Below are 60,948 nucleotides of genomic sequence, written 5' to 3' on the forward strand. Positions count from 1 at the left end.
TCCCACAGCCCTTCTGTAGTGTATCTATTTGAACTGACTGCTCATTTCATAGAGAGGGGTGTGTCTTGCCCCAGCCCATCTGGCATGTCTAAGGCAGCTGTGGGGTCAGAATCAGCAGCTCCCAGCCCTCAGCCCTGCAATAGTAGGAGAGGCTGGACCCCACATCTCTGAAGTCCCACTGGGCTGGTGAGAGCGGGCTCCCAAGTCCAGAGCTGCTCTGCAGGCTGTGGGGCTCATGCACCAGCTTTGAACCCACCTGATGTGCTCAGGTTGCTCACCTTTGGGCCTGTCCTGACTCTCAGGCATTCGGCTGACCCTGAGGCCCTCTCCCTCATCCTTAGCACCGGCTACAGGCTCTGACTTAGAGGTTCCCAGAACCTTAGACCATTTGGCTGGCCTCCCATTTCTCAGCTGAGGAAACTGAGGCCAAAGAGGGGAAGCAACTTTTTCAAGGATCCCCAGCAATTCAGAGGCAGAACCAGGTCTAGGAGCCCCTTCTCAATAGAGGTTCTCCCTGTCCCCTGAGCCTTCTTTAGTGCCTCATTAACTTCCCTGTAAGGAAACTGCCCTGCTGAGGCTGGAAATGGTGCTGTCCAGAGTGGTGTGTGCCGGTGACTGCGCCTGTGTTTGTACTTGTGAGTGTGTATGGCGGTGGGCATGAGGGGTGGGAATAAACAGCAGGGATTCTGGGGGCTGGATGCACTCCACCTCACCCCAAAAAGGGGCGCAGGAGAGCCCAGCCAAGCACAGCACATGCTTCGACTTTCCAATCTGCTGAATGCCTGTGAGGCCGGCTGGGCCCAGAAGACAAGGGACAGGCCTTTCCACATAGATGGCAGGGAGTGCCCAGGATGGGTGGAAGCTTCTGCTGCAGCTTTGGGGGTCACATCCCAGCCCATGGGCTGACACTTAAGCAGAAAAAGCTACCTCTAAGAGGCAGTCATGATCTAGTGATTCCGATGAGGAGGGGGCCCCACCAGCCTCTGTCCAGGGTCTTGTCTGGGAAAAACTGCTCCCTGGCAGAAAGGGGCTAATAATTTGAGAGGAAGCCATAGCTGAAATCCTAAACTGTGTGAGTATGTGTCCAGTTTGAAAAAGCATATCCAACTTAAACATTTATATTGAAAAAATGGAAAGATATTCCCCTTGTTTTGGAATACAAACTACAGAAAGCAACAGTTAACAGAATCTTATTGGAAAGGTCAGATTCTGCATCTGGAAAGGCACAGTGATTTTCAACTGCGGTGTGTGTCCTTAACTGAGGAAGGGAAGGTGAGATTTATGTTTAATAAAAGGCAGCTATTAATTTACCTTTTATAAAGAGCTTGCTATACACTATTAGTGCTTTTCAATCATGTCAGAATCAGCCAGATGCCTGTGGAAATGCAGATTCCCAGGCTTCATTCCCAGAGATTCTGGTCCTATGAGCCTAGGGTGGGGCCCAGAAATCTCTATGGGGTGGTGCACGCTGCCCCAGGACCACACCAAGAAACACTGCAACTGGCCCACACACATCCCAGTCCACAAATATGTAGGCAGGCATCTTATCTCCACAGAACAGATAGGGAAACTGAGGTCCAGAGTGGGGAAAGAAACATCACGGGGCCACCCAGCAAGTAGTAGCAGAGCCACGATACACCCACTGCCTGCAGACACCATCTCTGAGGACAGCTCCACCTCCCCACAGGAATGTTGCCTACCCCCACCCCTACCTCCTGCTGCCCCTATGGTGGGTCTCTGTCCAAGGAAGATGTATCCTAGGTCCTCTGGGCTGACTAGGGCTCAGAGGAAACCTTGGCCCAGAGTGTAGGAGCTAGAGGGGTCCCTGGAATTCATGTGGGGAATTTGAGGCCCAAAGAAGGCAGCCCTCACACTTGAACTCTGTCTGGAGAAGGGCTGGGTCTCCTTCCTGAGTGGTAGGTTTGACTTCACCAGCCTGGCCCTCAGTCAAGCTGGCTGTCCAGGCCCACCACACCTCGGGGTGGGTGACCAGAGGTGGTGGTGCCATAAAACAGGTTTCCTGGGAGATCCACCCCCAAAGCTCAAAACATTCCAGGGCTGGTGATTTGGGCAAGCCCCCTTCCCTCTCAGCCCGGTTTCCCCAACTCTACAACAGCTGTGCTGGTGGAGACTTCTCCCTGAGACTGAGCCACAGATTTTGTCCTGGGTGCCTACACCACCCAGGTTGCTGGCTCCTCTGTGCCCACTCTTCAAGAAAGTCAGCTCTTAGGTAAGGAAGGTGCCTTGGCCCTATCAGGAGCAGGAGCCGGTGCACCCCCAGCCTCCCAGACCAGTGGGGATGACCCGGGCTGCCTACAAAGCTGCTGCCCAGCCCAGAGACACCTGCCTGGGAGGGTGGCCCTGGCCCTTGCAGCGGCTCTGAGAAGAGGTGGCCCCCACTCCAAAACTCGCAGAGCCACCCATGCCTTCCCTCAGCCCGAAGAGGCTTTTAGGAAAATGAATCACCTCAAGTTCAAACCCATGGGGTTGCTGAAAGACAAGAAAGTGCGGGGTGAGCTGGCGCGAGGGAGCGCTGCTCGGTGCAGACTTTGCAGGGAGGGCACTTAGGAAATGGGACTGGAATCTGGGAGGGTGACTGCTCAAGGTTAAAGGGAGGGGATGGAGCTGGAGTGAGCTGGCCTCATCCTCCCCCTTGGGTCTTCCAGCCTGGGCTCAGGGAGCAAGCACCTCCCTCTCCCAACCAGGGAGTTCTCGCCACGTTCTGCAATCAGTACCATTCCCTTTGGGGCTGGGTGACAGCCCCCACCTCCGGACCTGGCTGGAACTGCTGTCTCAATTCTAGATCCAAAAGAACCTCTGGCAGCTTCTCCATCTCCCTCTCAGTCCAGCCTCACCTCTTCCCCTGTGGAGGAGCTCCAACAGCAAATCTGACAACTGGAGGAACAAGGCAGGAAGGCCAGGGTCTGAGGAAGTGACCACCTTCAAAAGGCAGCTCTGCCACCTTCTCTCCAGGACTCTCAGGCTTGCTTTCATATTGCTCCCTTGACATCCTTTTGCTATAATCTGGCATGCTGACGTATAGCCTTTAAAAGCAACAACACTGTTGACGTGGAGCAGACTTCCCCTTTGGGATGGTTTGGAGAAGTTAGGGTTGAGGGCATCCTCTCTTCTGCAAACTGCAGCAGCAATAGGTGAGATATATAAAGTAAATAAAGGTTGGGTGCAGTGGTCACGCCTGTAAGCCCAGCACTCTGGGAGGCTGAGGTAGGAGGATCACTTGAAGCCAGGAGTTCGAGACCAGCCTGGCCAATATGGCGACACCCTGTCTCTACTAAAAATATAAAAATTAGCCGGGCATAGTGGTGCACACCTGTAGTCCCAGCTACTCAGGAGGCTGAGGCAGGAGAATCACTTGAACCCGGGAGGCAGAGGTTGCAGTGAAACAAGATCCCGCCACTGCATTCCAGCCTGGGTGACAGAGTGAGACTCCATCTGAAAAAATAAAAATAAAAAGTAAAGTGAATAAAAAAGACATGCCCAGACTGAAAAATAAGTTAATCATCTCCATGAACGAAAAGCAGAAAAGAAATGCAAAGTGGTTGGAGGCTGAAGAGCCCGGACCCTGCTGGGCTTTGGGAACCAAAGATGGTGGCAGGTCCTTTGGGATAAAGAGGGACCAAATGACTCCTACCTAGAAGCTGGGAGCTTGGGTGTACCCCAGTACTTGAAAGGATGCTGGCCGGGCATGGTGGCTAATGCCTGTAATACCAGCACTTTGGGAGGCTGAGGGAAAGTAACTCTTATGTCAGCGTGAAAGCAAATCAGACACGACAGGGGAACAGGGAGGGGAGGAGAGCCAAATCAGGACCTGGTTCCAGACCCACCCCACCCACCCCGTTGGGCCAGGAGCACAAGTGGTTCTCTGCACAACATCAAGAGCGAGGACATGCTTTCAGCTCCACTTTAACTCAGGTTCCTAATGTGACAGCAGGCTTGTCAATCCCACTTGCCCCCGTGGCTCACACCAGAAAACTACCAGCAGTGTGAGTAAGGACAGAGGAGCCAGGGTTTGGGAATCCCACAGCAACCCACAGGCCCTCATCACACACAGCAAGGATGTGCTCTCACTGGGCTCACCACCACCATTAGACATCACATTCACTACCTGATAACCTGCCTGGGTAACACCACTGTAACACAAGAAACAGGTCTAGAATCTAGCATGTATGCTACAGCTGAAGGAGCAAAAGACGGTAATAAAATACAATAAAATTTTTAATTTATTTCTTTAATATAAAACTTAGAGCCATAATCAAAATGTGTAATTCTGATGGGGTTCACTACTTATAAAAACTTCACAGCACTCTATTTTCAAATGTAAATGGTATTCTGTGGCTCCTCACCAGCATGTAACTAGAGTTACTCTGAAATCCGTTCCACGGCTTATTTTTGGCAAGCAGCAATTTCTTCAACCCACGTTTTCCAAGGGAAAAAAGGACATGAAATGTCTCCAAAAGTCTCTTACAATCTTTAGATAAACTACTGTTCAACAACTGCATCCGCCAAGTCAACACATCAATCCTTCCATCACAAACACTTAAGGTGAGGAAACAGTGTCTATCCATGCAGGAGAGGGACACATTATCCATGCTTATGAAGACAGCCTGGATATCGGCTACTGAAAAGTTGTGAATGCATTTTCCTTTTTCTACTTTCCAAAATTTTTGTGAGGTGATACTTATTTCTGTTTGTTTCTATTCTTTTTATTTCATATTTTTTAGTAGGTACATCCTTATTATAAATCTACTGTAGAACCAATGTCCCATACAGGACTCTATGTGCCACAGGAACCAAAAAGTCACATGCAGCAAAGATGAAGACACAGGAGACAACCTGTGTGGACACCACAGAGACACCTGCCCAGGACACCAATGGAGCCACAGATGCAATTAAAAATGTTCTTAGTCGTATTAATAAACATGGCCAGGTGCAGTGGCTCACGCCTGTAATCCCAACACTTTGGGAGGCTGAGGCGGGCAGATTACCTGAGGTTGGGAGTTCAAGACCATCCCGACCAACATGGTGAAACCCCATCTCTACTAAAAATACAAAAATTAGCCAGGTATGGTGGCATGCTTCTGTAGTCCCAGCCACTCAGGAGGACGAGGCAGGAGAATCATTTGAACCCAGGAGGCAGAGGCTGTAGTGAGCTGAGATCATGCCACTGCATTCCAGTCCAGGCAACAGAGTGAGGCTCCATCTCAGGGTGGGGAAAAGAAATTGTTCTTAGTCACATTAATAAAAATAAAAACAAAAAAACGCCAACAAAAAAAAACCACATAAAATTAATTGTAATAATGGGCGGGTGCAGTGGCTCATGCCTGTAATCCCAGCACTTTGGGAGGCCAAGGCAGGCAGATTACTTGAGGTCAGGAGTTCGAGACCAGCCTGGCCAACATGGTGAAACTCTGTCTCTACAAAAATACAAATATCAGCCAGGCATGGTGGTGTACGCCTGTAGTCCCAGCTGCTCGGGAGGCTGAGGCAGAAGAATCACTTGAACCCAAGAGGTGGAGGTTGCAGTGAGTCAAGATTGCACCACTGCACTCCAGCCCGGGCAACAGAACAAGACTCTATCTCAAAAAATAAAAATAATTTTAATAATGTATCATAGTTATCCCAAAAGATCAAAAGTATTACCATTTCAATATGAAATCAATATAAGAAAAATTACTGAGATATTTTACATAGGTTATTTCATATTACGTCCTCAAAAACCATCAGGGTAGCTTACATATGTAGCACATTTCAATTTGGACAGTGAAATTTGCATTGAAAATATCTGATCTGCACTTAGACTCATAAAATATACAGTTGACAAAGTAGACTCACAGGGCCAAGTGATTCTAAACATTCTTAAATGCTTCCTAATAATGGAATCAAGTTTTTAAATCTGCATTTTAATTAATAAAAATTAAACATAAAATATTCAATGTCTCAGCTACGATGGACACACTTCAAGTGCTGATCGCAAACGGTGTGAGTGCCAGGCAGACTGGCCAACGCAGGCTACACAGTTGCAGCTGAAACGGCACAGCTGCAGGTGAAACAGGCCAGTCTCTCTGCGCATGGGAACAGTCTGGGCAAGCAGGAGATGGGGAAAACGGGCACTGCCCTTGTGAGAACAAAGGACCCACAACAGGAACCCTGCACTCACCCCCTGCCAAAGACACCAAGAGCCCACGACACAGCCTCCTCACAAAAGGGAGAGGCATTCAAGAACTTAGAAAAGCACCTCTGGAAAATGCTCACTTTAAAACTTTGCATGTAACTTTACATTTTAATTACAAGGTTTTTAACATCCATTTTCTCATGTATTCTTAATTAACTCTGTGAAAGTAAACACAGCTTTTATTCTTACTCCCATAGTTGTGTTGGAAGTTCACCTATGTGAATAAGCTGTTGCAATGAAATTTTCTGAGAACGAATCCCAAGCTCTTTCCGTTAACACAAACTATATTGTTTAGTTCTCTAATTTCCATTGGTTAAAGGCCAGAATGTGTGAAATATGCATTATTAGATTAGAAAAACAAAACGAACTTCAGAAAAATATTTTGCAAAATAGCATTTGCTAAACTCTATGATAGAAACTAGCTCTAAAACTTCCTGTTTCAAAATTTCACTGTGTGTCCACTAAGTTCTTTCTGGCTGTGGACAGCAGGCCCACCCCACGCCGCAGACCCACCCCATGCCGGAGGCCCACCCCACGCCGCAGACCCACCATGGCCCCATGAACAGGCCAGCTGAGAGCTGCAGCCACTGCCCAGGGCTCCCTGTTCTGTGCTCGGCTGCCTGATCCAACTGGCCAGGGTTCTGCTTTCTCTATGTGTAGAAACAAAAACCAGGAGTACGAGTTGACAAAAAGCAGATTTTTATTAAACAGAGGTACAAATGTGTTTCATTTTCTAATAAATCTCTTTCACAAATCACCTTGCTGTTTCACTCTTCTTGAATGATCACTTTTAAACAACACTGTCTGACCATTTTGGCTTCTGCCAAGGTTAGCTTCTGTTCACAGGCTGAGTCTGACTTCTTCCCATCTCCTCCTAGTCGGGCCTTCCAAAACAATGCTCACCATTCTTTCACATTGACTTCAGTTTTGAAAAGAAAAGTTATCTTACAAAGTAGTATGTATAACTCTGTAATATGTAAAGTGAGGCAATGATACAACCAATTTTAAAAATAACCTTCCATGACGATTTTCATCTGCATCCACCTGCTTATTAGTAAGAATCTTTTTCCAGGTTTACTGCACACCCAATTTCCCTTCTGTGAAAAACTTTTGAACATCACCACACCCTCCAACTTCTCCTCTCACCTATATTTAAAAGGGTCTGCTCTTTATCCAAAAATCTATACTACGTAATTTTCAGAATATTCCTTCAATCCCCAAACAAATTTTTGAGATCCTTGTGCTAGATTTCACTATCTTAATATGAAAACCAATAATCACCTATTAAAATTCAATACAGGCCAAGCACAGTGGCTAACACCTGTAATCCCAACATTTTGAGAGGCCAAGGCAGGTGGATCACCTGAGGTCAGGAGTTTGAGACCAGCCTGACCAATAAGGTAAAACCCCGTCTCTACTAAAAATACAAAAATCAGCCAGGTGTGGTTGCAGACGCCTGTAGTCCCAGCTACTCAGGAGGCTGAGGCAGGAGAATAGCTTGAACCCAGGAGGCAGAGGTTGCAGTGAGCCAAGATCATGATCCAGCCTGGACGATAGAGACTCCGTCTCAAAAAAAAAAAAAATTAATAAGTACATAAATAGGCCAGGCATGGTGGCTAATGCCTGTAATCCCAACATTTTGGGAGGTCAAGGTGGGTGGACCACCTGAGGTCGGGAGTTCAAGACCAGCCTGACCAACATGAAGAAACCCCGTCTCTACTAAAACTACAAAATTAGCCGGGCATGGTGGCGCATGCCTATAATCCCAGTTGCTCGATAGGCTGAGGCAGAAGAATTACTTGAACCTGGGAGGCAGAGGTTGCCGTGAGTCAAGAGCGCACCACTGCACTCTGGCCTGGGCAACAAGAGCGAAACTCTGTCTCAAAAAAAAAAAAAAAAGTAAATAAATAAAACACAATACAATACAGCTAATATGATTTCCCTAAGAAGCTGTTCTATGAGCTGAACCAGAGGCAAACACTGTTTGCCAGAAGACTCACAGATTCCCATACTAATAAGGTCTTTATCCAGTGGAGTCCTGCTTCTATGAAATGTTGAGGCATTCGCTTCCTGTTCATCAATTTCTTTTTCCTTCTCTGCTTCTTTTCTGGCTTCAATGTCCCGTAATTCATAAACGGAAATTATTTACAAGTGATCTCATTAGCAGGTGTGAAAACACACAGGCTGGCTGAGCCCTGACCCCAATGCCAAGCTATCCCAGCCTCTGTGGCTACTGCACACACCTACCCACAGGCCCCCACCTGCCCTGGTGGAAACCCCAACTCAGTTGTGCAGTTTCAAACAGTGTCTTCTTTTTACAGATCCAAGGTCCAGGCTGCCTCTGCTGATGCTCTCCAGCCTCCTTCTGTGAAGTCCCTAAAATTGTTAACCCTGCTAATGGCTCTCACAAAACCCAATGTGATCTGCTCCATAGACGCAGCATCCAGCTGCTTTGTAAGGACAAGAAGGAGCTAGAATTCTCACACACAAAAGTCCTGGTTCAAATGTAAATGGCAAAGCCACTTTGAGAAACTACAAACACACACTTACCCCAGGACCTAATAAATTCCACTCCAAGTGTTTACCCAAAGGGAGAACATATGTTCACTAAAGTACGTGTTCACAGCACAATCGTGGCAGCTCTACATGGCCAAAAACAAGAAAGCCTGGGCGCGGTGGCTCACGCTTGTAATCCCAACACTTTGGGAGGCCCAGGTGGGGGGATCACTTGAGCCCAGGAGTTCAAGACCAGCCTTGCAACACAGTAACACCTTGTCTCTACAAAAAAATCAAAAAACTAGCCGGGCATCGTGACATGTCTGTGGTCCTTGCAACACAGGAGGCTGAGGTAGGAGGATCATTTGAGCCTAGGAGGACAAGGCTGCAGTGAGCCAACATCAGGTCACTGCGTACACCCTGGGTGACACAGAAAGAACCTGTCTCAAAAAAACAAACAAACAAAAACCAAAAACAATTAAATGTCCTTCAATAGGAGAATGAACTAACAAACAGTACTAAACCTATAAAATGGAAAACTTCCCAATAATGAAAACGAAGTCACAATACACACAACAGTGAGTGAATCTGAAAATCATTCTCCAAAGCAAAGCAGGAAAGAGAGCATACTATACAGTTATATTGCTGTGACACTCAGAGCAGGCAAAATGAATCCAATCTGAGGGCAGGGGAGTATCCTGGCTGCAAGTGCCAAGGGGCACAAGGATCTTTCCGGGTGACGGGAATGGTCTACATGATGAACAGGTTACCTGCTAACTTCACTGAAACAGACAAAATGCAGTATTTTATCACAAATCATCTCAATAATTTTAAAAATTAGCACATAAAAGAATTTTAATTTAAAAAAATACTTGGATATGATAAAAGTTTAGTGTTTTAGTGTTTTCAGTTATTCTTCATATGTGTGAGTGTGGTATGTCCGATCTCAGCGCACCACCAGGTCATGTGTGCCTCCAAGGCCATACCTGGATCTCTGCAGTAATGGCTGCGTGTAAGGCTGACTCCAACCCTCCATCAGCCATGAAGTTGCCCACCAGAAGATCAATCATGAATTGATGACCTGGACTCATGTTCTCTTCATTGCCTGAAACTGAAATAGAAAGTGTGTGCCAATTTGAGTGAAACGCCATCCCCTCCCAGCACCCTGACCCATGCCCTCTCCTGTTCCTTCCCCGAGCCCACCTGTGCAGGGCAGGAGAGCAGAGAGTGCCCGGTCTGGCTTCCCGGCGGTGGGCGGCAGCACGGACCAGCCTCTCTGCAGCACGGCCTGGGCGGCCGACTGCACGGTGCTCAGCAGCATGCCCGCGCTGCTGGCCAGGGTCACCACCGCCTGCTTCAGGCTATTCAGGAGGACGCTGCCCAGACCTAAGCCAGGGAATTCCGGGTCAACCTGGTGACTAATGGCAGCATGCAACTGAAAGGAGAAAAACAATTTTCACTTAGAACCCCTAAAAATGAGTGAATTTCAAAGTCTTATTAAACACTGAATAAAACTCAATTTGAAGTATTATTTAAATAGACAAAATAACTCCTCAGTTTATGTATTTTTAAAAACTGGACTAAAAAAACTCTTACCCACAATAGTTGAAGTATTTTCTAGAGGAATTTTTTTAACCCCACTATGAACACGTATATGGAAAAGCTCAAGATCAGCAGAGGAGCTAAACAACTAGCAACAGCAACCTCCACCCCGCCCCAACAATCTGCACCAAACACAGAAGTAATGGCTACAATGTAACCACAAAAGCTGCCACAGGTGGTGGCTCATGCCTGTAATCCCAGCACTTTGGGAGGCCAAGGTGGGAAGCTCACTTGAGATCAGGAGTTCAAGATCAGCCTGGCCAACATAATGAAACCCCATCTCTATAAAAAAATCAGCCGGGCGTGATGGTACACACCTGTAGTCCCAGCTACTTGGGAGGCTGAGGCAGGAGAATCACTTGAACCTGGTAGGCCAAGACTGTACCACTGCATTCCAACCTGGGTGACAAAGTGACACCCTGTCTTAAAAAAAAAAAAAAGCTGCTAAAAATTAGATTGCGGAGCTGAGAGTACACAAGGAAACTCCTCAAGTGCAAAACCAAAATTCACATGGGCACACACAGCAGGAATCAAGAGGTTCCGGGCTCTGAAAGCAGAGCCAAGCCGCCAGGCTTCAGAACAACCTCCCACACGGGAATGCACACAAGGACCCACTGAACCCGAGCTTCCTGCAGAAGGCTGGGAGCCACCCAGGATCACCTGCCTGCCAGCCAACCCCAGCCAGGGGGCAACACACCGCCCGTCCCAGGCTTTGGGTAGCAAGAGGCCCCACGAGAAAACAGAGACCCAGCCTTGCGCTGTGAGTAGAAGTGAAATCAAAAGCACACCACTCATCTAGGTATAGATATCACGGGTCAGGAAATGACCACCGAAACTCACCTAGAGTCTGTGAAACCTACAGAACCCTCAGGACCCCGGAGAGGCAAATGCAAAACCATACGCTGGGACACCTAGACAGCCTAAGACATACACAAGGCCATGCTCCACAGCACCGACCAGAACAGAAACATCACTGCAAACCAGGAGGGGCAGCAAACACCTGGGGTGCACCCACGCAAACGCCAGGAAGCCACAGGTATGGTGATAAATGGGTGCTACAGAGGACTAGAGGAGAAGCACGCTCCAGACCTCTGCTCAGTTCATTACTGCAACTAAACTCTACACTCAGTTCTGTACATTCTAGAAGCAGGGCAAAAAGCGGAGGGGCTGGAAGAGGGACACGATGGGTTGTTACACAGAAACCACTGTAATAAAAGGGAAAAATTACTCTGTCGAGAAAACCGTGGTTCTTGTCATTAAGTTATAGGGTTTTATTACAAAGACAAAGAAAAGATGATGATCAAAGACTTCAGCTTTAGTTTTGCCGGGGAGGAAGACTTTTGTAGCTTTTATTTTGACCCTAACCATAAACTTCATGGTGAGGAAAGGAAGGTATTGCTGTAGGGAGCTGAAATTACTGAGTAGATCGAGCTTGTCCAACCCACGGCCTGAGGGCAGCATGTGGCCCAGGACGGCTTTGAATGTGGCCCAAAGTAAAATTTCTTAAAACAACATGAGATATTTTTGGGATTTTTTTAAAGCTCATCAGCTATTGTTAGTGTATTTTATGTGTAGCCCAATACAATTCTTCTTTCAGTGTGGCCCAGGGAAACCAAAAGACTGGACCCTCCTGGAGCAGGGTTTTCACAGTACAAGGGAGAGACAGGCCAGCACTGGTCTCTCAGCTGAGCACTGTCTCTCTCCATCACCTGTGATCTCACCCAGTCATTTCTCCACACACAACAACAGTAAAACAGTAAGAATGCCAACAAACTAGTGATTATAGCAAAAATAACACAATCCATATACACTCTTCCTGCATGCCGAGGCTGACTTCCAGGACTAACATAAAATAAACAGATAAAGTTTTTTAAGCCTTGCGTCCATTATTAGTGCATCACAATTTTACTTTAAAATACTTCACCGAACAGACTAAAACCTATGTCCTTCAAAATACATAAACCTTCTTACAAATCCCTAAGACACTTATAAAAGGAGCAAGAGGAAGGGAAATCACGAATACCTGAAGTCGGGGAAGATTCAGCGTTGCCACGGCCACGCACTCTTTCTCCTGAGGCAGGGGCCAGTCCACGGAGCCGTCCATCCCCTCACTCACCTGCCGCAGCAGGAGATCCAGCTGCTCAGAAGTCACTGAGCAAATATCTGCCCCAAAAGGGACATGGAGGCCAATGGACCACTCAGAACACGATGACCAAGCACAGCTCTAAGAGGAAACGCAACAATCTAAAATGAATCTCCAAATGTAGCTGCTGGTCTGTCCCACAGGAGTCAGCAGCGTGTGTGATGGAGCTGCCTTATATTACTACCTGTCATCCCTCTTAACTGCCCAGTCCAAAGGCATTCATGGGTGTCTAGGTCACACACTATCAGCTTCCAATTTTCCCACCCATTTCACTAGCCCCATCTCACTTGGCCAACCTCAAAAAGTAAAAACATTTTTAAAGATCTTTTCACTCTCAAAATGATTAATGCACATTAATGGATGGCAGTGAGGATCTCCATCCACTTGAAGCGGTATAACAGCAACTCTAACTAGACAATGAATTGTTAGACACACATAACACACACACTACCTTTCATAGTGACAGAACAGGTAATCGGCAAAAATCTAGGAGAACTGTAGAACACCTTCAATAAACTGGATCTAATTTATAGAACACTTCACCCAAGAACAGCAAAATACATACACTTTTTTTTTTTTTTTTTGAGACAAGAGTCTCACTCTGTCACCCAGGCTAGAGTGCAGTGGCGCGATCTCAGCCCACTGCAAGCTCTGCCTCCTGGGTTCACGCCATTCTCCTACCTCAGCCTCCTGAGTAGCTGGAACTACAGGTGCTCACCACCATGCCTGGCTAATTTTTTTTTTTTTTAATTTTTATTTTTAGTAGAGACGGGGTTTCGCCATGTTAGCCAGGATGGTCTTGATCTCCTGACCTCATGATCCACCTGCCTCGGCCTCCCAAAGTGCTGGGATTACAGGCATGAGCTACCGTAACCAGCCATACATATACTTTATATATACTTTTTTTAAATTTTATTTTTTTTTTGAGATGGAGTCTAGCTCTGTCACCCAGGCTAGAGTGCAGTCGCGTGATCTCAGTTCACTGCAAGCTCCGCCTCCCGGGCTCAAGCCAGTCTCCCGCCTCAGCGTCCCGAGTAGCTGGGACTACAGGCGCCCACCATCACGCCCGGGTAATTTTTTTTGGTATTTTTAGTAGAGATGGAGTTTCACCGTGTTAGCCAGGATGGTCTCGATCTCCTGACCTCGTGATCTGCCTGCCTCAGCCTCCCAAAGTGCTGGACCATACATATACTTTTTAAGCACATACAGACCATACATATACTTTTTATACATATATGTATACACATATGTATATACAGACCATACATATACAGACCATACATATACTTTTTAAGCACATACAGAATGTTCACTAAGAGAGAACATATCCTGACACATAAATTTAACAAATTTAAAAGAAATGAAATCATATGCAGTTTTTCCTCCAATCACAATGGTATTAAACTAGAAATCATTAATACAACAATCTGCAAACACTTCAAAATTAAACAACACACTTAATAATCCATGGGTCAAGGCCGGGTGCAGTGGCTCATGAGTGTAATCCCAACACTGTGGGAGGCCAAGTTGGGGGGATCACCTGAGGCCAGGAGTTGAAGATCAGCCTGGCCAACATGGAGAAACCCCATCTCTACTGAATATACAAAAAAATTAGCCGGGCATGGTGGCGGGTGCCCGTAGTCCTAGCTACTTAGGAGGCTGAGGCAGGAGACTGGCGGGAGGCTGAGGCAGGAGACTGGCTTGAGCCCAGGAGGCGGAGCTTGCAGTGAACTGAGATCACGCGACTGCACTCCAGCCTGGGTGACAGAGCTAGACTCAATCTCAAAAAAAATAAAATTAAAAAAAAGTATATATAAAGTATATGTATGGCTGGGCACGGTGGCTCACGCCTGTAATCCTAGCACTTTGGGAGGCCGAGGCAGGTGGATCACGAGGTCAGGAGATCAAGACCATCCTGGCTAACATGGTGAAACCCTGTCTCTACTAAAAATAAAAATTAAATAAAAAAAAAATTAGCCAGGCATAGTGGCAGGCACCTGTAGTTCCAGCTACTCAGGAGGCTGAGGCAGGAGAATCGCTTGAACCCAGGAGACAGAGGTTCCAGTGAGCCGAGATCATGTCATTGCACTCCAGCCTGGGCAACAGCAGTGAAACTCTGTATTGAAGAAAAAAAAAAATAATAATAATCCATGGGTCAAAGAACAATTCTCAAAAGAAATTAGAAAATATTTTGAGCATAAATGAAGATGCACCAAAATTTGTGGGTTTAATGAAAGCACTGCTTAGAGGAAAATTTATGGCATCAAATCATTATATATTACAAAAAAGATAAGTCTAAATCAGCAACCTAAGTTTCCACCTTAAGAAACTAGAAAAAGAGCAAAGTGAACACAAAACAAGCCAAAGGGACAAATGACAAGATAAAAGCAGACACCAATGAGATTGAAAGCAAAAAAACAAGGGAAAAATTAATGAAACTTAAAGATCATTCTTTGAAAAGATCAACAAAATTGAAAAACTCTAGCAAAACTGACAAAGAAAAAGACAGAAAAGATACAAATTATCAGTATCAGGAATGAATGAAGGGACATCACTGCAGGCCCCACAGACTTCAGACAGTTAGCAAGAGAACACTAAGGAAAACTTGACACGTAAAAATCAGACAACTTAGATGAAATAAAGCAATGTCTGAGTGCCACAAACCAGGAAAATCCTCCTAGAAACAAACAGGTCACCTGAATTGTTCTATATCTGTTAAATAAATTGAATCTGTAAAATATTTTTTTTTTTTTTTTTTTTTTTGAGCCGGAGTCTCACTCTGTCACCCAGGCTGGAGTGCATTGGTGCAATCTCAGCTCTCTGCAATCTCCACCTCCCAGGTTCAAGTGATTCTCCTGCCTTAGCCTCCTGAGTAGCTGGGATTATAGGTGCACGCCACCAAGCTCGACTAATTTTTTGTATTTTTAGTAGAAATGGGGTTTCACCATGTTAGCCAGGCTGGTCTCAAACTCCTGACCTCAGGTGATCCACCTGCCTCAGCCTCCCAACGTGCTGGGATTATAGGCATGAGCCACCGTGCCCGGCGTGAAATCTTTCAGAAAGAAATCTCCAGGTTCAGATGGATTCAAAAACATTTGAAGAACAAATAACACTAATTCTACACAATCCCTTATAGAAAATGGAAAAGGAGGGAACACATGCCAATACTCTGTATAAGGTCAGCTTTCCCCTGACAGAAAGTCAGACGAGATAGTATAATACAAAGAAAGAAAACTGCAAACCAACATCCCTGATGAGCAACAACAGAAAAATCCTCAAAAACGTGTTAGCGAGTCAAATTTAGCAATATAGAAACAGAATAGGGCCGGGCGCAGTGGCTCACGCCTGTAATCATAGGAATTTGGGATGCCAAGGAGGGTGGATCACTTGAGGTCAGGAGTTGGAGACCAGGCTGGCCAACATGGTGAAACCACATCTCTACTAAAAACAAACAACAAGCAAACAAAATTAGCCAGGTGTGGTGGTGCACACCTCTAATCCTAGCTACTCAGGAAGCTGAGGCAGGAGAATTGCTTGAACCCAGGAGGCAGAGGTTGCAGAGAGCTGAGATTGCACCAATGCACTCCAGCCTGGGTGACAGAGTGAGATTCTGTCTCAAAAAAAAAAAAGAAATAGAGTAGTAAATTGTGGCCAAGTGATGCCTATCCCAGTAACACAAGGCTTGGTCAGTATTTAAAAATCAGGCTGGTGTAGTGTCTCACACCTGTAATCCCAGCACTTTGGGAGGCCAAGGCAGGCAGATCACTTGAGCTCAGGATTTCAAGACCAGCCTGGGCAACATAGTGAAATGCCATCTCTAAAAAAGAAAAAAAAAAGTTTAAGAAAAAAAAAGTAAAAATCATCAATGTAATACGCCATACTAACACACTAAAGAAGGAAAACTGCATGACCATTTCATTTGAGATTAAAAGCATTTAACCAATTTTAACACCCATTCAGGACTTTTTAAAAGCTTCTAAAAGGGGGAATTAAGGCTGGGCGCGGTGGCTCACGCCTGTAATTCCAGCACTTTGGGAGGCTGAGGCAGGCGGATCACAAGGTCAGGAGATCGAGACCACCCTGGCTAATGTGGTGAAATCCCGTCTCTACTAAAAATACAGAAAGTTAGCCGGGCACGGTGGCAGGTGCCTGTAGTCCCAGCTACTCGGGAGGCTGAGGCAGGAGAATGGCGTGAACCCAGGAGGCGGAGTTTGCAGTGAGCCGAGATCACACCACTGCACGCCAGCCTGGGCATAGAGCGAGACTCCGTCTCAAAAAAAAAAAAAAAAAATTTGAGGGGAATTAAAGAAACTGCCTTAATCTGGTAATAAGGCACCTACATAAATATGCGCAGCTAACATCACAGTTGATGGTGAAAGACTGAACTGCTTTCCCCTACAGTCAGGAGCAAGGCAGGGCACCCACTGTCACCTCTCCTATTCAGCTTCACACTGCAAGTCCTGGCCAGGGCAATCAGGCCAGGAAAAACACATAAAAGGCAAGCAGATTGGAAAGGAAGAAATGAAACTGCCCCTCTATACAGATAGTATTTAACTGTCCATGAAGAAAACCCAAGGAACTACAATGAAGCTCATAATAAATGAGTTTAGCACAACTGCAGGACACAAGAACAACAAACAAAACTCTGGTATTTCCTACATACTGGTAATGAACAACTGGAAACCAAAGTCCTCCAAAATACCAAATCAAGCTCTATATTCAGTACCTGGGCCGGCCCACAGGTAATTCCCACTATGTGTTTGGCGTCCAGTCCTGGGAATGCCGCAGGTTCTGGCTTGGTCACGCGCAACGTGTCAAAGTGCTGGCACTGCTTGTTGCTCCCCCAGCTGTGGACCTCACTGTCCTCAGTCAGAGCCAGGCAGTGGGTGGAGCCTGCAGCCACATCAATCACCTTCTTCCCTGCAAGGAAAGAGGGATGTGGATGCAGCTTCAAGCCTATGACTTCTGCTGCAAGAAAGATATTTCCACCAGGCCATTCAGGTCAGAAAGCTTTTAACATTAACTTCTTGAGGATAAACTGTTGCTTTACTATTAAGCACAATTCATTTGCTTTGGGTGTGTTATTAAAACTCCTGTATTTTGTCAGCTACAATTTGTTAGGACCCACAGCCTACAAAGATCATAATACTAGGATACGAAAAGGATCTGTTCTTTTTTCTCCTCCTCATTCAGATTTTCATTCAGAAAGAAACAAGGTGCTTTTAATTAACTATTAGATCATATTCTCCCATCCCAGATATAACAATGCACAGCACACTCTTCACTGAGGAAGGCTTCCTAAGAAGAAATCTATTGTTCTCTCAGAGTTAGGTGATATCACTATTTAAAATGTTGTTCCTATTTAAACACTCAGCAAAATATTCTATTTTTCCTTCCTGGTAAATCTAACATGACCAACACAAAGGGTGTTTCGCAGAAATGTCAACATATAAAATAATTCAGCTGAAAAACCACACTGCAGTAAGGGGAACAGTTCTCTCCTAGGAACCTACCATAAGTTAACATCAGCAACAACAAAAGGTGTTTTCAACAGTAGTTTAAATACTCTCAAAGTAAACGATTTCTGTATCTAATAATTGTTGTAGCTTTCCTATACTAATGGAGGGGAATATAAACAAGGAGGCAAGTGAAATTCAAATACCATTCAATGACACAGAGTAAACTTCTTACTCTGCAACTTATCTCAGAAGCTTAGAAAATAAATACCGTATGGGCACACAAAACTCTTAGACATCAAGGTATTAACATGCTTTAAAATAAAACTAATGGAGAAAGGAGCTGGCAAGTCTTACTTAAAAGTCCCACTTCCAAACCCACTTGGTAAAGAAGCAAACACACAAAGAATGTATACAGTAACCAGTACCCAACGAACTACAGCCCCCACACACAATGCAGCCCAAGGCCTGCTTCTGTGAAGACACTGGTGTTGGAACACAGCCAGGTCCACCTGCTTCAAATACAATCTGGCCCTTTAAGAAAAAGGCTGCCCACCCTGAGAGAGAGAACCCTAAAGAGTCCATCTGATGTACCTCTCACTGCCTTTTCCCTTCTTCCTACTTTCTTGTCAACTTGCCTGCCCTCAACAGTTCTCGACTAGGATGAAGACTATCTCCCAACCACTAGGCCAAGTGGTACAGAAAAGTCCAGTTTTACCTTAGAAAAATCCCTCCAGCATCATAGTTTTGATGGCCCCCACCCCAACTTCCTGCAGCATAACATCCCTCGTAAGAACACCACAGAAGAATCTCCGGGTCTTCTTGCGGAGGCTCCCATCCTCTCTCTGCCTGCACCGGTAGCCCACACTCAAGGCGCCGACACTCTTATCTACGTAGCTTGGCTTCCATCTGTTCCCTCCAACTACAATGCATGCTGGACACCTTTGCAACTGAGCAAGCAGGAATCACCCAGCAAGGATGAGTTCACATGAGAGCGTCCCAGGTGGACCCAATCCCACCTCCCAATGTGGCCCCACAGCACAACGCACACTCATGGTCTCAGTGTGCCTGAAGTACAAGTACAGGTGACCTCACCACACAGAGGGAACCCTTACTGAGTCCAGCCTGCTGAGTGATGAATGTGTGCCTGCCACAGAAAGTGGCAGTGTTTGTAAAACTCAATGGGTTTAAATTAAATTTGGTAAGAATAACTCAAAGCCATTTTTTAATAGAGACACATCCACTTTCCACTTAGTATCAATACCTACATCAAGCTGGCAGTAGAAGTTTCTAATGACAGTCCATTCATGGAATGTCAGGTTAAGAACATAAAACCTGCAAACTTTAAAAGATTACTAAAGAAACTGTCCTGAAGGGTTTTAAAAGTTTACATTTGCACTCACCTTGCAAGCCTTCTAAGAGTCTTGGATAACGAACATCTTCCTCTGTTCCGTGTCCAAGTCTCTGGTTGTCACCTTTTCCCCATGAATAAACTTGGCCACTTTTCATCAAAGCAATGGAAAACTGACTTCCATAGAGGACTTTGACCACATCTAAGTCTTGAAGCTTTTCAATCAGCTTTGGGGTTTTGCAGCCATCACTACCACCTCTGCCCAATTTCCCATAGTCACCATCTCCCCAAGACCACACTTGCCCTAAAAAATACAAATGCATTTAAATAACAAGAACTCTGCACTTTAATGAAAAATTTTAAATGACTGAAAATAATATAATAAAAAATGCACACTAATCTAGACCACCCATGTGCACAGTTAACACTACAAGGGTGGTTACTGAGCAAATGAAATCTAGGTGACACTTGAGGTTGACATAGAAGCAATAAAGACAGGGAAAGCTGAGTTTTCTTTTTGTTTTCATTCCATGAAAAACAAAAGTCCTGATTCTTACTAGCCTGGGCTCAATGTTCACTGCTTCACAGAACCAAAGGCCCACTGCCTCCGTAACACACAGTAACTGGGGCCCAGCACACTGCAGACGCTTGCAGACCACCCTCCTGTTTGCCTGCTGCTTCTGTTGCCACCGTGCGGACTGCTGGTCAACCGTACCACTGTATGTGTTTCCAACTGCATGTATCAACATAATTATGTAAGTTGATAAAATGCTCACACAGAGATGGTGGCAGCTGCAAACCAGCTGACAGGCCCCAGGCAAACAAGCCCAGTAACCACGGGGGCCTCTTCACCAATGCTACTGAGCCCCACACCCACTGGGCGACAGGGTGGGCGGCCTCATGAGGCCCACTGTACTCCTCATCTCACTTCCTCCAGAGAAGCTGCCGTGAGTGTTCTCGAGGGCCTGTCCAGGGTGGCGAGAGCCCTACGTACCGTTCTCAGTGACAGCAGGGTTTGAGCGTCCCCACTCCCACACACCACATTGATGACCTTCAGTCCTTTAAGCCCAGCTACCAGCATCGGAATGGCCTCGTCCTCACTGGAGCCTTCAAACAGATAGGACGGCCGTTACTAAGTCCTGTAAGAGGCCACCTCCTGCTGCATGCTCCCACTCATGCAGAACAGACATACCGTGGCCCAGCCAGCCATAGTTCCCACGGCCCCAGGTGTACAGCTCCCCCTTGGCAGTGATGGCCGTGCTGTAAGTGCTCCCACAAGCGATGTGCACCACGTCCTTCCTGGCCTGCTTTCCAGAGTAGGCGGAGATCACCTTAGGCTCCTCCAGAGGCCCTGGGGAGGAAGGGAACAAACATGAATGCCCTTCTTCTTGGTGCTATTTCTTATTAGTGTTAGCAAAGGAAATTCACTATCCAAATTTAGACCATCACAGCATCAGGCCAGTTTCACATTCCAGGTACCTAATAAAACAAGAAAGACAGAATTCAAACACCTAACACCTCCATGACTTTTTGTTCAGTTGGAACCCGATGCCAAGCATGGTATCCAGTAGAAATATAAAAACAGTGTTTGTTAAAGACTTGTACAATAGGCCGGGCACGGTGGCTCACACCTGTAATCCCAGCACTTTGGGAGGCCGAGGTGGGTGGATCACCTGAGGTCAGGTGATCCCCAACTGACCTCAACACGGTGAACCTTCAACACGGTGAAACCCCATCTCTACTAAAAATACAAAATTAGCTGGGCATGGTGGCAGGCGCCTGTAATCCCAGCTACTTGGAAGGCCGAGGCAGGAGAATCGCTTGAACCCGGGAGGTGGAGGTTGCAGTGAGCTGAGATCACACCACTGCACTCCAACTTGGGCAACAAGAGCAAAACTCCATCTCAAAAAAAAAAAAAAGACTTGTACAATAAAGTCCATTGCAGCTTTATTCACAATGGCCCAAAACCATGGTCCATCTGCAACAGAAGGAATGACTTACTCATACACCCAACAACATGGCTGTACCTCAAGACATCACGCTAAGTGAAAGACGCCAGAAACAAAACACCACACACTATATGGTTTTGTTTATATTAGATTATGGAAAAGACAAAATAATAACAACAGAGGGCAGATCAGAGGTTGTCAGGAACTGGAGGTAGGAAGGGGGCATCAACTCAAATCCCTGGAAGCGATGGGAGCGCCCCATGTCTTGATGGTGGTGACCCAACTGTGTGCACTTGTCAAAACCCATCCAACTCTACATCTGAAACTCAGTCATCTGGTTGTATGTAAGCCTCATAAAGCTGACTGACATTTACATGTATTTATTAAATGAATGTGGATGGAATGAAGCCAGCATTCTGCAATCTATACTTTATAAATGAAAAGTATGAGGCAGTGGGGATTAGGGAAGAGAAGTCTTACTAGTTGAAGAAATTGCGAAGTTAGCAAAATATCCTATTCTTAGGATCCAGAATATGTTCCTATGATGGATGACATTTTCTTGAGAATCTATAGAAGCCAGGCCTCTCCAACGACATGGTTTACTCACTTTGTGACCTACTAGTTTGCAAAATACGCACACACAGTGGCACAGGCGCACACAGGGACAGCCCAATGACTCTACTCCAGTACAAACTCTCCCTTATTCAGCTTAAGTTTCAACTTCCCCAAAAGGTTATCTCCAGCTTCTGCCATCTGCACTCATCTCTCTTCCTGCCTCGAAGTCCTAGAATAAGGCATAAGTTACTCACTCCAGCACTTACTCTCCACTGAGAAATGTTTTACTATGAAACATTTTATACAAAGTCAGTTATAAATACCATAGAGGAAGTAAGCAGACATACCACCCTGTCCTGTACCTTGACGTCTTTCAAGTCCCGTGTCCCCCATGTCAATCCCAGCCTTTAGGATCCAGTGTGAGAGTAACAGCTATAAATTCCATGGAGATCAGTCTTTTGTTTTTCACTCATTTTACATTTGTCTGAATCCCTTACAACACCGTCAGGGTTGGGCTGTTCTGAGGTTGGCATACATGTACCACACGATGCGCATCACTCTGCTTTTCTCCCAGTTTGGGATCTTCCCAGCAGATGCTGTCGGCAATGATGCCCTCAACTCCACCCTGTGGTGCGCATGGCCCATGCCCTCCAGGCTCCTCTCAAGGGACACAGGGCAGTCATGACTTCGCTCATTTCAAGCTCTGCTCTGCCCGCTCCCTGCTCAGGGCTCCGGCCCGCATGAAATGGGCTTGCTGGGTTGGTGTGTACATACATCCTTCATTTAAACCTAATGCCAAAGTTCCGCGCACAACAGCAAAGTACAAGAGGGTTCCCATCACTCCATGGGGCTGGCAGACCTCCCAATTCTTACAACCTGCCATTTATAACAACTTTGTTTTATCTCTGTTCCTTCACAATAAAAGGTTCCACCGAATAGGATAATATTAGGAAGAAACTGCTGACTTTTGCTCCTGTAAAAATAATATTATGGTTCAAGGAAAGGGTGACAACCTTATCTATGGGAGACAGGGTGAACTGTTTGTGAATAAAGGAACAGTGGTGTAGGATTTGTTTTGGTCAACTCCAGAGTGGGGATGCAGTTTGAGTAGATAGAAGGCTAGCCAAGGCTGCACGGGGTGGAGAAGAGCAGAAAGGCCAATTCCTGTTGCCCTCCATGCATGGGCAGAGCTCCTAAGCCATCACCAAGGAGGGGGCATATTGTAGCGTCCAGCTCCACCCCAGCGCTAAATGTCAGGGCAGCTGGAAAACACCTGGACACACTTCTGTGCTCCATCCTGTTTAGGATACGGCAACATAAAAGGAGAGTGTGTCCCCTACAGAAATGAGCAATACATACACAGTGTCCCCGTGGCCCAGCCGTCCGCCATCCCCACAGCCCCAAGAGTATACCTCTCCAGTGGCAGCCAAGGCTAGGTAGTGGTGACCATCAGAATGGGCAGCAATTTTTACAATATTTCTGGAGGCGAGGCCTTGGACCAACTGTGGGACCTACAAAAGGAAAAATACGAAGAAAAGCAGTCATCAGTCCAAGGAAAATGAAACCAGCTCAGCTCTCCTTTATTATGTATCCCTGAGCAAAGCCTGCTGTAACTGGAAGTAGGGCATAAGTCCTTGAGGGCACGGGCCGGCTCTCCAGCCCTTCCCACCCAGCACCAACAGAACAGCGGGCAGCATCCAAGTGTCTGTGACAAGACCAGAGCCGATGCAGGGGCAGGGCAGGCTAGCCCCATGCCACACAGACATGCAGCCGACAGGGAGGAACACCTCGCTTTAATGAAAACATGCCACGTCCCAATTTGCCACTATCCCCATGGGGCCCAACTCCCTCATCTGTCACCTGTCTGGCCCCAAAGTCAAATGAGTTTACACATGGAAATGAGTTTACAAATGGGAATCTCATGACTAGCAATGAGTTTCACTGTAAGGACTTCCTAATCTTCACAACCCAAATCTTGACAATATTACAACTGAGATCATTAAACATAATACACAATAAGCAGAAGCTTATCAGTCTTCAGAAATCAAATGGCTTAAAGAAACACCAGAGCTTGTGCATCTGTAGTACAGACCCTGCCCCCCAAGGGAACACTGCAGGCAGTGCCCAGAACACTCAACAGTGTGTCACTATTGTAGGCCTCTGTTTACATGCGGCCATTGTGTGACAGAATCAGGAAGCGCTTCTCTGCACAGGCAATCTGTGTGACTCCCAGGTTGGCCAGGCCTTCGCACTGGATTGGACCAATCACACTGGCATAGTATTTCCATCCTATTAACCCCCCATCTATGACCTCTTGCAATGATCCCTGTAAGATAAGAATATGCTGATTCAAAACATCAAAATAGCTCGTACCATACTGTATTACCTCATTTAGCAGGTATGATGAAGCAACTGAACAGGTTATTTTTCTGTTTCCATTGCATTTCATTTTAACAGAGCCCATTAAAAAGTGGTATAAATGGGCCGGGCGTGGTGGCTCATGCTTGTAATCCCAGCACTTTGGGAGGCCGAGGCGGGCGGATCATGAGGTCAGGAGATCGAGACCATGGTGAAACCCCGTCTCTACTAAAAATACAAAAAAAATTAGCCGGGTGTGGTGGCGGGCGCCTGTAGTCCCAGCTACTTGGAGAGGCTGAGGCGGGAGAATGGCGTGAACCCGGGAGGCGGAGCTTGCAGTGAGCCGAGACTGCGCCACTGCACTCCAGCCTGGGCGACAGAGCGAGACTCCGTCTCAAAAAAAAAAAAAAAAAAATAGTAGTATAAATGATGTTAAATACTAATGTATTTTAAAATGCTCAAACTATATCAGGGTCACCATTTTGTGCTTTAACAGGCAAAATCCCAAAAGCCCACACACAAGGCTGGGTGGGAGACCAGCATCCCTATTGGTGGTGAGAGAAATCAAGATGTACAGGAGCAATCTGGTGACAACCAGACCACACTAGGTGCACCCCCACCTGTGCGTGTGCACAGGCACATGCATGCACACATGGAGGACACATGTTCCAGGTCAGGCCTTGCAGAACTATTTGTGTTTTTTGTTGTTTTTGTTTGAGACAGAGTTTAACTCTTGTTGCCCAGCCTGGAGTGCAATGGCACGATCTTGGCTCACTGCAACCTCTGCCTCCCAGGTTCGAGCGATTCTCCTGCCTCAGCCTCCCGAGTAGGTGGGATTACAGGCATGTGCCACCACACTCGGCTAATTTTTGTATTTTTTAGTAGAAACGGGGTTTCTCCAAGTTGGCCAGGGTGATCTCAAACTCCCAACCTCAGGTGATCCGCCTACCTTGGCCTCCCAAAATGCTGGGATTACACGCGTGAGCCACCACACCCGACCCTCAGCACTATTTGTATAGCAACATTGTGGCAGTAAGCCCAAGTGTCCACCAATAACAGACTCACTAAAGAAAGATACATAAAAGACACATCCACACACTGAAGACTAAGCTCTTTATAAAAACAAAGAGCGACACTCTGATAAAGTACTCCAGTACATATGGTTAGTAAAAAAAAAACAAGCAACACAAGTAATGCAACATGCTACCACTAGCATACTCATTCCAGAGAACAAGGAGGTTACAGAGGAGACTGAAAAGTCAGAGGGGGCAGGTGGGAAACTGGGTGGAAGGGGTGGGCAGGGGAAGCGACAGGACGGTGTGTCTCTGCCTAGTGTTGATTTTTGAACCATGTGACTGTATTCCCTTTTTTAAAATGACTGTAAAACAAAATAAATACTCTTCATATTAGAAATAAAATCTTAGAAAAATTTGGATTCAAAACTAGGATTAGTTATACCCTGGCAAAGTTCACCACCATTCCCGAAGGCAGTTTTCTCATTGACATAATGAGATACAACAGTGTGCATGAGGTCTTCAGTGGGCCTGCACCCTACAGGTGCTCCAAACACGCAAATCACTACTATTACTACTACTATTACATAAAAGATGTAATATATAATTATACTGTCACTACTATAACCAGCATTACATACTAAGACAGCCCACGTTCAGAGTATAAAGAAGGCTGTGGAACCCCCTGCAGAAGGTGGGAGGGCCTGGGGCTGTGGATAAAGGGGAGTTCTCTGGGGCTGTGCCACCTGAACCTGGAACCTAGGCCCCCAGTTTCGGTCCCTAGGCCTGTGAGCCTCAGCTTGCTCATCACTCACTCTCAACATGGATAACATTTTCAATGGCAAACATGTTTAAAAACCATAAGCCAGCTCCCCACAACAATACCAGAAAAAAACAAGTCTCCACACGGGCCCAGGATGAGAACCTAGAAGTGGTACTAGCTACAAAACACACGGAGAACACGGTTCTTGCACACACCTTATGAGACGTCAGAGAGCTACATGGTGGAGGCGTCTACAAGGCGTAGCCAGACGGTCTAAATGGGCCATGACAGCAACCGCCGTTTGTTGCAGATCAATGGCAAGTTCGCTGTCTTGTGGAAGGGTGACGTACCTCAGGAAACTCTCATTGGGGCTCAGAGGGCCAGACAAAAGCTAGAAGGGAAAAGTAAACAAACATTCAGAAATGGTGGGAAAAATTAAAGTAACACAATTAGCCTTTAATTATTCTTTATATTTTGGTATTGACTCATTTGACCCATCAAATGACAATGTCGATGACACAGTTATACTATACATCTATATATTTATGCAGCATATAAACTGACAGTACAAATGTCTAAATTTGCTGTATACATGTACACAGCATTGACTGTGTATGTATACATTTATGATACTACAGGTAAGTTGAATCCACACAGATTACTAACATGACCAAACCACCCTACAGGCCTAGGACCCCCGGAGAAAGGCAGAACCACCTCTGTGGAAACCCAACACAGCATCTCAAGCTAGCCTTGAAATCTAAAACCAAAAACTTTATTTTAATCTAAACGTTGCCCACTCTGGAGAACACCTACTTTCATTTGCAAATTAAATCATAGTTCTAATTCTTCTAAAGGCAGAAGAGCCTTATTATCATTAAAGACTGCAAATAGAAGAAAAACCAAAGCATGATATTGGAATGCCTAAGACTTTCCCAAAAAGACTGGCAAAATCCAACTTATACTTGACCTGTAAAGACCAGCAGTCCTGGAGGTTTAGGCCAAGGGCCCTGCACGCCTGCTCCTCCCCCAGCTCAGTGTCCACACCTGTTAAGCAGGGAGCTGGTACTAAACAGAGTGACAGCTCAGGTGACATGCCCTGCACAGAGCCCAGAACATAGGAAGGGCCAACAAAGCAGACCACTATTTTCGTTGTTCTTTTCTGGTATTGATTTAAAAGTGCATGTCTCAAGCTTGGTTCTCTGCTGACAAGGAAGTCAGTGTTCACTGATCCGAGTCTTCTCCACAAACAAGCCTCCCACACCTGTCTCATCTGACTCGCTGCTGTTACCATCAAACACACACACACCAGAGAAAAACACTGCCGTGGACATGCACACTGGTCTTGCTTAAAAAATAACTAGACTCGAGTGCCACCTACACACAAAGTTCCATCATGACACTCACGTGCATGTCGCCCTCGGAGTGGGGCGTATCCTTCCTGTAAATGATGCTCTGGAACCTTTGCAGCAAGGGCAAAAGCGGGGCGCTGGTGCCCGGGGCAGCGGAAAGCTCATTGTCAGTCTCCTGTGCCTCGCTGTCCCACAGCTTAGGCAACAACAGGATGGCAGACAACATTGGGAGGCTAAAGGAGAAAAGATATTTATTCCTAGTAAAAACAGATTAACTTTTTTTTCACGGTTGATCAAAAATAAAAGCAAACAGCTAGATAGAAGTGAACAAATACTTGGGATATGAAAGGAAACGAAAGTAAAGCCGTGGTAATTAAATCACTGAATTGACACTAAGATTTTAGCACAAGTCATCGCCTTCTGCTGATAGGAAAGACCAGTTAAGAAGCTTAAAGAGCATGTTTACATGAAAGATGATTAAAGATTTACAAGTTAGACCTAAAACCATAAAAACCCTAGAAGAAAACCTAGGCAATACCATTCAGGACATAGGCGTGGGCAAGGACTTCATGTCTAAAACACCAAAAGCAATGGCAATGAAAGCCGAAATTGACAAATGGGATCTAATTAAACTAAAGAGCTTCTGCACAGCAAAAGAAACTACCATCAGAGTGAACAGGCAACCTACAGAATGGGAGAAAATTGTTGCAACCTACTCATCTGACAAAGGGCTAATATCCAGAATCTACAATGAACTCAAACAAATTTACAAGAAAAAAACAAACAACCCCATCAAAAAGTGGGCAAAGGACATGAACAGACACTTCTCAAAAGAAGACATTTATGCAGCCAAAAAACACATGAAAAAATGCTCATCATCACTGGCCATCAGAGAAATGCAAATCAAAACCACAATGAGATACCATCTCACACCAGTTAGAATGGCCAACATTAAAAAGTCAGGAAACAACAGGTGCTGGAGAGGATGTGGAGAAATAGGAACACTTTTACACTGTTGGTGGGACTGTAAACTAGTTGTGGAAGTCAGTGTGGCGATTCCTCAGGGATCTAGAACTAGAAATACCATTTGACCCAGCCATCCCATTACTGGGTATATACCCAAAGGACTATAAATCATGCTGCTATAAAGACACACGCACACGTATGTTTATGGCGGCACTATTCACAATAGCAAAGAGTTGGAACCAACCCAAATGTCCAACAACGATAGACTGGATTAAGAAAATGTGGCACATATACACCATGGAATACTATGCAGCCATAAAAAATGATGAGTTCATGTCCTTTGTAGGGACATGGATGAAACTGGAAACCATCATTCTCAGTAAACTATTGCAAGGACAAAAAACCAAACACCGCATGTTCTCACTCATAGGTGGGAATTGAACGATGAGAACTCATGGACACAGGAAGGGGAACATCACACTCCGGGGACTGTTGTGGGGTGGGGGGAGGGGGGAGGGACAGCATTAGGAGATACACCTAATGCTAAATGAGGAGTTAATGGGTGCAGCACACCAACATGGCACATGGATACATATGTAACAAACCTGCACATATTTAGAATCAAGTTTCTGAGACTTGCTACTCAAATTTATTCACAGATTTTGAAGTGTACAATTAGCTTACAGAAATATATTTTATGTATTCATTCAGACACTATATTACAGTAGATGATATACTCCAAGTTTGTGAAGCATAAAATAATTTATCTCTATCAAAAACATGAGTAGAAGAATATCTAGCTATCTTTTCCAGTTTCAATGACTTGTAAGACTATAACAGTATCAACATTCTCCTACGGAATTAGAGAACCAATCTCCAAAACCACCTGATAATCTGGAGGCAAAATGTCTACACTAATCTTTATCTCTGATCAATGAAATATTTTTAACTTTTCTATGTTACTCAATAATAAATTTTTAAAAATTCTATCCCAAGACTGCAGAGAAAGGATCTTATGGCATCAATGTTACAGCTGAATTTTTGAAATCAACTCCAAGCCTATGTTCAGGGCCTCCAGCATTAAAACTCTGTGGTACTGCCTTCACCAGCAGGCTCAGGAAGTGGACTCAGAGCCGTGGGCGCAAACGCCAAAAGCCTCCTGCCGGCTGGAAAAAGGCACAGTGCTGACCTCTGCAAGGAGAGTGAGGAGTGGCCTCACTTTTCCTCTGCATCTGTCTTTCCTGTTGAATTTTATATTTTCTTTAAATTTAAAAACCTTAACAAAAATGTGTAGCACCTAAGACCAGAGTTTATGTTTTTCTTACACACAAATGATTCCCATTCAAAATTTTTTACACTAAAAAGACCAGCTACAGGACTAAACTATTTGATCTTGAGTAGTTGTTTACTCCCACATTATCTATAAGACTTCAAACCAAGCGCCACCCTGCACTCAGGACAGCAGCTCCTAATCATCACAGAGAGACACATAATGTAAGTGCTCAACCATCCACGAATGACTGATGGCCAAATCTCTAAGCATCCTCTCTCGTCCATCTCATTTAGTATCACAGCTTCCTGAGTCTGGTCAGAGTATCATATATCAAATCTCCTGAAAAGCTGAGAACCCAGACCCGGAATCACAGCACCGAGAGCCCGCTGAAAACAGAGGTGAGAAACCAACCTACTAGGCTTCTTAGCTCTAAAGCGAGGGTGGTAAGAACCAGCCTCAAGCAGGCCAGCTGTCTGTGTGCAGAAGGCAAGAAAGGAAAGAGCTCACCCTGTCACCAGGGACCTGAGGAACCTGGTCGCTCTCTCCACCACCTCCAGCCACACAGAGGATACGGTGCTCTCGTCGAAGAGCGAGGCCTCGGGAAGTGCTCCTCGGGCGTCCAGGGACTTCTGCAACAGCTCACTGCAGAGGTCCACATCCTCGCCCAGGCACACACGCATCAGAGGAGCCCGCCCACTCCCCTCACTCTCCCGCTGGGCTTCCCACCCCTCAGCGAGAGACAACCCCACTGTCACCTTTCCAACTCCTCACTCAACAGGCCAAAATCTAGCGCAGCTGTTCCAGTCAATTCTGTATTTCACGGCTGTCACATGAGCAATACACTAACTTCTTGTTCTTCTAGAATTAAGTCTGTACTCAGGTGTTCCATGGTAGTGGTTGACGTGGGGTTGGGGTGCATGCACTCTCTTTTTTTTTCTTTAAAGTACAGACATGAAAAGCCAAACAGCCTCTGCAGCCTCTCATCTCACAAGCAAGGAAACTGAGGCGCAGAGGGCACATGGGATCAGCTGAAGAGCACATGGTGGCTGAACCGAGCTCGAAACCCAGTCTGTTGATGCATTAGGGAAGCAGAACAACGCGCCACACCAGGGACCGTACCTGATTGCCAGGCCCTGCACAGGAAGGCGAAGGCGAAAGACAGGGCCGCTCGAGATCCCACTCTGGTGAGCCCCTCCACACCTTTGCTCACAGGCTGGGAACTGCAGACGACACACACAGAACATACAACCAGTCAGCAGCGGAGGGTGCAGATACTACATAAAATCAATACTATGAGAGGGTGTGTAAGAAAATCTGACCAATGGTTTTCTTCAAGTGACAAGATCACAAGTGGATTTTTAGTTTCATTGTTTAACAACTTTGATCAAATGTCTTTTGTAAACGAAAAGTTTTCTCTTTAAGAATCAAAGAAATGTGGCCAGGCGCGGTGGCTCACGCTTGTAATCCCAGCACTTTGGGAGGCCGAGGTGGGCAGATCACGAGGTCAGGAGATTGAGACCACGGTGAAACCCCGTCTCTACTAAAAATATAAAAAAAAAATTAGCCGGGCGTGGTGGCGGGCGCCTGTAGTCCCAGCTACTCAGAGAGACTGAGGCAGGAGAATGGCGTGAACCCGGGAGGCGGAGCTTGCAGTGAGCTGAGATCGCGCCACTGCACTCCAGCCTGGGTGACAGAGCAAGACTCCGTCTCAAAAAAAAAAAAAAAAAAAGAATCAAAGAAATGTATAAGGAATTTTAAATGTCTTGGGAAAATGCTCATGAAATGACCTCCCAAAGTGAGATTCTAGTGGGAGGAAGCATACGATAAACAGATACATATATAAACAGAGGGAGAATAAACCCCACATGGGAGACCAGGCCGGAGAGGAGCTGGAAGAAGAGCAGCAGAGCCGCACAGGGTAGCTTGGCTCGCCCCAGCTCCAGCGTCCTCCACTCGGGGTCTGCTCCTGGCCGTGGGTGAAGCCCTGCGTGCTTGACCCACCCTGTGGGGAGTCGCCCTCTTCTGATGTGGTGCTCATCACCCTCCTATGTGTTTTTAAGCTTTTCACTACTTGTGTATGTTAATTTCACAAGTCACAGTTTCATTCCGCATGTAGTAAAAGGCTATGCAAATGGTACACCACAAAAACCATCCTGTACAAGAGAGAAAAGGCTAGAATACAAAAATGCATAATCTCAACTCAATCATGCATAGAAAGTATTGTATTTTATACTTTATACTGTGTCATATTTCTAATACATATATATTATAGTATTGCTACTATAGACTATATACTCCAAATTTACTAAAATTTGCTTTCATGATCAGGGGATACGCTATAAAAACAGGTGATATGGAGTTCAAGACCAGCCTGGCCAACATGACAAAACCTTGTCTCCACTAAAAATACAAAAAGTAGCCAGGTGTGGTGGTGGCATGCCTGTAATCCCAGCTACTCGGAGGCTGAGGCAGGCAAATCACTTGAACCTGGGAGGCGGAGGCTGCAGTGAGCCAAGATCGTACCACTGCACTCCAGCCTGGGAAGCAGAGCAAGACTCCATCTCAAGAAAAAAAAAAAAAAAAAAAAAACACACACACACACACACACACGCAACAAACAGGGATGTTATGGAAGGATCTCCCCAAGATACAATGTGTAATAAAAATGGCAAAGAAGAACACGGCTGGCTGGCCGGGGCAACGGTACACACTTATCCACAAGTGCCTGAATAATGCACCGAGAGCTCAGACAAGAAACACAAGAACCTCTGAGAAGGGCACTGGGTACCTGGAAGACGGAAATCTTTGCTCCCGAATCCTAAATGAGAAATATGAACATGACAAGACACAGACATGTAACAGGACACACAGTCCTTAAAGAGAAAGCACATGGGCCGAGTGTGGTCAGAGGAGGTGGGTGAGTCACTTTAGGTCAAGAGTTTGAGACCAGCTTGGCCGGCATGGCAAAACCCCGTCTCTACTAAATATACAAAAATTAGCCAGGCGTGGTGCTGCATGCCTGTAGTCCCAACTACTTGGGAGGCTGTGGCAGAATTACTCGAACCTGGGAGGTGGAGGTTGCAGTGAGCCAAGATCGTGCCACTGCACCCCAGCCTGGCCTGGGTGACAAAGCGAGACTCTGTCTCCAAAAAAAAAAAAAAAAAAAAAAATCACTACTCAGCAATAATGATACATGCAACAACCTCCTTGGGAAAATATCAAGGGGATTATGCTAAGTGAAAAAAGTCAGTCTTGCTTGAGGCCAGGAGTTCAAGACAAGCCTGGGAAACATAACAAGACCCCATTCTCTACAAATACAAAATTAGCTGGGTGTGGTGTCATGCATCTGAGGTCCCAGCTACTCAGGAAGCTGAAATGAGAGGACTGCTTGAGCCCAGAAGTTTGAGGCTGCAGTGAGCTATGACTATATCACTGCACTCCAGCCTGGGCATCAGGGTGAGACCCTGTCTCCAAAAATTACAGTAATAACAATAATAAAAAATTAAAAATCCAATGTCAAAAAATCACATAATAGACACAAAGAACAGATAAGTGGTTGCCAGCAGGTAGGGTGGGGAGAGAAGACGTGAATGTGGGTATAAAGGGCCCTTGTCCATGTACCCTGATTGCAGTGGAGGTCTCAGAAAATCCACACATGAAAAAACTGCAAAGAAATACACATGCAATTGAGAGCATGTAAAACTGGGAAAACCTGAATAAGATAGGCAGACTATCAAAGTAAATACCCTAGTTCTGATGACTGTGTCATAGTTTGCAACTAGCTACCATTGAGGGCAATGGGGCGAACAATAAAAGAATCTCTATACTATTTCTTACAACTGTATGTGAATCCACTTATCTCAAAAAAAGGCTTTTTTTTTTAAATTTTAGGAATTCTTCCAATTAATGAAAGCTATATTCCAATTAATCCATCAACCCTATGTCATCACAAAGGAAACAGCGCAGAGAAAAATCAGCTGGGCTCTCAGCCATTTCTGCAGCTGAGGGAATTCAGTTTGATTCAACAAACACACAACAGTGCTTGGACAATCTTAGCATCTGCCGCGCACCTGTACATAACACTCTGATTCATGACCATCACAGCCAGTCAGGAAGGAAGGAAAGAACCATGGCACTCCTGTTACCAAATGGGTAGGAATCTCATCTGTCTCTTGGTTTTACTCTAAAACTATTTTCAAAAACACAACATGTACAGTTGTCCCTTGGTATCAGCAGGGGATTGGTACCAGGCCTGCCCCACCCCTGGCTCCATACCAAAACCCTAGGATGCTCAAGACCCTGATATAAAATGGTGTAGTATTTGCATATAAGCTGTACACATCCTCCCGTATAATTTAAATCATCTCGGCCAGGCACAGCGGCTCACACCTATAATCCCAACGCTTTCGGAGGTCGAGACGGGAGGGTCGCTTGAGCCCAGGGGTTCAAGACCAGCCTGGGCAACATGGCAAAACCCCATCTATACAAATTAAAAAAAAAAAAAAATTGGCCAGATATGGTGGCTCATGCTTGTAATCCCAGCACTTTGGGAGGCCAAGGCAGGCAGATCACTCGAGGCCAGGAGTTAGAGGCCAGCCTGAGCAACACAGTGAGACCCCAGCTCTACAAAAAATACAAAAATTAGCCAGGTATTGTGGCACACGCCTGCAGTCCCAGCTACTGGGGAGGCTAAGGTGGGAGAATCACTTGAGCCCAGGAGGTCAAGGCTGCAGGGAGCCATGATAGCCCCACTGCCCTGGGCAACAGTGACACCCCCATGTCAAAACAAACCAACAAACAAAATCATCTCTAGATTAACACCTAATACAAGGTAAATGCTCTGTAATTGGTTGTTATATTGTATTGTTAATTGTATTTTTTAATTGTTGTGTTGTTTTTTATTGCTTTTCTTCCAATATTTTCGATCCACATCTGTGGGATGTGAAACCCACAGATACAGAGCGCCAACTGTAATGTGATTTCAACTATATTTAAACATAAGGAAACAAAAAAGGAAAACAAACACAAAAATTAAAACGTAAGAAAACAAGGCAACAGGCTACAAGTATTGCTCCTGTCTCTGGGGAGCAAGACGATCAGGGCTTTGCTCTTGTTTCTTTCTGCCTCCTGTACTTTCTGTGTGCTCTCCAGGGAGTCAAAGTCACTATCACAGTCAAATAAAGCCAACACTCCTAACTACACAAAATATAGTTTCATCTGGCAATCTTGTAGTTTAACCTTCTGAGGACAAAAGTCTGACAGACAGCTTCATTTTGGAAAAGTACAATTTTACATGCGCTTTAAACATTCTAGTGGCTGTTAGCAAATAAGAGGAAATCTGTAATATATTATCAGGCATCAACAAATTAAAACTCATATGCACAAAAGCATCCAAGCATCCCCACTTTTTTTTTTTTCTTTTTGAGACAGGTTTCATTCCTGTTGCCTAGGCTGGAGTCCAATGGCATAATCTCTGCTCACGGCAACCTCCACCTCCCCAGTTCAAGCAATTCTCCTACCTCACCCTCCCAAGTAGCTGAGATTACAGGCATGCGCCACCACGTCCTGGCTAATTTTTTTATTTTTAGTAGAGACGGGGTTTCTCCATATTGGTCAGATCTCGAACTCCCGACCTCAGGTGATCTACCTGCCTCGGCCTCCCAAAGTGCTGGGATTACAGGTGTGAGCTATCGCGCCTGGCCCAAAAGCATCTCTTGTAATAAAAGAATAAGAAAATCACATTAGGAAGGAAAAACATGAAGCATCTAAACTAGATGGGCACTAAACATTACAATCTATCTCCTTACCCAGCAGCAAAACAAAATAAAACGTGCACAATGTTCAGAACTCATTTTCAAATTTATACTTGAGCTGATTTACAGCTTTGGCTGGCTTCCACAGTTACTGACAGAAAAAGGTCTTTAAAATAATGACACAGAGCCAGGCGCAGTGTCTCACACCTGTAATCCCAGTACTCTGAGAGGTTGAAGCAAGAAGATTGCTTGAGGCCAGGAGCAAGACCCCATCTCCATGCACACACACACACATACAAATTATTTTTATTTAGCCAGGCATGGTTTCATGTGCCTGTAGTCCCAGCTACTCAGGTGGCTGAGGCAGGAGGATCACTAGAGACCCGGAGTTCAAGGTTAGAATGAGCTATGATTACACCACTGCACCCCAGCCTGGGTGACAGTGCAAGACGTTGCCTCTAAAAAAATAAAAAATAAAAAATAAAAGAAACAAAAAAATTTAATTGAATAAAATAAATAATGACAGAGATTACATAGTATGGTCTGTTACTACATGAGCAAATTGGCAAATCCATCCTCCAGATTACATAAAACATACAAAAAGGGAAAGCAAGAATAAATTTCAGAAGGTGAAGACAGACACTATATTGAAAATCTTAATTAAACTTTCTGAAACAAAACAGTCTGAATTTTATATTTGACTGGCATTAGGATTCTTTTTTTTTTTTTTGAGACGGAGTCTTGCTCTGTCGCCCAGGCTGGAGTGCAGTAACACGGATCTCAGCTCACTGCAAGCTCCGCCTCCCGGGTTCATGCCATTCTCCTGCCTCAGCCTCCCTAGTAGGTGGGACTACAGGCGCCCGCCACCACGCCTGGCTAATTTTTTTGTATTTTTAGTAGAGACAGGGTTTCACCATGTTAGCCAGGATGGTCTCAATCTCCTGACCTGGTGATCCGCCTGCCTCGGCCTCCCAAAGTGCTGGGATTACAGGCGTGAGCCACCGCGCCCGGCCCATTAGGATTCTTTCTTCGCTTTATATTACCTTTTTTTGTCCACAGGAGGCAGAGAAATGCTGCTGCTTTTCCACTTAACTTTGACATTCTCCTGAAAAACAGTTCAAGGCAATGAAACAGTGCTCCAAGATTACCAGCCTCTGCTTGAGTCGCAGGGCTGAGAGGGTGGTGGTGGCTGACTGGACGGCCAGGGCCTGCTGCTCTTTAACCAGCACAGAAAGAGACTCCTTCAGTTCATTCACATCTAGAAAATAAGACAAGAAAACATCTCACCTGAGGACAATGTGGCCACAGTTTGTTGTAATGTTAGGAAAATGGATGATGACAACAGGTAGTACTCAAATGCATGATATGTGGCAACAGTGGTTTTAACCACTTTACACATATGAATTCAGGCAACCCTCACACCCAGCACTGTCAAGCAGTGTTGTCCATCCATTTTATGGATGAAGAAACTGAGGCACCAAGTGGTTAAGCAACTTCTCCGAGGCCACACAGAGGAGTATGGCACATGACAGAGACTCTGAGCCACCATGGCATACTGCCTCTTTGAAAACATCATACAAAAGTTGGCCGGGCACGGTGGCTCACGCCTGTAATCACAACACTTTGGGAGGCCAAGGCGGGTGGATCACTTCAGGTCAGGAGTTCGAGACCAGCCTGGCCAACATGGCGAAACCCCTTCTCTGCTAAAAAAAAATACAAAAATTAGCTGGGTGTGGTGGTGTGCGACTAGAATTCCAGCTACTCGGGACGCTGAGGCACAAGAATTGCTTGAACCCAGGAGGCGGAAGGTTGCAGCGAGCTGAGATTGTGTTGCTGCACTCTAGCCTGGGTGACGGAATGAGACTCTGTCTCCCCCGCAAAAAAAAAGTTACTAACACAGAACTTTGAAGTCAATATCAGTCAGTATTTATCCGCAGCACATCTCCTAAACAGAGAAAAACACTAGCCATTATTTTTATGTTGCAAAACCAAATTCAAAGTAAAAACAATGTCTTGATAAAATTACCCAGCATGCATGACTCATGAAACACATTTATGGACATATTTTAGAGGAAGATAAAGTAAGCAGTTAGAATACACATTCTAACTAGTGATATTTCATTATATTATTCTACTTCTATGTATCTTTGAAAATTTCCATACTAAGAAGTGTTTTCTAAGTAGCTAGAAGGCAATCACGAGTGAAAATAATTCAAAGGATTCTGGTCTTCCGATTAAGCATGCGTCTACCTCAGAGTACAGATCGTTATAGGGGAATTGTAAGTTACCTCCCACGTATCCCCTATAACAGCACAGTTCCCAGTGACAGGGTGAGAGCTGGGCTCTTCTGGGCCTGCCTCTCTGCTGCTTACTAGCTTGGAGGCCAGCAGTCACCAGCCTCACAGCCCTGGATCCTGACAGGTAATAGCAACACCCCTACCGACTGCCTCCCCTTGGGCAGAAGACATCAGTTTTCCGGCTACCCATGACCTGGATATGCTCTCCGCTGGATGGGAGGGACCTTAGAAGGCAGGAGAGGGACACATCTCACCACTCCCTGGAAAGGCACAGGGCACACTGTGCCCAGCACCAGCAGTAGGATGTGAGACCTGGAGCTTTGCAGCTAAGAGTTAATAGTTATTTAAAAGGACATGAAGAATACTGAATTGCACACTGGGCTCAAGATGGAGAAGCAAAAGACTGACAGGTAAAGCAGTGCCCCTGCCCTTCTCAGGGCATCCCCACTGAGCCACCCTTCAGGCAAGGAGGCTGGCCCAGCACTTCAAGGGCTAAGCCCTTCCTTAAGAGTCACTGCATTTTCTGCTTTTAAATAATACATCTCCCTTCTGCTTGGCTGCGGAGCCCAGAAACAACCCCAAAGCTCCAAAAGGGCAGCTCTGCCCTTGAGCACCCATGTGCCCTTCTCCCTGACACCCTCCTGCTTATTCCATCGCAATCCTGACTGCCCAGTCCATCATTCATGTACACTCTGAAACAGTGGGTGAGAAAATACACAAACCATGGACACCACGGGGGAGTCAGAACTCCTACCCCTGCCTCACAGTAACCAAGGGCCTCTAGGCAAAGTGGGAAGCCTGGACTTCATCTCAAGCTGCCAGTGATGAGGTGAAGCACGCCCTATCCCTGCCAGAGCAGGGTCACAGAAAGATTTAACCACTTACACAGAAGATTCAAGTAAGACCTAGAGTTGCCTAACAACATGTTCTATTGAGAAAGTCACTCATGATACCAAGAACCAGGAAGATCTAAAACCAAATTTTAAAAAACAATTATAGAAATACCACAATGAAAGATGTGGGAATAATGTGGCCAATAATTAAAAGCAGTCATGATAAAAAGGCTTCAACAAGCAATTACAAACACATGTGAAATAAATGAAAAAATAGAAAGCCTAAGAAAAGGAAGACAAAAAAAAAGAAACCACATAGAAAGTTTAGAACTGAAAAATATAATAACCAAAATAAAAAGCTCAGTGAATGGACACAGCAGTAGAATGGAGGAAAAAGGGCAAAGAATCAGTGATGTAAAAGATAGAAGTTACCCAATGTGAATAACACAGAAGAAATCATGCCCCTAAGGCAGGACATGATGGCTCATAGCTGTAATCCCAGCACTTAGGGAGGCCGAGGCAGGTGAATCACAAGGTCAGGAGTTTGAGACCAGCCTGGTCAACATGGTGAAACCCCATCTCTAACAAAAATACAAAAATTAGCTGGCCATGGTGGCAGGCACCTGTAATCCCAACTACTCAAGAGGCTGAGACGGGAGAATCATTTGAACTCAGGAGGTGGCAGTTACAGTGAGCCGAGATGGTGCCACTGCACTCCAGCCTGGAAAACAGGGAGAGATTCCGTCTCAAAAAAAAAAAAGAAAAAGAAGAAAAGAAAAGAAAGAAGTACATGCCCCTGTGGGGGAAAAAAAAACAACAAAAAAACAAAATAGTCTCAGGGACCTATGGGACTATAACAACTCCGGTCACTGAACTCACGAAGGGACAGGAGAAAGAAGGTGGGGTCGACCGGGAGGCGGAGCTTGCAGTGAGCCGAGATTGCACCACTGCACCCCAGCCTGGGAGACATAGCAAGACTCTGCCTCGAAAAAAAAAAAAAAAAAAAGAAGTTGGGGTTGAAACTGTACTCTAAGAAGTGATGGCTTAAAAGTTCCCAAATTTGGCAAGGGACATAAACCTATAGATCTAAGGTAAGCAAACCCTAAACAGGATGGACCCAAAGAAATTCAAACTAAGACATATCATAACCAAACTCCAAAAAACAAAAGACAAAGAAAACATTTCAAAGGCCACTAAAGAAAAACAGTACCTTAACTATCATGGATTAGCAAGTCAAATGACAGCGAATTTCTCATCAGAAACCATGGAGGCCGGCTGAAAGTACAAAATATTTTTCAAATGATGAAAAGAACCATTAACTCAGAATTCTTATACCCAGCAAAAATGTCCTTTGGGAATGAAAAGGAAAGCAAAACATTCTCAGAGGAAGTAAAACAGAATTTGTCACCAGAAGACCCACACCAAAAGAAAGGCTAATGGAAGTTCTCTAAGCAGAATGGCAACCATAAAAGAAGAAAACCCTGGAACTTCCAGAAGGAGGAGATGACAAGCACACCAATGCATAAATACAATAGACTTTTCCCTCACCTCTTGACTTTGCTAAATTATGTCTGAAGGTTCAACCAAAAATTATAACATTGTCATATGTGGTTGTAAATGTAAGCAAATGAAATATTTAAGGCAAGTATATTATGAACAGGAGAACATAAAGGAACGTCAGGGAAGGTAGTTTCTATATCCCTGAAGCTGGCAAATGACAACGCCGGGTACAATCTAATAACTGTTCATACATACACAGGCTGAGTGTCCCTTACAAAACGCTCGGGAGCACAAGTGCTCCACATTTCAGATTTTTATCAGATTTAGGAATATTTGCATATAAATAATGAGATATTTTGGGGATAGGATCCAAGTTGAAATACATTCATGTTTTATACATACCTTATACACAGAGCCTGAAGGTAATTTTATATAGTATTCTTAATAATTTTGTGCATGAAACAAAATTCATGCTAAGTACTTATGAATGGAATTTTCTACTTGGGGGCATCATGCTGGGGTGCCCAAAAAGTTTCGAATTTTGGGGCACTTCCGATTTTGGATTTTGGGTTTAGAGATGCTCAATTTGTATGTATTACCTAGAAAAGCCACTAAAAAAGCTATACAAAAAGATACACTCTAAAACACTACAGATAAATCAAAATAAAATGCTAAAAATGGTCAAGTAAACCACAGACGGCCAGGAAGAACCAAACCGAAAAAATGAAAAACAGAAGAAATAGAAAATACAAAATAAAATGGCAGTGTTAAGCGTCAATTTAACAATAATGACATTAAATATAAAGTCTAAATACATTAAAAGACACTGGGAGAGTAGGCTAGAGAACATGATACAACTACGGGTTGCCCATAAGAAAGTGACTTCAAATAGGCAAACTGAAAATAGAAGCACAGAAAAAGAAAGATCATGCAAACATTACTGAAAGGACAGCAAAAGTTGGCTACATTAATATCAAATAAAGTAAACTTCAGAGCAAAGATAATTTCCAAGAGGGCTGGGCACAGTGGCTCACACCTATAATCCTAGCACTTTGGGAGGCCAAGGTGGGTGGATCACCTGAGCTCAAGAGTTTGAGACCAGCCTGGCCAACATGGTAAAACCCCATCTCTACTAAAAATACAAAAATTAGCTGGGCATGATGGCGGGCCCCTATAATCCCAGCTACTCAAGAGGCTGAGGCAGGAGAATCACTTGAACCTGGTGGGTATGGAGGTTGATGAGCTGAGATCGTGCCACTTCAGTCCTGCCTGGGCAAAAGCAGCGAAACTCCGTCTCAAGGAAAAAAAAAAAAGATAATTACTAGGAACAGACGGCAACATTACGAAATGAGAACTTGGTCAATACACCAGTAAGATGCAGCAATTTGAAACAAAAAACAATGAACAGAACTGAAAGGATAAAAAGACATCTATACTTTTATAGTTGGAGACCTCAAAATCTTTCTCTACAGCGAATAAAATTAGGAGACAGAAAGGCTGCCAGGATATAGAACTCAACATCACCATCAATCAACCAGATCCAATCAAAATTTATAGAACACTCCAGCCAATAACAGCAGAATACATAATCTGTTCAAGTATCCACAAAACAAATACTAAGTTAGAACATATTCTGAGGCATAAAACAAACCTAACCAATTTTTTGAAATTAAAATCACAAAGCATATGTTCTCTCAAACAATGGAAACAGATTAGAAGTCAACAAGAGAACAATTACAGGAAAATTGCCTAACTCTCAGAAACTAAACTTTAAAACTTCTAAATAACCCATGGATCAAAGAGGAAGTCTCAAGGGAAATTTTAAAATATATTCTGAACTGACAGAAAATGCAAGTACAGTACATCAAAATGTATGGGTAAGAGCTACAGTGGGTGATGAGAGAGAAATTTGATGAGAGAGAAATTTACAGCACTAAATGAATGGTACGTTAGAAACTTGGAAACAAATCAATAATATAAGTGCCCACCTCGACAACCTAAAAGAAAAAAAAATAGCAAAATAAAGTAAGCAGAAAGGAAGAAATAATTAAGGTAAGAGGAGAAACAAAGCAAAAACAGAGAAACAATAAACAGTAAAGCAAAAAGCTGCTTCTTTGAAAACATAAATAAAACTGACACCTCTCTCTCAGCAATACGACCAAAAAAAAAAAAAAAAAAGAACAGACATAAATTACCAACATTAGTGATGTCACAGACTCTAAAGATATCAAAAAAGATAATTAGGAATTACTAGGAACAACTCTACACACAAATTCGACAACTTGGGCAAAATGGACTTATTCCTCAAATAATACAAATTACTACAACCCACCAAATATAAAATAGATCATTTGAATAGCCCTACCACTATCAAGAAAACTGAGTTCATAATTCTAAGAATCCCCAAAAAAAAAAAAAAGAAATTACCAGACCCAAATGAATTCACTGGATAATTCCATCAAACATAAAAAAGAATTAACACAGACTCAAAACAATCTCTTCTGGAAACTAGAAGAGGAAAAACCTCCCAATTCATTTTAAGAAGCTAATATTAGCATGATATCGAAACTAAAGACAGTACAAACTACAGGACAATATACTTTATATACACAGACACAAAAATATTCAGTGAATTATTAGCAAGTAGAATTAAACAATATATAAAAAGAATTACACATCATCGTCAAGTAGTTTCATTGCAGGAATGCAAAGCTGGTTCAACAGTCAAAAATCAATGTAACCCACCCTATTAATAGGCTAAAGAACAAAAATTGCATGATTACAAATCAATTGATTTAGAAAAAGCAAATGACAGGTTGGGCACAGTGGCTTATGTCTGTAATCCCAGCACTCTGGGAGGCCGAGGCGGGCGAATCACGAGGTCAGGAGATCGAGACCTTCCTGGCTAATATGGTCAAACCCCGTCTCTACTGAAAATGCAAAAAATTAGCTGGGTGTGGTGCCAGGCGCCTGTAATCCCAGCTACAGGAGGCTGAGGCAGGAGAATGGCGTGAACCTGGGAGGCAGAGCTTGCAGTGAGCCAAGATCGCACCACTGCACTCCAGCCTGGGCGACAGAACGAGACTCCGTCTCAAAAAAAAAAAAAAGAAAAGCAAATGACAAAACTCAATACTCATGCATAAAAAATTAGCCGGGCATGGTGGCGGACGGATGCCTGTAGTCCCAGCTACTTGGAGAGGCTGAGGCAGGAGAATGGCGTGAACACGGGAGGCAGAGCTTGCAGTGAGCCGAGATTGCGCCACTGCACTCCAGCCTGGGCAACAGAGCGAGACTCCATCTCAAAAAAAAAAAAAAAAAAAAAAAAAAAATTATCAAAAAACAGTAACAAATGGGAACTTCATCACTTTGATAAGCAGCATTTACAAAACCTTACAAAACCTTAAGCTAAAACCTATGCTAACAACGTCAGAAAGGGTCCTCCTAGACCTACTTCACACAGCAGAGAGAATTATTAAGAATGATTTAGATAGTCACTAACAGTTTACTCTTCTAAGAGATTACAACACCAAATGGCCAGCAAGCCCTTTTTGTTAGACAAAAAGAAAAGCTGTCATCTGTTAACACTCCCAGAAGGCTCACCATGAAATGTACACTTCTGAACTCCTGCTGAGGGCCTACATGCTGCAATGTTGAGAAGCAAGTGTCCAGAGGTCTCCTTGGAAACACTGCAAAAAAAATGTGACGGACTGATGAATAGAGGGACGAAAAGGTGGAGACAGCGGTGATAAAGCACGTGGGATGATGCCAGCGGCACAGTCTTAGGTGGTGAATATGTGGGTGCGCACTGTAAAATTCTTTCAACTTTTCAGTATAATTTTTTCATAATAAAATGTTGGAAAAAATAAACCTGTGAAAAAGGAAGCTTTAGTCAAACGTATCTAAGCAAAAGAAAAAGCAAGTTCTAAATTCCTATGGCTCAAATTAATGTGTTTTTCTTTTTAGGTTGAGATGCAAGAGCAAAAAAGAAAAAAAGGAATGAAAGGAATAGGAGCTATTCTAAAAGCTACAAATTCCACCTGCAGTTTGACTAAAGATGACGTGGCTGAAGAATATGCTTTGAATCCAAGCCCCTTCAAGGCTGCCAGGTAGAGAGTGGGTTCTGCGAAAGCTCCATACCTGTGAACAAGCAGAGCTTCCAAGTAAATCCTCTTCATTAAAGCTACCCTGAGTCAACAAGCCGGGCTTTAATCTGAGCAATAAAGGTATATTTCGGGTCTAGTTACCCACCCATAACTGTACGTACTTTGATACCTAGGTGAGGGGAAAGGAGAAAGGCAAAACAACAGATTTTAAAAATCACAACAAATGTTTATCAAACAGTATGTGCCAGGCACTGACTTAGGAGCTTCAAGTGCATTATTTCATGTCATTTGCACAGCAACTCTCTGATAAGTATTCACTTATTTTTTATATATTATATAATTTTAATTATTTACATTATATTATACTTATTCCTTTTTTCTTTTGAGACAGAGTCTTGCTCTGTCACCCAGGCTGGAGTGCAGTGATGCGATCTCAGCTCACTACAAGCTCTGCCTCCCGGGTTCACGCCATTCTCCTGCCTCAGCCTCCCAAGTAGCTGGGACTACAGGCACCCACCACCACGCCCAGCTAATTTTTTTGTATTTTTAGTAGAGACAGGGTTTCACCGTGTTAGCCAGGATGGTCTCAATCTCCTGACCTCATGATCCACCTGCCTCGGCCTCCCGAAGTGCTGGGATTACAGGCGTGAGCCACCGTACCCAGCCACTTACTCCTATTTTATACATGAGAGGCCCAAGGTGAGACAAAGTGATTTGTGTAGAGTCACAGATAAAGCCAAAATTGACACCCAGACAGACTGAAAAACTTCTCTGCCAGCAGATCTAGAAATGATAAATGGAGATCTTCAAACTGAAGGAAAATGATACCAGAGGGCAACTGGGATATAAACAAAACCTTAAGGGCCCAAAATGATAAACATGTAGGTTAACATAAATACTTATTTTTTGGCCGGTCGTGGTGGCTTTTGGGAGGCCGAGGCAGGTGGACCACCTGAGGTCAGGAGTTCGAAACCAGCCCGACCAACATGATGAAACCCTGTCTCTACTCAAAAACACAAAATTAGCCAGGCCGTGGTGTTCACTTGGACATATGACACAGGAACACAACCAACCAAGAACAGGTCAGAAGCAGGAAGCTGTGGTCAGAGCACTGCCCCGCGGCTCAGGCAGTGTAATACCATTTGCAAGTGGAGAGTGACAAGTTAAAGATGTAACTGAAAATGCCAGAGATGACATATTTAAACCCAAGTGGTCCAAAGATTCCAAATAAAAAACAGAGGTTGTCGGGGTGAATAAAGAAGCAAGACCTAATTATATGATACCTAAAGGAAATCCACTTTACATATACACAAAGGTTGAAAGTGAAAAAAGCTAAACCAGGCAAACACACCACGCAAACACCAAATCAGAAGAAAAGAGGGTAGTCAGACCAAGGTTACTTCACAACAAAGAATATCACCGGAGATAAAGGGGGTCAAATTTACAAAAATGACATAAAAATCCTAAAAGTGCATGCACCTGGCTGGGCGCGGTGGCTCACACCTGTAATCCCAGCACTTTGGGAGACCTCAATCACGAGGTCAGGAGATTGAGACCATCCTGGCTAACACGGTGAAACCCCGTCTCTACTAAAAATACAAAAAGATTAGCCAGGCGTGGTGGTGGGCACCTGTAGTCCCAGCTACTCAGGAGGCTGAGGCAGGAGAATGCCGTGAACCCAGGAGGCCGAGGTTGCAGTGAGCTGAGATCGCACCACTGCACTCCAGCCTGGGGGACAGAGCAACACTCCGTCTCCAAAACAAAACAAAAAACTGCATGCACCTTATAACATAGTTTTCAAATACATGAAACAAAAACTGCAGAGCTGAAAGAAAATAATCCATAATTAGCATGAGAGATTTCAATTCTCCTCAGAAGAAAGAGGAACTAAGCAGTGAAACTGCTCTTCATGCCTCCCCAGCACAATGGAGATACTCCAGGGAAATAAAGGCCAGTTGCTGAGACTCATCTCCCCAGAACGCTGAGAGGCTGAGACTGGCTTCTCTGTAAATAAATGACTAGTATTTGCTAGGAAAAGAGTCCTTATCTACGAAATGTTTTTAGCAAGATGTGGTTAGTTGAGAATTGTGTTTGGTAAACGTACCTAAAATCCATGGACTTATGGGACGTGGCTCCCTGGAAAAGGTTTCCTAAGGTGTATAAACCATCTGACTACAAAAGGGGAACACTGCACATCCTTAATGCTCCTGGTTCAGCGAGAGGACGACACACCTCAGTGAGAGGAGGACACGCCTCAGTGAGAGGGCGACACGCCTCAGGGAGAGGGCGACACGCCTCAGTGAGAGGACTACACGCCTCAGTGAGGGGACAACACACCTGAGAGGACGACACACCTCAGTGAGGGGAAGACACACCTGAGAGGACGACACACCTCAGTGAGGGGAAGACACGCCTCAGTGAGGGGAAGACACGCCTCAGTGAGAGGTCTCATCTCTTAGGCGGGGTCAAAGAGGACGGACTTGGGGGAGTTGCACAGATTGTCCCACATCTCTCCCCACTTTGCCTGAGCACACAAGTGAGGATATTACTTGTATCTTTAAAGTTCCTAAGTAATCAGGTACTGGTAAGATCTCTGAGATTCGTGTCAAACTAATGTGGTAATCCAACGTGTGTGTTAGTTCAACTCCTCTCCTAACAGTGAATAGAACAAGTAGGCAAAAAATTATTTCAAGTCAAGGATACCTGAACACTATCAACTGGATCTCATTAAGCTTTACAGAGCAGCAAAATACACATTTTTTTTTTTTTTTGAGACGTAGTCTTGCTTTGTCACCCAGACTAAAATGCAGTGGCACAATCGAGATTACAGGTGCCCACCACCAGACCCAGTTAATTTTTGTATTTTTCGTAGAGACAGCATTTCACCATGTTGGCCAGGCTGGTCTCAAACTCCTGACCTCAAGTAATCCACCCACCTCGGCCTCCCAAAAGTGCTGGGATTACAGGCATGAGTCACCGTACCCGGCCACATTCTTATTACGTGTGCATGAAACATTCCACAGAATAGATCATATTCTGGGGCTTAAGACAAGCCTCAACATTGAAATCACAGAATATTTTCTCTGACTACAACTAATTTAGAAACTGTTATTTGAAAATCCCCAAACATTTAGAAATGAAATAACACATTTCCAAATAATAAGTGGGTAAAAGAAGAAATTAAAAGGGAAATTAGAAAATATTTTCAACTGAATGAAGATAAAAATGAATAAACATTTCCAAATTTGTGAAATGTGGCTAAACAATGCTTAGAGATAAATTTATGTTATAGTTTTGAACACTTGTTAGAAAAGACAAAAAATCTAAAGTCAACGATCTAAGCCTTTATCTTAAAAAACTAGAAGAGGGCCGGTGCGGTGGCTCATGCCTGTAATCCCAGCACTTTGGGAGGCCGAGGCGGGCAGATCACGAGGTCGCGAGACAGAGACCACCCTGGCTAACATGGTGAAACCCCGCCTCTACTAAAAATACAAAAAATTAACAGGGCATGGTGACAGGTGCCTGTAGTCCCAGCAACTCGGGAGGCTGAGGAAGGAGAATGGCGTGAATCCGGGAGGCGGAGCTTGCAGTGAGCTGAGATCACGCCACCGCACTCCAGCCTGGGAGACAGAGCGAGACTGTGTCTCAAAAAAAAAACTAGAAGAGCCAGAAGAGCAAATGGAACCCAAAGGAAGCAGAAAAGAGGAAATAATAGAGTAAACAGAAATCAATGAAAAACAAAACAAAATCAATAAAACCAACAACTGGCTCTTTGAAAAAACTCAAACTGATAACTTCTAGTAAGACTGATCAAAATGGAAAGAGAGAAAATACAAGGCACATTTCAGCAAATTTCTAGATAACAGGTAGTATATGCTGGTACTTACTACACACAAGATAATTGCATAGGCACTTTGCCTGGCCTACTGTACTGATCCCATAATAGCCTATAAGGTAGGTCCTATTATTAACCCCACATAAGGATTTTTTTTTTTTTAAGAGACAGGGTCTCATCCTGTCACCCAGGCTGGGTGTAGCGGCACAATCATAGTTCACTGCAGCTGCAAACTGTTGGCCTCAAGCAATTCTCTCACCTCAGCATCCCAAAGTGCTGGGATTACACGCATGAGCTACCACGCCTGGCATCACAAATTATTTTTATATATGTACATTTACACATTATGTCCATTCAAGGAAAAGAAAGTCTGAATATCCACACTGAAGGGATAATAGTGGCTAACTCTTAGAGGAAAACTGAAATTGGGGTGGGCAGTCAGGTGAAATCTTTATAATCTATACATTTTTATAAGAATCCATGCATATTTTTAATTGGAAGAAAAATGTATCACACATTTAAAAAATTTAATTACACAGAATAAAGTAAGCAAAGAAATAAATATATGGGTTTTACTGGGTTGGAGAAAGGGAAGAGATTACGAAACTCCATCCATGATAAAGAACTCCTATAACCCAAAACAAAAAACTCAATTAAAAAAATAGGCAAAAGGGCCGGGCGCAGTGGCTCATGCCTGTAATACCAGCACTTTGGGAGGCCATGGTGGGTGGATCACCTGAGGTCAGGAGTTCAACATCAGCCTGGCCAACATAGTGAAACCTCGTCTCTACTAAAAATACAAAAAATTAGCCAGGCATGGTGGCAGGTACCTGTAATCCCAGCTACTCAGGAGGCTGAGGCAGGAGAATCACTTGAACCCAGGAGGTGGAGGTTGCAATGAGCCAAGATTGCGCCACTGCACTCCAGCCTGGGCAACAAGAGCCAAACTCCGTCTCCAAAAAAAAAAAAAAAAAAAACGTGCAAAGGATTTGAATAAACATTTCTCCAGTAAATGTATACAAATGGTCAATAACCACGTAAAAAGATGCTCAGCATGACTAATCATCAGGGAAATGCAAATCACAACAATGAGATGCTGTACCTACTCACACAAAAAAGGATGGCTATCATCAGAAAAGAAAAGAAAAGAAAAAGAAAAAGTGTTGGTGAGGGTGTGGAGAAACTGGAACCTTGGTATACTGCTGCAAGAATGTAAAACAGTGTAGCCACTGTGGAAAACAGTTTACTGGTTCCTCAAAAAGTTACATCTACTGCCAGGTGCAGTGGTTCACACCTGTAATCTCAGTAACTCAGGAGTCTGAGGCAGGAAGATCACTTGAAGCCAGGAGTATAAGACCAGCTTGGGCAACACAGTGAGATTCTGTCTCTAATTAGTCAAGCGTGGTGTCGTTCACCTGTAGTCCTAGCTACTTGGGAGGCTGAGGCAAAAAGATCACTTCAGCTCAGGAAGTTAAAATGGTTAAGTTTTATGGTATGTATATTTTACCACAATATTTAAATTTTTAAAATTACATTTTTAAAAATTGTTAACAGGTCAGGTGCGGTGGCTCACGCCTGTAATCCCGGCACTTTGGGAGGCCGAGGCAGGCAGATCACAAGGTCAGGAGATCGAGACCATCCTGGCTAACACAGTGAAACCCCACCTCTACTACTAAAACTACAAAAAATTACCTGGGCATGGTGGCAGGTGCCTGTAGTCTCAGCTACTCAGGAGGCTGAGGCTGAGGCAGGAGAATGGTGTGAACCTGGGAGGCAGAGCTTGCAGTGAGCCGAGATCCTGCCACTGCACTCCAGCCTGGGCAACACAGCAAGACTTCATCTCAAAAAAAAAAAAAAAATTGTTACCAAAAAAATACTAATAATCCATCCAAGTTTTTTAAAAAAGGAGTGTCAGATCAAGCTTTCCAAAGTGCCAAAACTCAGAAGATTACCTGGTTGCTTGCCCCATACCCAGCTGTCCAGAATTGACTTGGCGCTATATACAGGTGCAGGAGTTTCTTCTTCATCTTTTTTCTCTCTGTCAGACATCCAGATCTTCTTTCTTTGTTCCACTTTGTTCGACACTATCATCTGCAGAATTAAAAAATTTTTAATCTGTAACCGCTTTTCAGAATACTATACCATTAGTCAGTCTCTCCAAATGTCCCTCCCCGAAAAGTTACAACACACATCATTAACTGAATGTTTGACAACTTAAAAATAAAACACATCAATCATATCTGTAACAGATCCAGTAAAATTTTCATAAAGAAACCAAAACATCGGCCGGGTGCGGTGGCTCACACCTGTAATCCCAGCACTTTGGGAGGCCAAGGTGGGTGGATCATGAGGTCAGGAGATCGAGACCATCCTGGCTAACACGGTGAAACCCCATCTCCACTAAAAATACAAAAAATTGGCCGGGCATGATGGCGGGCGCCTGTAGTCCCAGCTACTCGGGAGGCTGAGGCAGGAGAATGGCGTGAATCTGGGAGGCAGAGCTTGCAGTGAGCTGAGATGGCGCCAACGCACTCCAGCCTGGGTGACAGAGTGAGATGCCATCTCAAAAAAAAAAAAAAAAGAGAAGAAAAGAAACCAATATATCAAATTATTTAAAGCATGTCTTCCAAGATGATATTCCATCAACTTCCTAATGGGATTTTTAAGCCATTCTACTGAAATCAGTTTCTTAAGAGTGAAAATTACGTAGTATAGATAGCTTCTTTCTATAAGAAACGTTAGTTAACATTTAATTATAGTGTACAGGTAGTCTTACAAATAGAAATTATTTAGAAATAATGAGATTGTTAAATAATTTGATAACATTGGTGATGAAAACAAAATGATACCTAAAAGGTACAGAAATATTTTGGTGGTAAAACTTTGCATATTGAAATATAGAGACCCCTCTGTTATCTGCAATAAACATGAACAAAAAGTGACACAGAAAATCAGTTCAAGTAATAATTAGCAAAATATTTACCAACTTTTTTCATTTGCATAAATAGGGTAGAATCATGAAATTTCAAAGATACAATATTAGTATTAATACTCATAACTATATATAGTTATATGTAGCTATACACACATATATAACTTTAAATTTAGTCAGACTTTTTATGATAACAAATAAACCGTGTGCTATTTAAACTGTATTTTCCAAAGAATAAACAAAAGTGTAATGAAGACATAGTGGTGCATTTCAAGTTCTTTTTTTTTTTTTTGAGATGGAGTTTCACTCTGTCACCCAGGCTGGAGTGCAGTGGGGCAATCTCGGCTCACTGCAAGCTCTGCCTCCTGGGTTCACGCCATTCTCCTGCCTCAGCCTCTCCGAGTAGCTGGGACTACAGGCGCCCGCCACCACGCCCGGCTAATTTTTTGTATTTTTAGTAGAAACGGGGTTTCACCGTGGTCTCGATCTCCTGACCTCGTGATCCGCCCGCCTCAGCCTCCCAAAGTGCTGAGATTACAAGCGTGAGCCACCGCGCCCGGCTCAAGTTCTTAACACAGATGACACCTTCGTAAACTTTTTAGATCACAGTATTTTTAAGTCATTAAGACCATCTAAAACTATGCCTTAACTTGCTTCGGAAAACAGTTCAGCACATGACCCAACTTTCACACTACTAGGTCTTTATCCTAGGGAAATGGAAGCTACATTCACACAAAATCTGTACAGAAATGCTCACAGCAGGATTACAATTGTGAAAGAAAAATGGAAACAACCACAAGGTCCTACAATAGCAGAATGGATAAACACCATGTGGTACATCCAAATGATGAAATACTACTATTCAGCAATAAAAAGAACTATTAATACACAGAACAACTGATAAATCTCAAACATATAACTGGGAGTAAATGAAGATGGTTTCGAAATGTTACTTAAAATATGGTTCTACTTACATGACATTCTCAAAAAGAATACCCTACACTGATGGAGAACAGATCAGTGGTTGCCAGGGTACGAGGCCAGGGAACATGTGATAAAAAGGAGCACCTTAAGGGAGCTTTTAAGGTGATGAAACTTCTCCATCCTGCTTATGGCAGAGGTTACATGAATCTGTAGAGGTCAAAATTTACTCAACTAGATACCACAATAAAATAAATTTTATATGTTTTTTAATAAAAAAAAAAAAAGTCAGCTGGGTGCAGTGGCCCACACCTGTGATCCCAGCACTTTGGGAGCCGAGGTGGGTGGATCACAAGGTCAGGAGTTCAAGACCAGCCTGGCCAACATGGTGAAACCTCATCTCTACTAAAAATACAAAAATTAGCCAGGTGTGGTGGCATGTGCCTGTAATACCAGCTACTTGGGAGGGTGAGGCAGGAGAATCGCTTGAACCTAGAAGGCGGAGGTTGCAGTGAGCCGAGATCATGCCACTGCACTCCAGCCTGGGCGACAGGGTGAGACTGCGTCTCAAAAAAAAAAAAAAAAAAAAAAAAAAAAGTTAATGGTTCTCATTAATATTAAAGTTCCAATGAAATTCAACAAACATGTATTTAACATTCAGTGTATTCAAAGCACTTTTATACTAAAGTAAAAAGGTAACTTCTAAAAAACTTTAGAAAAACCTATCACACACATATAACTAATCGATGCAAATCAGGCTTTGGAAAGGGTCATGAGATGATATCTAGGTCCAGGGGCTGGGCACGGTGGCTCATGCCTGTAATCTCAGCACTTTGGGAGGCTGAGGCGGGCAGATCACTTGAGGTTAGGAGTTCAAGAACAGCCTGGCCAACACGGTGAAACCCTGTCTCTACAAAAATACAAAAATTAGCCGGGCGTGATGGCCGGCACCTGTAATCCCAGCTACTCAGGAGGCTGAGGCAGGAGAATCATTTGAATCCAGAAGGCGGAGGCTGCAGTGAACTGAAATGGCGCCACTGCATTCTAGCCTGGGCAACAAAGTGAGACTCTGTCTCAAAAAAAAAAAAAAGGAATTTAAGATGTATAAATCTATCTATACATATTTTCTAATAATAAAAAACACACATCATGCCACACTAAAAATAAAGACATTTACTGAATGCCAAAAAACCTCCCTTAAAATCCCAATCACTTGGGATCTACGTAAAGAACAATTATGCTCTGCTTTCTAACTATGATTTTTAAAAGAACAAATGACAAAAAAATTCATCAAATGTGGGCCATGCGCGGTGGTTCAAGCCTGTAATCCCAACACTTTGGGAGGCCGAGGCGGGCGGATCATGAGGTCAGGAGTTCAAGACCAGCCTGACCAAATGGTGAAAGTCCGTCCCTACTAAAAGCATAAAAATAAGCTGGGCGAGGTGGAGGGTGCCAGTAATCCCAGCTACTCAGGAGGCTGAAGCAGAGAACTGCTTGAACCCAAGAGGTGGAGGGTGCAGTGAGCCAGGATCATGCCACTGCACTCCAGCCTGAGCGACAGAGCAAGACTCCCTCTCGAGAGGAAAAAACAACAACAAAAAAATTCATCAAATGTAATGAATAAAACACATACTTTGGATTTTTCCATGTACTTAGCTTTTCTAAGAGCATCTTTTGGAACTACTGTTTCACAGAAAACACTTTGGGAAACGTTTTAATTTATTACATACTGGAGGGCTAGGAGGAAGAGGTTAAAACTTTTTAAAATATACAGAGTGAATCACTGATACGTGCCAAAAAAAAAAAAAGGTTGCTGATTCCTGTCATGGAAAGCACTGTCATATGGACACTGTTAGCCTCAGCATGTGGAGGTCCAGAAAGGGAAAATTTCAAGTCAGATAGAATTCTATACATACCATTTATTTGGAGCCTTCAGCCCTCAAGATCCTAACATCATGACCTCAGTTTCAACACAACTGTCCTTAGTCCTTGTATTGGTTACAAATACAAACCAAACAGGTCAACTGAACTAACTCTTGTCTCTCCAGAAACACAAACACAAGACCTCATAAAATGAGTGAGTTTCCAGCGGCCATAATTACTGCAACTTCTCCAATTTTCCCCTCCACAGATAACTAAACAGCTCAAAAACTATCAGTAACAAACAAAAGTCACCATGACATGGTTAGGAGTGTGGCAGATTTCTTAACCAGCTATAATAAACAGGAAAAAAAATTTGCCTATTCATAGATCTCAAGTTTCGTGCACTTGCAAGAAACTAATTAAAAGGCAGCCGTGCACGATCTACAAAAACAGCCATAAAGACTGTTATATTTTAAGTTACAGGAAATAAACCTGCTCCTCTAATATAGCAAGATACAACTGACTTCCCCTTACATGCCCTAAAAAAAAAGGCATACACGAGAAATTTAATGGAAGCAGAAACACATCAAGAAAAAGACATTTCAAGCCCCACCTGTATATCTGTATTCAACCATTTGGAGTCAAGTCGAGCCTGGGCAGCCAAACACAAAGATTCAGAGGGCATCTTTTCTCCAGCTTCTTCCCAGTTCTCAGGCCTGAAAGTAAACATACATGTTGAAGACCTAACGCTTTTAAACAATTTACAAAGACACTCCCGAAAAGTTTAATGCAGAAAAAAAAGAGAGAGAGAGAGAGAGAGAACAGAAAGAGGGGAGAGAAGAGCTGGGTGAAGGGAGTGAGGGGGAGATAGAGGAAGAGGGAAGAGATGGAGGGAGAGGGAGGTTCGGGGAACGGAAAGCCTCCTTCCAAGATAGGCAGCGTGTGCCGGGTTTCTGCACCACGCTGGCGAGACCCTGAGAATGGACGCTCCTAGGAGGCCAAGTCACAATGTCATCTGCCCTCCAATCCAAAAAGTACACACACACGACAGGAAGCTCGCCGTTTTAACGGACAAATGACAGCAGCATAAATCTGCCGCTTTACCCCACAGCAGGGCGCGTGCGTGAAACAAATTACTCAAAAAGATCGCCAGTAGAAAAACCCACAGCCACCACCACTTAGAGATGGAGAGAGGCCCGAGGCTGCGCCGCCGGCGGTCAGCGCAGGCCCAGGTGCTGCCGCCGCGCCCACGCCCGCCAGCCCCGCGCCCGCACCACCCCCGCCGCCGGCCGCCCCGGTGTCCCAGGCCAGTACCTGACGCGCAGGGCCGGGCCGCCTCCCCCTGCCGGCTTGCGGACACAGCGTCCGAGCAGCCGCTGGCTCAGCCCGCGCCCACGATCCCGGCGCCTCTCGCGGCCGGAGGGGCGGGCGGACGCGGGACTACCGGCCCCCGCGTACGGCCAATTGCAACAGAGGCTGCTCCGCGGGCGCAGCCAATGGGGAAGAGGAGCCCTTTGCCGCTCCTCCCGACTCTCCCGCTTCCCGCAATCCCGTTTATCTTCCTACTTGGAGCTCACGGGCTGCGGCTAGGGCCAACCGCGGGCGCCAGAAGGCGGGATTTCTGCCGCACGCACGCACGCGCGCCCGCACTCCCACGGGAGACTGGCCCGGAGCGCTCTTAGTCTTGCGGCAGGTGGTTGCGCTCACACCAGCTGGAGCTGTCCAGGGATCGAGTGGCGAGACCAGCTCCCCTGGGGATGAGAACGGATCTTTGTGTGGTCGGCTGGGGACTGAAGAGCTTCCTCCTGTGTGTTCAACTGAATGCAGCAAAAGTCTTGGGCAGATTACATGGAACAGCTGTGGAAGCACTGTGCAGGGAATCCAAGAAGGAAACACCTCCAGCGACCACAAAACAAAACTGAAGAAATATAAAACAATATAGGCCGGGCACGGTGGCTCACGTCTGTAATTTTAAGAGCTTTGGGAGGCCGAAGCGGGAGGATCCCTCAATGCCAGGAGTTGGAGGATCCCATGTTGCCCGACTGGGCAACATAGCAAGACCCCATCTCTTAAAAAAATTAACAATTAGCCAGGTGTGGTGGCGCACACCTGTGATCCCAGCTACTTGGGAGGCTGAGGCATGAGAATCGCCTCAGCCTGAGAGATCAATGCTACAGTGAGCTGAGATCGTGCCACTGCACGCCCAGGCGACGGGGTGAGATCCTGCTCCTAAGAAAAATACCGGCGGGGCATGGCGGTCACGCCTGTAATCCCTAGCACTTTGGGAGGCCCAGGCAGGTGGATCATTTGAGGTCAGGAGTTCAAGACCAGCCTGGCCAACATGGTGAGACCCCTTCTCTACTAAAAATACAAAAATTAGCCTGGTGTGATGGTGTGTGCCTGTAATCCCAGCTACTCGGGAGGCTGAGGCAGGAGAATCGCTTGAATCCGGGAGGCGGAGATTGCAGTGAGCTGAGACTGCACCACTGCACTCCAGCCTGGGGGACAGAGGCTGCACCACTGCAGCCTTGACTCACCGGCTTCAGGTGGTTCTCCACCTCAGCCTTGCCAGTAGATGGACTGCAGGCACATGCAACCACGCCTGGCTAATTTTTGTATTTTTTGTAGAGACAGGGTTTTGCCATGTTGCCCAGGCTGGTCTCGAACTCCTGGAATCAAGTGATCCGCCCGCCTCAGTCTCCCAAAATGCTGGGATTACAGGTGTGAGCCACTGCACTCGGCTAATAGTAATGAACTTAGAACAGAAGGAAAAGATGTTATTATTTTCTTAGTTATGTTTTATCTATATTTTCTAATTTTTCTAAACATGTAAAGATAAAATTCTATTCTTAAAACTCAAAAGACCTCAGAACAAAAAAATTAGAGTATAAATATTTATTTTAGTTAACTTGTACAAATTTGGTTTCTGGAAAAGGAATGGAATACGCTTTCTGAGAAAAAAAAATCCATGACTTTGGCCGGGTGTGGTGGTTTACGCCTGTAATCCCAGCACTTTGGGAGGCCAAGGCGGCAGATCACCTGAGGTCAGGAGTTCAAGACCAGCCTGACCAACATGAAGAAACCACTGTCTCTATTAAAAGTACAAAAATTAGCTAGGCATGGTTTCAGGTGCCTGTAATCCCAGCTACTCAGGAGGCTGAGACTGGAGAATTGCTTGAACCCAGGAGGCAGAGGTTGCAGTGAGCTGAGGTAGCACCATTGCCCTTCAGCCTGGGTGATGAGCAAAACTCTGTCTCGAAAAAAGAAAAAAAGAAAAGCCGACTGGCTGAAAGGATTAAAAAAGAAAGTATGATCCATCAATGTGCTATCTACAAGATAAATGTTTTAAATTAAACAGATTGAAAGTAAAAGGATACAAAGATACAACACTCAAATAGTGACCAAAAAAGAGCTGAAGTGGCTGTACTAATATCAAATGAAATACACTTTAAATTAAAGCAGGGCTGGGCATGGTGGCTCAAGCCTGTAATCCCAGCACTTCGGGAGGTGGAGGCAGAGAGATTACTTGAGCCCAGAAGTTCGAGATCAGCCTGCGCAACATGACATAATCCCATCCCTACAAAAAATACCAAAATTAGGTGGGCATGGTGGTGCCCACCTGTGGTCCCAGCTGTTTGTGAGGCTGAGGTCATAGAATCATGTGAGCCAGGGAGGTTGAGGCCACAGTAAGCCAAGATCGGGCCCCTGCACTCCAACCTGGGCAATAGAGTGAGACCCTGTCTCAAAATAAAAAAAAATTTAAAAAGGGGTTGAGACAAAAAAGGACACTTTTTTTTTTTTTTTTTTTTGAGATGGAGTTTCACTCTTGTTGCCCAGGCTGGATGGAGTGCAATCGTGCGATCTCGGCTCACTGCAACCTCCGCCTCCTGGGTTCAAGTGAGTCTTCTGCCTCAGGCTCCCAAGTAGCTGGCATTACATGTGCATGCCATCATGCCCAGCTAATTTTTTTTATTTTTGGTAGAGACAGGGTTTCACCATGTTGGTCAGGCTGGTCTCAAACTCCTGACCTCGGGTGATCCACCTGTCTTGGCCTCCCAAAGTGCTGGGATTACAGACGTGAGCCACTGCGCTGACTGAAATCTTCATTTTATTTATTTATTTATTTTATTTTTTGAGATGGAGTCTCGCTCTGTCGCCCAGGCTGGAGTGCAGTGGCGCAACCTCGGCTCACTGCAAGCTCCGCCTCCCGGGTTCACGCCATTCTCCTGTCTCAGCCTCTCCGAGTAGCTGGGACTACAGGCGCCCGCCACCACGCCTGGCTAATTTTTTGTATTTTTAGTAGAGATGGGGTTTCACCGTGGTCTCGATCTCCTGACCTTGTGATCCGCCCACCTCGGCCTCCCAAAGTGCTGGGATTACAAGCGTGAGCCACCGTGCCCGGCCTCTTGAAATCTTCATTTTAAAAAAGGCTAGGTCAGGCATCATGGCTCATGCCTGTAATCCCAGCACTTTGAGAGGCCAACGCCCGTCTCTACCAAAAATACAAAAATTAGCTAGGCGTGGTGGTGTGCACTTGTAATCACAGCTACTCGGGAGGTTGAGTCAGGAGAATTGCTTGAACCCGGGAGGCAGAGGTTGCAGTGAGCCAGATCATGCCACTGCACTGCAACCTGGGACCTGCAGAGAGAGACTCCATCTCAAAAAATAAATAAAGACTGGGTGCCAGATGTGGTGCATAGGCCTAGTTTGTTGACTCCTGTACTTAAGATATAAAACTCTAAAGAACTGTGGGAGGGAGCTTCCCTCTAGAGGCACAGGAGCAGGCAAGTTGGTCCCTGAGCAGTGACTTTATAGTAACTTGTTACACTGTGTTTTTTGTTTTGTTTTGTTTTTTGTTTGTTTGGTTGGTTGTTTGAGACAGAGTTTCGCTCTTGTTGCCCAGGCTGGAGTGCAGTGGCATGATCTCAGCTCACCACAACCTCCAACTCCCAGGTTCAAGCGATTCTCCTGCCTCAGCCTCCCAAGTAGCTAGGATTATAGTCGTGCACCACCACGCCGGGCTAATTTTGTATTTTTAGTGGGGATGGGGTTTCTCCATTTTGGTCAGGCTGGTCTTGAACTCCCGACCTCAGATGATCAGCCCGCCTCGGCCTCCCAAAGTGCTGAGATTACAGGCATGAGCCACAGCACCCAGCCTATTTTTTTTTTTTTTTTAGTACAGAGTCTGGCTCAGTCGCCCAGGCTGGAGTGTAGTGGCACGATCTTGGTTCACTGCATCCTCTGCCTCCCAGGTTCAAGCGATTCTCCTGCCTCAGCCTCCTGAGTAGCTGGGATTACAAGTGCATGCCTAATTGCCTCTCAGTGAAGCACCTAATAAAACTTGGTGAAGCAGTAAGCAGTGTATTCCAAATGCACTTGTTACAGAGGTAAGTCTTGAGTGCATTGGAAGGACAAATAAATTCTATGAGTGCTCAGGGCAGGCTTCATGAAGACATACAATTCGAGCTAATACTTGATGGACACTTAGGGTTTCTGGGCAGAAAAATGGAGTGAAGGGTATTGGTAGAGAAAACAATGTGTGCGGGACACAAAGATTCAGAATGGTGCTCAAAGAATATATATAGCAATAACATATATGTATGTATATCTATAAAATAATAATTATTATAGAGCCTGGACAGTTGAATGCATCCTTTCTAAGACTTCCTCCTAGGGGGAGCCATGGGATGCAGAGAGCAGCAAGGCCCAGGAGTCAGGACCTCAGGACCCGGCAGAGGCCAGACATGGGCAGAAATCCCTGCTCCACCTCCTGCTGCAGCTGTGGGCAGGTGGGCAGGTCAAGGGACCTATGGGCTTTGGTACTTGGTAAGCGTGGGTTCAAACATGGGGTCAAACTCCAGCTCCACCATCCTCCCTCCCTATCAGCTTTTCACTGGAAGCTGGGGCAGTGCTTCTTGCGAAGATAAAATGATGAAGTATCTAGCACCAAGCAGGTACCCGGTATATTGTGGCTTCTTCCTCACCCCCCCTAAGAGATGAGGATCAAAGACCCTGCCCTGTCCCTGAGGCCTTTCGGGCTAGTGTGGAGCAGATGTGACCCTTTTAACAAATCATTCTGCTAAAGGCTGAGAGAAGCTAGCCTCCCTCTGGAGCTGCTGAAGAAGGGAAGGTACCTGGGGAGGGGCATCCTGGTTCAGGTGCATTCCCAGGGCCCAGAGAGTGCTCGCCGCTTACGCCCACCTTGAAGGAAGTGTCAGGATTCAGTCAGGGAAGAAGCAGAACCATGTGAATATGGGCTAAGGGATTTGTTGTGGAATTCGACCTTACAGGATTGTGGAGGGGCCGGGAAGTGGAGGTGTGGGGAGAGTGCTGGAGCGTCAGAGAGGAAGTCACCAATCGGTCACCCTGAGAAGCTGAAACATGCCCAGCCACCTAAGTGGGACCACCAAGGGCAAGGCCCTGGAGAGATTTCTGGGCCACTGTGCCTTGTGGAGCCCCCACATCTGTGGGTCTGCCACGAAGCGCCTGGTGCTGGGCTTGGGGCCACAGCAGGTCAAAGTGCAGGTCTGCCTGCCCTGCTGGCTTTTGGCTGCTTGCTTTGCATTATTGTTTTTTTTTCTTTTTCCATGAACCCAAAGGCCATGGTACACTGAACGCTGAAACTAAACCTTCACTGGCTACATCATAGACAACATTCATAGGTCACCATGGTCATAGTGCTTCTATTGTCTTTCAGGACCTTGGGCCAGCTCCTGTCCAGTTCAAACCGGTTGAGACCATTGACCCTTCAACTGGACCTGTGCACGTGCCTGAGAAAAGGTCCATTTTGACGTCAGAGGGTCCAAAACTCCATCTTCAGAGCCCAACACTCCACCTTCAGATCATGCTAATACCACCATTTTCTGTACTTATGTCCTATGAAATGCCAAGAAGCCTGACGACACTTTTTTTTGTTTGTTTGTTTGTTGAGATAGGGTCTTGCTCTGTGGCCCAGGCTGGAGTGCAGTGGTGTGATCTCAGCTCACTGCAACCTCTGCCTCCTGAGTTCAAGCGCTTCTCCTGCCTCAGCCTCCTGAGTAGCTGGGATTACAGGTGCACATCACCACGCCCAGTTAATTTTTGTATTTTTAATAGCGACAGGGTTTCACCATGTTGGCCAGGCTGGTCTCGTACGCCTGACCTCAGGTGATCCATCCGTCTTAGCCTCCCAAAGTGCTGGGATTACAGGCGTGAGCCACCGCGCCTGGCGGAAAATTCAGTCCTTTTTATTTTGCAACATTTGGGATTTGCTTCTCATTGGAGTACCTTCTCTGAACACCAGATGGCATGAGATCATTGGTCATATCTGGGCCAGTGTATCAGAAAAATTGTCATTCAAGAGCAAATGTGAACCTTTCAAAGATGCAGACACCCATTCTGTAACACACCGTCACTTGCTGAGTTTTGGTAGCTTGCAGATGTCCTGCAGTAAGTGATTGGA

General features: G+C 44.9%; 2 protein-coding genes, 1 long non-coding RNA gene and 1 pseudogene across 3 annotated transcripts; all 4 read right to left on the minus strand.

The window, feature by feature from the left end:
• The window catches only part of LOC129481563 (methyl-CpG-binding domain protein 6-like), a 4,133-nt pseudogene extending 1,102 nt beyond the window's left edge, over positions 1-3,031 (minus strand).
• Positions 3,032-6,875: 3,844 nt separating this feature from the next.
• LOC129482491 (E3 ubiquitin-protein ligase HERC2-like) lies at positions 6,876-24,316 on the minus strand. The gene is made up of 8 exons (XM_063640211.1): positions 24,132-24,316; positions 22,108-23,256; positions 20,434-20,592; positions 19,294-19,545; positions 17,161-17,354; positions 12,315-12,515; positions 9,893-10,124; positions 6,876-9,800 (listed from the first exon to the last, which is right to left on the minus strand). The coding sequence occupies exons 2-8, from the start codon at positions 22,136-22,138 to the stop codon at positions 9,652-9,654; spliced, it is 1,218 nt and encodes a 405-aa protein (XP_063496281.1). The 5' UTR covers positions 22,139-23,256; positions 24,132-24,316; the 3' UTR covers positions 6,876-9,651.
• A 1,782-nt stretch (positions 24,317-26,098) lies between these two features.
• LOC129482492 (E3 ubiquitin-protein ligase HERC2-like) lies at positions 26,099-59,671 on the minus strand. The gene is given in 10 exon segments (XM_063638494.1): positions 26,099-26,215; positions 26,217-26,270; positions 27,287-27,464; positions 29,978-30,112; positions 30,590-30,690; positions 43,454-43,539; positions 49,744-49,882; positions 54,121-54,223; positions 54,822-55,069; positions 59,642-59,671. Coding segments are annotated over 10 exon segments (1,137 nt in total). The 3' UTR covers positions 26,099-26,152.
• LOC134736785 (uncharacterized) lies at positions 31,675-39,631 on the minus strand. Its single transcript, XR_010121037.1, has 2 exons — positions 39,564-39,631; positions 31,675-36,481 (listed from the first exon to the last, which is right to left on the minus strand). It is a non-coding gene; the product is annotated as an uncharacterized lncRNA (long non-coding RNA).
• Positions 59,672-60,948: the final 1,277 nt, after the last annotated feature.

Source organism: Symphalangus syndactylus, chromosome 5, assembly GCF_028878055.3.
Source record: "Symphalangus syndactylus isolate Jambi chromosome 5, NHGRI_mSymSyn1-v2.1_pri, whole genome shotgun sequence".
NCBI classification, from domain to species: Eukaryota; Metazoa; Chordata; class Mammalia; order Primates; family Hylobatidae; genus Symphalangus; species Symphalangus syndactylus.

Excerpts from the sequence above, each read along its gene's own strand:
- LOC129482491 (XM_063640211.1), bottom strand. The coding sequence starts at position 22,138 with ATGGGGGACACGGGACTTGAAAGACGTCAAG. Across the intron at positions 19,546-20,433 it reads CTATGGCTGGCTGGGCCACG|GGCAAGTGTGGTCTTGGGGA; the intron begins GTATGTCTGTTC and ends TGTATTTTTTAG. Across the intron at positions 9,801-9,892 it reads TGCTCTCCTGCCCTGCACAG|TTTCAGGCAATGAAGAGAAC; the intron begins GTGGGCTCGGGG and ends TTTCTATTTCAG.